This window comes from Hypanus sabinus, chromosome 2 (genome assembly GCF_030144855.1).
Source record: "Hypanus sabinus isolate sHypSab1 chromosome 2, sHypSab1.hap1, whole genome shotgun sequence".
NCBI classification, from domain to species: Eukaryota; Metazoa; Chordata; class Chondrichthyes; order Myliobatiformes; family Dasyatidae; genus Hypanus; species Hypanus sabinus.
Window position 1 is genome coordinate 32,678,896 of NC_082707.1, and position 72,089 is coordinate 32,750,984.

Genomic DNA, 72,089 nt, shown 5'->3' on the forward strand with positions numbered 1-72,089 from the left:
GGTTCTCTTGTACAGACCAAACATCAGAATGGGGAAGAAATGTAATCTAACTGACTTTGACTGCTGGTGCCACAGGAGCTCAAACTTCAACATTCAAAGTAAATTTATTATCAAAGTACAAGTGTCACATTATAGAGCCTTAAGATCCATTTTCATGTGGGCATACTCAATAAAGCCATAATAACCATTATATAATCAAAGAAAGACTGTATCGACTTGGGTGTTCAACCAGTGTGCAAAAGACAACAAACAGCAAGTACAAAAGGGGAAAATATAATAATAATAATAATAATAATAATAATAATAATAATAATAATAAATAAGCAATAAATATTGAGAACATAAGATAAGTATTTCAATGATGGACCAAGTGAAGTAGAGTGAGGTTATCACTTTTGTTTCAAGAGCCTAATGGTTGAGGGATAATAACTGTTCCTGAACCTGGTGGTGTGAGTCCTGAAGCTTCTGTTCTTCCTGATGGCAGTAGTGAGAAGAGAGCATGTCCTGGGTGGTGGGGGTCCCTGATGATAGATGCTGCTTTCCTGTGACAATTCATGTTGATGTTCTCAATGGTGGGGAGGACTTTACCCATGATGGGCAGAGCCATATCCATTAATTTTCTGTTAAAAGGCATCCCAGACTGGGATGCAGGCAGTGAATATACTCTCCACTACACATCTAAAGAAGTTTGTCTAAGTTTTAGATGTCATGTTGAATCGTCACAAACTCCTAAGGAAGTACAGGTGCTGCCGGGCATTCTTGATAATTGCACTTATGTACTGGGCCCAGGACAGGTCCTCCAAAATAATAACACTGAGGAACTTAAAGCTGCTGACCATCTCTACCTCCGATCCTTCAATGAGGACTGGCTCATGGACCTCTTGTTTCTTCCTCCTGAAGTCAATAACTAGCTCTTTGGACTTGCTGACATTGAGTGAGAGGTTGTTGTTGTGGCACCACTCAGCCAGATTTTCGATCTCCCTCCTATAAGCTGATTCAATACCACCTTTGATTCACCCTACAGCAGTGGTGTCTTCAGCAAACTTGAATATGACATTGGAGCTGTGTTTAGCCAACAGTCATAAGTGTAAAGCGAGTAGAGCAGGGGGCTAAGCACACAGCCTTGAGGTGCACCTGTGCTGTGGCAGATTGTGAAGGAAATGTTGTTGCCAATCTGAACTGTTAGGGTCTACAAGTGAGGAAATCAAAGGTCCAATTGTACAAGGAGGTATTGAGGCCAAAGTCTTGAAGGTTTTTGATTAGTTTTGAAGGGGTGATAGTATTGAATACCGAGCTGTAGTCGATAAAGAGCATCTTGATATATGCACCTTTGCTGCCCAGATGTTCCAATGTTGAGTGAGGGCCATTGAGGTGGCACCTGCTGCAAACCTATAGCTTAGGTAGGCAAACTGGAGCGGATCTAAGTTGCTTCTCAGGCAGGAGCTGATATGTTTCATCACCAACCTCTCAAAACACTTCATCACTATAAGTGGTACTGGACGATTGTCATTGAGGAAGGTAACCATTTTCTTCTTAAGCGCTGCTATAATCGAAGCCTGCTTGAATGCAGTGGGTATCTCAGACTGCCAAAGCAAGAGTTTAAAGACCTCTGTGAATACTTAGTGGTTAGAGTAGCTCAGAAACTGCTGATCCCTTGGGATTTCTACGCAAAACAGTCTCTAGTGTTTGCAGAGAATGGTGTGAGAGACGTAAAGCATCCAGTAAGCAGCAGTTCTGTGGGTGAAAATGCTTTCTTAATGAGAGAGTTCAGAGGAGAATGGCCAGACTAGTTCAAGCTGACAGGAAGTGAGGGTAACTCAAACAACCATGTGTTACAACCATGGTGTGCAGAAGAGCTTCTCTGAGCACACAACATGTCAAACCTTGAAGCGGATGGGCTACAGCAGCAGAAGTCCATGAATATACACTCAGAGGCAACTTGATCAGGTACAGGAGGTAGCTGTACCTAATGAAGTGATCACTGAGTGTATTACCACATGCTTTAGCTGCATTATATTAAGTTTGGCCCCGACACCATTATCCTTTCTGGGATAATTCTTTAGGTTGTAGTTAGACTGACCTCAGATGAGATGTAAGTTATCCTGTCCTGATCTTGTTCCAGAAAATATTCTGCATTACCCTCATTAATTTCCTTTAATATTGTAAAAGCCTTTTATTGTACCCGTGCGCACTTCAGCCAGGAATAGAGGACAAAGCCTTGCCAAGATTTTCTGAATGCCAAGATTAGCGAAGGATCAATAATGTTTAGTGGGACATGTAGTTTACAGAAAATGCAGTAATTTCTCAGGTGGGGACGGGGGAAAGGAGGCAGACATTGTTTGTGGTGGTGGAACGCACTGGAAAAATGAAAAAAGAAAACAATCGAAGCGCAGGAAAGGAGTAGTTGCAGAGTATTTCTTGAATGAGTATTACCATGTATAAATGGCACAAACTAACTGGGCATTTAATGGGGCCGAGCTGTCATTGCCACCTTCTTTCCATTGTTCTGTATGAAAATTTTAAGGAAAGAACTGAGACATCGGGCTAATGTTTGTATTTCATGCTGCTTAATCTTTCTCCTATCTGTCTGGGTGTTGCTTAACAGCATTCCTTTACTGGGAAAAAGATAATTATGCAAGGGCTAAGGATTAGAAGTTCAATGTGATGGTGCAGCTAGGGCATACACTACTAATCAACCAAATCAACAAGAGCAGTTGTATCATTGCAGGTAATTCATTTCAATGGGATATATTTTTATTTTCCTACCCCCACCATGCCCAAAACCGGACATACTTAAAAAATGGGCAGAAACCTATTATAACAAATATTTACTGAATAAGAAATTTCTCCAGTCTTTTAGTTCTATCACCAGAAGTACCTACCTATCTACTGTTAATTTTGAGCATCTTACATGGTTTCCATGGAGTATTATTGAAGGAGGTCATCTCATCCCTGGAAAGCGTCATCTATCCTGTCCTGATGGTTCTTTTTAGGAGTGAAATGACCTCCTTCGATAACGCAGATAATCTCACTGACATGGTCTTCTAACATTAAATTTGCATACAGCATTAGATTGAGCAAAATTTGCATCCTCTTGGAGCCTCTTAGAGCAGCAACAGGAGTTGCTGCTATGGGAGACTGGCCAAGGATGCCATCCTAAAGGCGCACAAGCCTAATGAAGTGGGTGAATAGCGTGAATCACAATAATGGTGAATGTGTAAGGGAGAACATATGTTTTGGACACCTCTCCAATGCTCAGTACAGTTGGGCTCTGTATAGCTAGTGTAGTATTGTGGTTTCCATCTGCATGCAGTTCACACAGCCAGTTTACATTTCTTTTGTTTTAGAGTCTTTAATGAATGAAAACGCTTTAGGTCCATAGGGTGTGTCACAAATGCCAAGTCTCTGCTGCCAATAATATGGATCATTGCATTAAATTGACTCCTAAATTAACCTATGCAATTTCCCTTTGATTGTTCCAACAGAATTCTCAGACATCAGCCTCCAATATCAAATGGATATTTTGGGCTCCTGTGGAGTCGACACTCATGGAAAGGCACTTAAAGAGGTAATAAGTAAGTATGCAATAATATTCTGAGGTAAAGTGAACTTGATTTAAGGAGCTTTAATTTTCAGAGCTCTTTGCAATTTTAGCTTTAATTCTTGAAGCTATTCATCCACAGCTCAACATCAGTAAGAGAGAGGAGACAGTAATGGACTTTAAGAAAACTAAGCCTGCATTGCTGCCTGTTGCTATTGACAGTGAGGATGGGGATGTTGTGAGGACCTACAAGTATCTGGGGGTGCACCTGGATGACAGACTTGAGAGGAGCACCAACACAAAGGCTGTGCACAAGAAGGGCCAGAGTCGCCTCTACTTCCTGAGGAGACTGAGGTACTTTGGAGTGTGCAGGCCTCTCCTTCACATGTTCTAGCAGTCAGTTGTCACCAGTACAATATTCTAAGCAGTAGTGTGCTGGGGCAAAGGCATCAACATGGGTGATGGCAAAAGGCTCAATAAACTGATTAGAAAGGCTGGCTCTGTTACAGGAGTCAAACTGGATGCACTGGAGGATGTGGTAAAACAAAAGACCCTATGGAAAATTCTGGCAATTCTCACCCTCTGCATGCTACCTTGGCTGAACAGAGGAACACTTTTCATAATAGACTAAGACAAATGCATTGCTCCAAAAAGCGCAATATGAGGTCATCCTTACCCTTGGCCATTAGGCTCTATAATGAGTCAACCTATAGCCGGGGAAGTGATGACTCTCTCCTGTTAGACTGTTTGACGTAACTTACTTTTTATTTCTCTTCTAATATTTGTTTATCAGTGCACTTGTAATGCTACTGTGACACTGCAATTTCCTTTGGGATCAATAAAGTACTGTATCTAACCATCTATCTATCTATTTTATATTTAATCATTGTATTTTATATCATGTGAAGACTTGAATGGAGCTGCCACTGTTTCTTTTAATTTAAGAGTTGTTTGTTTTTAATTCAGTTGTAGCTTAGATGTCATTCTAAATAACTCAGACGTTATTTTAGATTCAGCCATTGCGTTTTTAGTACCGTAATTGATTTGCCTGTGTGTTGTTTTGCACTGAATGGAGCAGCACTGCAATCTCATCGTCCTGAGCAACAATAGTAAAGCTCTAACTAACTAACTAACTAAACACCATTTTCTACAAACTAAAACACTAACAAATTGATACATTCATGTACCTACTTGGTAGTGGAATTTGAATTGGAAATTATTTACTATTGTCACATTTACCAAGGGACAATGGAAGGCTGTGTTTGTATGCTATCCAGATTATTTCATACATAAGTAAAATGAGGTTGGAAAAATGAAAACAGAATGCAGAATAAACTGTTATAGACTGATTGTCAGTGATCTACAGATTTGCTGAGGAGTAACTTGGATATCAGTAGGTTTGAGAGTACTGTGTCTATAGAACATAGAACATTGAAAGTCTACAGCACATTACAGGTCCTTTGGCCCACAATGTTGAGCTGACCATGTAACCTACTCTAGAAGGTACCTGGAATTTCCCTAATGCATAGCACTCTAATTTTCTGAGCTCCATGTAGTTATCTAAGAGACTCTTAAAAGACCCTATTGTTTCCACCTCTACCACCTTCACTCATGCACCCACCACTCTCTGTGTGAAAAACTTACCTCTGACATCCCCCTTGTACCTACTTCCAAGCACCTTAAAACTCTGCCCCCTCATGTTAGCCGTTTCAGCCCTGGTAAATAGCCTCTGCATATCCAGATGATCAATGCCTCTCAACATCCTATACACCTCTATCAGGTTACCTCTCATCCTCCATCGATACAAAGAGAAAAGGTCAAGTTCACACAACATATTCTCATAAGGCATACTCTCCAATCCAGGCAACATCCTTGTAAGTTTCTTCTGCACTCTCCCTATAGCATCCACATCCTTCCTGTAATGAAGAGACCAGAACTGAACACAGTACTACAAGTGGGGTCTAATTAAGGTCTTATATAGCTGACACGAGGAAATCTGCAGATGCTGGAAATTCAAGCAACACACACAAAATGCTGGTGGAACACAGCAGGCCAGGCAGCATCCATAGAGAGATGCACTGTCGACGTTTTGGGCTGAGAACCTTTGTCAGGACTAACTGAAAGGAAAGATAGTAAGAGATTTGAAAGTAGGAGGGAGAGGGGAAAATGCAAAATGATAGGAAAAGACCAGAGGGGGTGGGGTGAAGCTGAGAGCTGGAAAGGTGATTGGCAAAAGGGATTCAGAGCTGGAGAAGGGAAAAGATCATGGGACGGGAGGCCTCGGGAGAAAGAAAGAGGGAGGGGAGCACCACTGGGAGATGGAGAACAGGCAGAGTGATGGGCAGAAAGAGAGAAAAAAAAAGGAGGGGGAGAAAAACTAAATATATCAGGGATGGGGTAAGAAGGGGAGGAGGGACATTAACGGAGGTTAGAGAAGTTTAATGTTCATGCCATCAGGTTGGAGGCTACCCAGCCGGTATATAAGGTGTTGTTCCTCCAACCTGAGTGTGTCTTCACCTGTGAATCGGCTGGTGTGGTATACTGTGTTCGGTACTCTCAGTGTGCCCTTTTATATATTGGTGAGACCCGACACAGACTGGGAGACCGTTTCGCTGAACACCTACGCTCAGTCCGCCAGAGAAAATAGGATATCCCAGTAGCTATCCATTTTAATTCCACGTCCTATTTCCATTCTGATATGTCAATCCATGGCCTCCTCTACTGTCAAGATGAAGCCACACTCAGGTTGGAGGAACAACACCTTATATACTGGCTGGGTAGCCTCCAACCTGATGGCATGAATATTAAACTTCTCTAACCTCTGTTAATGCCCCTCCTCCCCTTCTTACCCCATCCCTGATATATTTAGTTTTTCTCCCCCTCCTTTTTTATTCTCTCTTTCTGCCCATCACTCTGCCTGTTCTCCATCTCCCAGTGGTGCTCCCCTCCCTCTTTCTTTCTCCCGAGGCCTCCCGTCCCATGATCTTTTCCCTTCTCCAGCTCTGTATCCCTTTGGCCAATCACCTTTCCGGCTCTCAGCTTCACCTCATCCCCTCCGGTCTTCTCCTATCTTTTTGCATTTTCACCTCCCCCTCCTACTTTCAAATCTATTAGTATCTCTCCTCTCAGTTAGTCCTGACGAAGGGCCTCGGCTCGAAACGTCGACAGTGCTTCTCCCTATAGATGCTGCCTGGCCTGCTGCGTTCCACCAACATTTTGTTTGTGTTTCTTATATAGCTGTAACATTAACTCACGGCTCTTGAACTCAGTCCTATGATTGATGAAGGTCAACTCATCATACGCCTTCTTAACAACACTGTCAACTTGCGCAGCAGCTTTGAGTGTCCTATGGACATTGATCCCAAGATCTCTTTGATCCTCCATCCTTGTAAATCTCCTCTACACCCTTTCTATGGTTTCCACATCCTTCTTGTGACCAGAATTGAGCACAGTTCTTCAAGTGGGGTCTGACCAGGGTCCTATATAGCCACAACATTACCTCTCGGCTCTTAAACTCAATCCCACAATTAATGAAGGCCAATGCACCATATGCCTTCTTAATCACAGAGTCAACCTTTATAGCAGCTTTGAGTGTCCTATGGGCTCAGACCCCAAGGTCCCTCTGATCCTCCACACTGCCAAGAGTCTTAATATTAATGCTATATTCTGCCATCAAATTTGACCTACCAGAATGAACTACCTCACACTTATCTAGGTTGAAGTCCATCTGCCACTTCTCAGCCCAGTTCTGCATCCTATCGATGTCCAGCTGTAACCTCTGACAACCCTCCAGACTATCCACAACTCCTCTAGCTTTTGTATCATCAGAAAACTTACTAACCCACCCTTCTATTTCCTCACCCAGGTCATTTATAAAAATTACAAAGAGAAGGGGTCCTAAAACAGATTCCTGCAGAACACCGCTAGTCACCGTCCTCCATGCAGAATATGAAATTATGATTACTACCTCCAAAATGCACTTCCACAGAGAGATCTGACATCTGACCAGGTTCATTTCCCAATACCAGATACTCCAGTTGTCTTATCTATATATTGTGTCAGGAAACCTTCCTGTACACACCTAACAAGCTCCCTCCCATCTAAACCCCTTGCTCTAAGGAGATGCCAGTCAATATTAGGAAAGTTAAAATCACCCATCACAACAACCTTATTATTATTGTACCATTCCTGAATCTGCCTCCCTATCTGATCCTTGATGTCCCTGTTACTATTGGAGGTTCTATAAAAATCACCCAGTGGAGTTATTGCCCTCTTCCTGTTTCTAACTTCTACTTACAATGACTCAGTAGACAATCCCTCCATTACTTCCTCCTTTTCTGCAGCCGTGATACCAACCCTGATTAGCAGTGTCACACCCCCACCTCTTTTGCCTCCCTCCCTGTCCTTTTTGAAACATCTAAAGCCTGGCACACTCTGCAGCCTTTCCTGCCACTGAATCATCCAGGTCTCTGTAATGGCCACAGCATCATAGTTCCACGTATTGATCCACGCTCTAAGTTCATCCACCTTGCTTGTGATACTTCTTGCATTAGAATAGACACATCCCAAACCATCAGGCTGAGTGCTTCTTTGCCCTATCATTTGCCTCTCCTTCCTCATGAACTCCCTACAAGCTGTCACTACTTGTGCATCAACCGCCCCATCCTCTGCCTCTTCACTTCGTTTTCCACCCTCCTGCAACTCTAGTTTAAACCCTCCCAAATACCCTAACAGCATTAGCAAACCTTCTTCCCAGGATATTGGTTCCCCTCCAGTTCAGGTGCATCCTGTCCTACTTCTACAGGTCATCCCTTCCCCGGAAGAGGTTCCAATGATCAAAGAACTTGAAACCCTGCCCCCTGTGCCATCTCTCAGCCACTCATTCATCTGCGCTATCTTCCTGTTCTGACCTTCACTATCTCATGACGCTGGGAGTAATCCGGGGATTACCACTTTGGAGGTCCTGCTCTTCAGCATCCTTCCTAACTGCCTAAGCTTACTGCACAGGACCTCTACCCCTCTCCTGCCTATGTCACTGGTACCAACATGTATCACAACCCCTGGTCCCTTCTAGAATATTTTGCTACCGCTCAGAGACATCCTGGACCATAGCACCCAGGAGGCAACATACTATCCTGGTGTCCCTTTTGCTGCCACGGAATCTCCTATCTGTCCCCCAACTATCGAGTGCCCTATGCATACTGCTCCACCTGACTTCACCCTTCCCTTCTGAGGCTCAGAGCCTACCACAGCACTATTGGTCTGGCTGCTGCTGCCTTGCTCAGCAAGCTCATCCCACACATTGGAATCCAAACGAGTATACCTGCTGCTGAGGGGACTAGACAAAGGGAGACCCTGTTCTGACTTCCTTCTCCCTTTACCTCTCTCGGTGTTCTCCCATCTACTCCCCGAGTTCTGCACTTTGGGTGTAACCACCTGCTCAAAAGTCGTATCTATCAAATGCCTTGTCTCCCGCTCCAGCTCCTTAACGTGGCTTTTCATGAGCTGGAGTTGACTGCACTTGCCACAGATGTAGTCATCAGGGAGGCTACCGCGTTCCACGAATTCCCACATTCTACAGGAGAGGCTTTCCACTGTCATATCTGCCTCCTGCCTGCACTGTGCAATGAGCAACCAGGACCAAATCCTTTAACCTGGTATTTTGGCCTCAGCCTCTTCTCTTCGAAGCCTCTTGAGTCAAAGCCTGACACTCCTACTCTCACCACTGGCCTACTCCCAACAATGGCCGCCCCGACAGTGGCTGCCCCTCTTGCCCCTTCTGTACTTTTATTTAATTTGCAGTGCTGTGCTCCTGACACTGACTGGACCTCTGGAATGTCCGAAAGCCTGGCACGTGCATGGAGCCCATTGTCATAGTCGTAGAGTCCTACAACTTGGAACCAGGCTGTTCGGCACAACTCATCCATGTCTACCATATCGTCTTCCAGTGCTCCTCCCATTTGACCCATATCTCCTCAGTCTTCCTTTGAACCTTTCCCTCCCATGTACCTATCCAAATATAGATTGTATGAAAGGGAAGCTTCAGCAAGACCAGGGGCAAGAAATTAATGGCCAAAGGTGGGACCATATAAACAAGACAGCTGCAGAAGGAGACTGAAGGGGGGTCTAGATAAAAATGCCCCACTGGAACGAGGATACTAGGAGACTGTGTTTAACATGCATCAGACTGAGGAATCCGAATCAGATTTATTTTCACTTAATTATATGACATGAAGTTTGTTGTTTTGTGGCAGCAGTACAGTGCCTTTAGACATAAAAATGACCATAAATTGAAAAATAAATAAGTAGCGCAAGTAAAAGAAATACCAATGTAGTGCTCATGGACCATTTAGAAATCTGTTAGTGGAGGGGAGGAAGATGTTCCTGAAACACTGATGGTGGGTCTTAAGACTTTGTGTGGCTCCAGGCTCCTCATCTGATATTTTACCAACAGTAAAGTCATCTGAGAATTTATAAATGGCATTTGAGCATAGCCACACAATCGTGAATGTAGGTTGATCAGAGCAGCGAGCTAGGCACGCGTCCTTGAGATATGCCTGTGTTGATTGTCAGTGAGGAGGAGATGTTATCACAGATCCGTACTGACTTTCATCGTTTGTCTGTCATTCATCTGTCATTGATGAAGATGTTTATTGCGATCCATACTGACTGTGGTCTCCCAATAAGGAAGTCGAGGACCGAGGCCTTGGTTTGGAAACATAGTGTTTCAAATGAATGCGTAGCTGTAATTGATCAGCAGCAGATTGACGTATGTTTTAATGTTATCTCGGTGCTCCAAAACCAAGTGGTGAGCCAGTGAGATTGCATTCACCTGTTGTGGCAGTAGGAATTGCAGTGGATCCAGGTTCCTTTTTGCACCTTGTGCCACATCGGGTGTCACTTTTGCCACTTCATTAGCAATTGACTGTTTTTTTATAAGCTCGGCATTCAACCCAGCATGGAAGGAGCCAGCCGGATTCAAACTCGGAACCATTTGCCTCGAAGTCCGGTGCTAATGCCACTACACCACCGACCAACGAGATCCTCACTCAGGCTGGAGTTATTTCTAACCATGAACAGTCTCTCAAGGTATTTCATCGCAGCTGATATGAGTGCTGCCAGTCAATAGTCACTGAGCCACGACACCCTGCTCGTCTTTGGAACTGCTACTGTTATTGCCCTTTTGAACTAGGTGGGAATCTCAGACCACAGCAATGTGGGGTTGAGGGTGTCCATAAGACCATAGACCATAAGATATAGGAGTAGAATTAGCCCTTGATCTCTCCAACCAGTTAGGTCAGCGCAGGTTTTAGTACGCGGCCAGGTACAACATTTAGTTTGGACACCTTGTGACATTATAAAGTTGCTGGATTCTCCGGGGGTATGCATAGGTGTAGTTGTATTCTCCCTTTCAAAGCAGGATAAAACATTAGCTCATTTAGACATTGAGCTCATTGTGAGGTGAAGCATCACTCTTATTTATGCTGTTAACTTTTGCCTTATAAGAAAAAAAATGGCCAGCATACCCTCTCACAGCTGTGGTACATCCAATCTTACGATGGCGTTCCATGAGTCATATCTGAAATTCTTGTAGAATTCTGGAATTCCAGTCTTGTATGCCACTGACCTAGTCCTCAGCAGACTCCAAATTATCTGGTTCATCCCATGGAACACCATCATAAGATTCGATGTACCACAGCATACTTTTTCTGGTTTGATAAAACTCAATGTACTTTCAAAGGCACACTCACTCATGTAGGTCTTGTTGATAGCTGTGGCATATTCATTCAGATGTGAAGATGGTGTCACATCCACAGATTCTGCCGTGGAGTCTGGGCACTCTCGCAGTCAGACAGCTGAACTCACGGCCATCACACTTGTGAGTCTGCACGTTCCAGCCAGCTGCAGTTTCATTCTGGTTGGATTTAACTCCCTTCCTCTAGTGTCAGTCTTGTCGAGTCTTGACCAAAGCACTGCGATGTCCACCCTTCCTGTTTACCTTTGTCCTTGTTCCATGATAGAAGACTACTAAAAAGTAGATTGAGGCTGGAATGAAGCCAAGTATACTTAGTATTAAGTTACTGCTTCCTAGCTGCAATGTTGGTGTTAGCTTTCAATTGAGAGTTTTAATTAACAGCCCAGTTAACCTAGCATTTATTTTTTTTCTTTTTGTTCTGCACAGTTCATATTAAAATTCTTCGTCCCTCCGCACTTGGGCCATAACCACATCTCTCCTTCATATGGATCCCTGAGTATGGACCAGTCCACTGATTCCAAGCAGTCCTAAAAATGCCCTGCTTTGACCAGCTCTTCACCATCTTCAATGTTTCTGTGGTTCTCTGAACCTGTGTTCTGAGAGGAGAAGAGCAGTCAGGTGATTGTACTTGGGATGGCTCAGTCAGCATTCTGGCTGGTGTTGTAACAATGGTTGAGTGTGTTGGCTCCTCTGGCTTGTAGGTGACATGACAGCGATTGGTAGGAGACTTCTTCGTGCTGGCTTGGTTGAAGATGCCCCAATGATTAGAAAGGCATCAGGGTGCACCATCCCATGAATGCCATCATAATGCCTAGCTCCCTCAGTGCCAACTTGACGTTTGCCAGGGTGGAGTGTGTACTGCTCCCAAGATGATAGCAGAAAACTCCCTCCGTAGGTAGAATGGATGACACCTGACCAGCAGACATTCCAGATTGTGGGAGCAGTACTGAGACAGAACTGAATGTTTTTTTGCACCACAATAAGTTAATCATGATACAGACACTGCTGCCTCTGCCTTTACATGATGCCACTATCCTGACCAAGTAGATGGATGGTGAAGCTCTCAGGCTGGAGTGTTGTGTCCAACGTGCTAGCGGTGAGCCATGTGAGTGATGAGTGATGTGTCCAGAAGCTAAGGTTCTCTAAAGAGGTTATCCACACTGCTTCAGCAGCCTGATTTGAAGCGTTGATTTGAACTGTTGTGGAAATTCCTCTGGCAATTTGTGTATCTTGCTCAATATTCTCAGCATCTGCAGAATCTCTTATGTTTATAATTTTCTGCAAGGGGGCTTCACTCCCTTATTCAGATACTGAGCAGTCTTGGGAAGGTGATTATGATGACGAATTGTGTCACCAAGGGCACTTGCATGTTTTTTATCATCTTGATGTAGAGCACTCTGCTCACAGTCTTCAGCCTACTAGTTCTAACCAATTGGTAGTCTTCGGAGGAAAGAATAAATAATTAAAACCTGAGTTCCCGACTGTACACAAGCTTCCAACAATCTATGCAGCGTTCCAACCTGCATGACCACAAAAACAAGGAGATCCCCAGTGAAATCCTGCAGCAGCAACTTGAATACACAGACCATCTCACTCCAGGAAGGCTCTCCTGTTTCAACAGCTCACAAACAATACCACCTTTGTTTAGATAAAGCAGCTGTTTGCATCACTACCGCAGGAGGAGGACACAAAGAAGAAGAAGTGCTTGATGAGGGTCCATCATCAAAGACTCTCACCATCTGGGCCATGCTCTGTTCTCACTGTTGCCATCAAGAATGAGGTGCAGGAGCCTTGGGTCCCACACCACCAGGTTCAGGAACAATTATTACCCTTCAATTATCAGGCTCCTGAACCAGTGTGGATAACTTCACTCACCTCAACTCTGAACTGATTCCACAACCTATCCACTCGCTTTCAAGAACCCCATAACTCATGTTCTCAGTATTATTTAATTAATTATTTCTTATTTTTTGTATTTACACAGATATCTTCTTCTGCACATAGGTTGTTTGTCTTTGTGTGTAGTTTTTCATTGATACTATTCTATTTCTTTGTTTGTTGTAGATGTGTGCGGGAAAATTAATCTCATGGTAGTATATGGTTATATATACTGCATGTACTTTGATAATATATTTACTTTGAACTTTGAACATTGAAGAAGGGAAAGAAGAGGAGGATGAGTGGTCAAGGTAGGGAGTGATGACAAGATGGATGAGTCCCAGTGAAGGGTCTTGGCCCAAAATGGCAACTTGTTCATTGTTCTCCCCACGTGTTGCCTAACCTGAGTTCCTCCAGCACTTTGTGTGTGTTGATCTGGACTTCCAGCTTCCATAGAATCTGTTGTGTTAGTGATGCCTTCTGAATAATGCTGTGAGGTGTAAGAATACTATCACAATGTCTCAAAGAATGAAATTGTCCATGTCCTGTATCAAGACCTGCTTTAACTTTTTGATCGCCAAGAGCAAAGTTTTAAGCTGCATAAAAAAAAAAGAATGACAAAGTGCCTGGTGCTGGGGAAGTTTAATAACAGCTTTCATCCCTCAAGGTGAAAGTGGACAGCATAGGAGCAAGTAAGGAAGCAGATGACAAGTCTAGAGAAGGTGTAAATGGGACTGTCAGAATCATTATCTGAAATCAGTGAACTCAATATTGAATGTAAAAAGCTGTAATGTGCCTCGACAAAGGGGAGATGGGGGAGGGTGCTATTTATGAAACTTACATTGAGAACTGTTGCAGCAATATCAAGGGTAGAGAAATTAGTGTGGGAATAAGGCAGGCAAAAAAAAAATTCTGGGAAGCAGAATTTCAAAATAATGCTGTGCACTAAATGGGCATGTTCCCTAAAGCTATCATCCAGTCTGGGCTTGGTTGTCCAGGAGACTGCATTGCAATCAGCCCACAGAGAATGCTAATTTCAAAGAGATAGGAGTAAAATCTCATTTAAATTTGATGGAGCAGCTTGACATTTCAAGTGTTTTCTCAATCCTTTCTGGTGGCGATTGATTTCAGTCTTTGGCCAAATTACAGACATAAAATAGGTGAGAGGAAGAAGACATCTTGTGGAGATTCACGCTGACCTCTCCCTTCCGTTAGGTACCTTATGGCTTCACAGTGTCTGACAAAATGAAAATCAAAATAACTGCAGGCGATGGAGTCCAAAATTAAAACCGAAAATGCAGCAAGTCAGGCTGCAACTGTAGAAAGAGAAAAAGAAGCATTTAACATTTCAGATCTGGGATTCTTCATCTTGGACCAAGAACTCTGTCGGCTGAGCAGCATGGGAATGTGGTGGTCAGTGCATCCCTTTACAGCACTAGCAATCACCAAGTGGGGTTCAATTTCTGATGCTGCCTTGTAACAGATTGCAGCTTCTCCACACCGATGCTCCAGTTACCCCCCACGTTCCAAAGACGTACGGTTAGGGTTAGTGAGTTGTGGGCAAGCTATGTTGGTATCGTAACTGTAGCAACACTTATGGGCTGCCTAGTGCAATCCTCAACACAAAGTGCACTGCAGATGCTGTCATCAAAGCAACATGCACTGACGAGTCCTGAGGACGGGTCTCGGCCCGAAGCGTTGACTGCTCGTTTCCACGGATGCTGTCCAACCTGCTGAGTTCCTCCAGCTTGTTGTACGTTTAGCACAATCCTCGCTGCTTTGATTTGATGCAAGTAACACATTTCACTGTAGTTTTAATGTACATGAAAATCTTTGTCTTTTCCACAGATACCTCCCAACTGGTTCAGTGTTTCCAGTATTTTCTATTTTTACATTCCACAGTACCAAATACTGCTTCAACTGCAGTGCAAATCACTTAGTATCACTTTACAGGTGGTCTTTGCTGGTTCTCTTTCGCTTACAAACTGCTTTAATGGATAAGTGTTTAACAAAAGCTTGCTTGCGATTTTGGCAGAGGCTAGCAGCTCACTGACTGCATCACCGAAAATGGAGTTCATTCTTTAGACAGCTTCACAATCTCTGAGCCCGGAGCAACTTGACGGACGTATTGTGCCTGTGTACTTCGGATCAATCACTCAAGTACAATGATCATCAGCATCTTGACTAAACACCCATTGTTATGAGGCAAGCATCTTGCTGCAGGCAGCTAAATGCTACTCTTTAATGCCGGGTATACCACACCGATGTGCATTGCCTGTTCATGAAAAGGTTAACTGCAGAAGTCAAGCATGCAACAAGGCAAGCAGAATTCTCTTCTCATTATTTGCAAGCACAAGTGCAGGGCTCGGTCTCATTAAGTACATGTTCTCATACTTTGTATCTGTGATGCCATACTAACCATGGTGCCATATATAGGATTTCCTCAGAGCCATGGTCTCAGTTTATTGAGAAACCTCATTCAGGCACTGCAGAAATATTTCCACTCCATTTAGAGTCTGCATGTTATTTCATTACTTTTGAAGCTTAATTTGTTTTCTGTTAGTTCTAATACAGTTACACTATCTAACAAGTCCTCCCCCACCCCCAGGCAAAGTAACAGGGACATCTGAGCAGCAAACACACAGTGGAACAACTGCACTGATGATCCAACTCCACACCAGCTTCCCTCCAGTCTTTCACCAGATCAAAAAGTAAGCTGGGAAATTATATAAGTTTGACATCGGTAGTAGGTAAATTATTGGAAGGAATACTAAGAGATAGGATCTGCAAGTATTTGGATAGACAGGGACTTATTAGAAACAGTCAGCATGGCTTTGTGTGTGGTAGGTCGTGTGTAACCAATCTATTGAGTTTTTCGAGGAAGTTACCAGGAAAGTGGATGAAGGGAAGGCAGTGGATGTTGTATACATGGACTTCAGTAAGGCCTTTGACAAGGTCCCACATGGGAGGTTAGCTAGGAAGATTCAGACGCTAGGTATGCATGGAGAGGTCGTAAATTGGACTAGACATTGGCTCAATGGAAGAAGCCAGAGAGTGGTAGTGGAGGATTGCTACTCTGAGTGGAGGCCTGTGACTAGTGGTGTGTCACAGTGATCAGTGCTGGGTCCATTGTTATTTGTCATCTATATAAATGATCTGGATGATAATGTGGCAAACTGGATCAGCAAATTTGCTGATGATACAAAGATTGGAGGTGTAGTGGACAATGAGGAAGGTTTTCAAAGTTTGCAGAGGGATTTGGACCAGTTAGAGGAATGGGCAGAAAAATGGCAGATGGAGTTTAATGCAGACAAGTGTGAGGTATTGCACTTCGGAAGGTCAAACCAAGGTAGAACATACAAGGTAAATGGTAGGACACTGAGGAGTGCAGTAGAACAGAGGGATCTAGGAGTACAGATATGTAATTCCTTAAAAGTGGCGTCATAAGTAGATAGGGTTGTAGAGCGAGCTTTTGGTACATTGTCCTTTATAAATCTAAGTATTGAGTATAAGAGTTGGAATGTAATGGTGTGGTTGTATAAGACATTGGTGAGACCGAATTTGGAGTATTGTGTGCAGTTTTGGTCACCTAATTACAGGAATGATATTAATAAGGTTGAAAGAGTGCAGAGAAGGTTTACAAGGATGTTGCCGGGACTTCAGAAACTGGGTTACAGAAAAAGGTTGAATAGGTTAGGACTTTATTCTCTGGAGCGTAGGAGAATGAGGGGTGATTTGATAGAGGTGTATAAAATTATGATGGGTATAGATAGAGTGAATACAAGCAAGCTTTTTCTACTGAGGCCAGGGGAGAAAAAAAACAGAGGTCATGGGTTAGGGGAGAAGGGGGAAAAGTTTAAAAGGAACTTTGGGGGGGGGGCTTTTTCACACAGAGAGTGGTGGGATTGTGGAATGACCTGCCAGATGAAGTGGTGAATGCAGGCTCACTTTTGATATTTAAGAAAAACTTGGACAGGGGTACATGGATGAGAGGGGTTTGGAGGGATATGGCTCAGATGCAGGTCAGTGGGACTAGGCAGAAAAATAGTTTGGCTTAGCCAAGAAGGGCCAAAAGACCTGTTTCTGTGTGTGTAATGTTCTATGGTTCGATCTTTATATTCTCCTTTTTCTATTTTACTTTATTTAGAGATACAGCACGATACAGCCATCTAAACTTGTTGGTTCAACCACTTTCTGGATGAATAAGTTCTATATTTCCAAATGCTCACTGGCACCAAAAATCTTCTAATATCTCTTATGGATTTATTATTAGCTACCTTATAGTTATGTTGCCCAGATTTGAATCTTCCTGGATTCACCCTGTGGAATCCCTTGCGTAGAACTTGATCCATTGTCCTCTCAAGCCCTGTCTCATTTCCAAACAAAATGTCATCACCTTCCAGCTATCCTCCTTCCACTCTCCCCCATCTTTTTATTCTGTCAGCTTCCCCCTTCCTTTCCAGCCCTGAAGAAGAGTCTCAGCCCAAATTTTCGACAGTTTATTCGTTTCCATAGATGCTGCCTGGCCTGCTGAGCGTGTGTTGCTCTGGATTTCCAGAATCTACAGACTTTCTTGTGTTTATGGCCTGTTCCACTGTCCTGATGATAATACAATGTTAGCTATGGTGCAACTTTTATGCATTTTCTCCAAGATTACAAAATTCTTTTCATAACAAGGAGACTCAAGTTGGAACTTATCCAAGTCTCTTCTAAGTTTAAGATAAAATGAGAAGTTTTGAATTCCATATTCCTGGAAGCAGATCCCAGTAATTCATTAGCATTTTAATTGCTTTTTTGACCTGTGAAGTGGCTTTCAATGACTCATTCACAGGGACCTGCTGTTTGGTTGCCCTTCTTCAACCATGTTTTCATTTTTTTTCTCTACCAAAGTGCATCACCTTGCAAGTTAAAATCCCTTTGCCAGTTGTTAGCTGAGTCAGTAAATTTGCTTGCATTTTGTTTCAATCCTTGGTGGCAGCCTGATTAAGTTTTGTTACTGAGTCACTAATGTAAATCATTACATTACAGTTGGTTCTAGTAAAGCAACAGCTTCTAAAACTTATTTACTGCAACTTCCCTTCCAGGGGTATCTATCCTTAAGTCGTACTTCACTTCTTGAAATAACAGTTCTGTTTCTCCTTCCACAGGTCCTTACTGACTCGAAAAATACTTGTGTTTTCTGTTTTCCCATTGTTTTTAAAGGTTTATTTTACATAAAGATGCTCTCATCTGCATTGACAAATATTACAAGCTTAAAAGTCACAAGTGGAGGATCCAGTCAGTGAGATTATAGTGCCAACAGAATCTAACAGATCCCGAATCAGAATCAGGTTTATTATCGTGGACATGCTATGAAATGTGTTGTTTTGTGGCAGCAGTACAGTGCAAGTCATTAAAAAACTTTCTATAAGTTACAATAAGAAATAAAATAAACAAATTTCTCCCATCTACTCTATCAGTTCCTCAAAATGTCTAATATGATACAGCACAAACATTTAAGGCGAGAAGAGGTAAGTCCAAAGGAATTGTGTGGATAAGTTTTTTTACACAGAGTGGTGGGTGCCAGGAGTGGTGATGAGGACCACTGCAATAAAATAATTTAAGAGCCTCTTAGATAGGAAGATAAATGTGCAGAGAATGTAGGAATATGGACCATAAGCAACCGGAAGAAACTTGTTTAATTAAGTGTCATTAACATAAATAGTTTGGCACATCATCATAGGCTGAAGAGCCTGTTGTTGTGCTGTACAGCTTTGTTCTATGTTCCAAATATTTAAAAACCTTTTTCAGCACAATTTAAACATGGTTGGGAGGACTATGGTAGAGACGTAGAGATTTTGTCTATGGTCACCCATGCTAAATGCACACGTTGGCATCGCCTGTTGGCTGGACTTGCCACCTGAAGCTGAAGGAGCTGAGATGTGCAGGTGATTATGCCCAGTGGGCAGTACTTTGGCGACAGTATTGTGCTGGCAATCAAGGTAAATTTCTCTGCCTTTTGGACTCCCAATATTGTTCTGGCAAACCTGTGCTGTTCTCCCTTCGAGGACAGGATAATCTTCCTAAAGATGCTTTGCCCAGAACTGTCCACAGGACGACTAGCACATTCAAACAATGACTTTATACAGCTATGGTGTAACCACTGACCCTCAATTCAAGGTATTAATACAAGCATAGCTTGGCATTATTGATTACTTTCTATACTTAGTCGTGAATTCTTTTCCTGATATGTGCAGACAGAAGTTGTGTCATTGGTGGCAGTACTAAATTAACATAGTATTATGATTCTCTCTCCATTGCTTCCTGTACTTACACAGCAATAATACGGAGTGCAATATTGTGCGAGAATTTTTTGTGATATACCCATTGCATCATGGGAACACCTAACAGTATTACACAGGTATTCCACTCATATATTCCCAGAGTGTGGAGGTCACTGGTAATGCCAACATGTATTGTGCATTCTCTGTCGCCTTTGGACTGAGTTGTGACTACTTCACGGTCAGCTATGATGGTGTGTTGCTATCCTTTTCTAGGCTTGTCTGGCCAAAGGCTAACAGATTTCCTCCCAAGAACTAATTAGGTTATTGAAACACAAAAATACAACTGCAGATGCTGTGGGTCAAAGAATACGTACACAATGCTGGAGGAACTCAGCAGATCAGGTAGCATCCGTGAGAAAAGAGCAGTCAACGTTTCGGGCTGAGACCCTTCATCAGGAATGGGGGAGAAGAGAGGGCCGAAGCCCAGTAATAGAGATGGGGGAGGGGGTAGGGCCTAGAGGTGCCAGGTGGAAAACCAAACAGAGGAAAGATAAAGGGGGGAGGGAATAAGCATGAAAGAACTGTAGAGATAAAGAAGCAGAAAGTTGAAAGAGGAGAGAGACAGAGGCAGGTGAAGTGTTGCCTCACCGGAACAGACTGTCAGGGGCCCGGAATGGTGGTAAGGGAGGAGGTGTGGGGACAGGTGTAGCATTTGCGCTTGAAGGGATAAGTGCCAGGTGGGAGTTCTGTGGGGAGGGACGTGTGGACCAGGTAATCGCGGAGGGAACGATCCTTGCAAAAAACTGAGAGGAACAGGGAGGGAAAGATGTACTTGGTGGTGGGGTGGTGGCAACACTTCACCTGCGAGTCTACTGGAGTCGTCTATTGCATCCGGTGCTCCCGGTGCGGCGAGACCCGACGCAGATTGGGGGAACCACTTCGTCGAGCACCTACGCTCTGTCCGTCACAATAGACAGGATCTCCCGGTTGCCACCCACTTCAACTCTGCTTCTCATTCCCATCCAGATATATTCATACATGGCCTCCTCTACTGCCATGATGAGGCCAAACTCAGGTTGGAGGAGCAACACCTCATCTACCATCTGGGTAGCCTCCAGCCTGGTGGTACGAACATTGAATTCTCCAATTTCCGGTAATTCCCTCCCCCTTCCCCTATCCCAGGTCCCTCTCTGCCTCTCTCCCCTTTCAACTTTCTGCTTCTTTATCTCTACAGTTCTTTCGTGCTTATCCCCGCCCCTCTTTATCTTTCCTCTGATTGGATTTCCACCTGGTGCCTCTAGGCCCTACCCCCTCCCCTATCTCTATTACTGGGCTTCGACCCTCTCTTCCCCCCCATTCCTGATGAAGGGTCTCAGCCCGAAACGTTGGCTACTCTTTTCTCACGGATGCTGCCTGACCTGTTGAGTTCTTCCAGCGTTGTGTACGTAATTAGTATTGGTCACTTGTAATGTTTGTTATTACTTTTTTTGAAGGAGGTTATTTTTAGTTACTACACAAAGGACCTTCAGCACCAACTACCTACTAGCAAATCATTGTTCACAATCCCCTTCCCTTCTCCTTATTTCCCTGTAGCCCTGCAATACACCTTAACTCCCCTCACACAAGGAGAGCTTTTGTGGCTAATTAACTTACCCGAACATCTGTGGGATGTAGGAGGAAAGCAGAGCACCCAGTAGACAACCACACACAAGGAGAGCCTGGAAGCTCCACACTGACAGTACCCAGATTACGGAGGCACAAGAGTCTGCAGATGCTGAAATCCCAAGCAAAAATCAAACTGCAGGAAGAGCTCAATGGGCCCAGTATCAACGCATGGCAAAGGGATACTCAATGGTTCTGACTGCGACCCTGCATCAGCTCGGTGAGTGTAGAAGGAATACAGCCAGTATAGAGAAGTGAGAGGGAGGGATGAGGTAGGTGATGGGTGGAACCAGATAAAGGAGGGGTGATGCACAAATCAAACAATGAGGGGAGGGGGTAGAAAAGGTGAATCAAGTGAGATGAAACTGAGGTTGTTAGATACAGTATATGAGTGAGTATACAGATGGGATCAGGTGGGGGACGGTGATCTTGGGGTAGATAAGGATGGAAAAGGTGAAACAAGAGAGGGAAATTCTAGGTGAGTAGGTGGGAATGGAGTAGAAACAGATGGTGTTGGTTACCAGCAACTGGAAGATTTAGCGTTCATGCCATTGGTCTGTAGGCTGTCCAAGTGGAATATGAGGTGTTTGGTCATGGAGGCTGAGCAAAAGCAGGTTGGTGTGGGAAAGGAAAGGGGATTTAAAGTGTCGTGCAAACTGATGCTCAAGATGGTCGTCGCAGAGCCCTATAAAATGGCCACCAGTGTAGAGGAGACCATCAGCTTCCATCAAGGACGTTACTTGAGCTGTTGAACTCATTCAGAAGTTTATATTTTGTTCCAAAACACAGGTTCCTGGAGCTGAAAGCAGCAGAAGTACCTGCCGCACCACCATGACAAGGTTGGAAATGATGTCTCTGAAATAATAGGCCAGACCTCCGATGATAACTTACTTCAGTAACCTGATCACTCTATCGCAGCACTGTCACAGTCCTCTTACCACACACACAATCACTAAGAGGGTAGACTTGACAGATGCTGGTGTGGTATGCTGCCATTTTCAAACTACACAATTCCTGAATCACGTTAAAATTCACATGCGATGAAATATTTTGAAATTATGGTCACATTTGTAAAGCAGGAAAAGTCCGCTCAGCAGACTCCTGTGTGAGAAGATAATTGCTTAGATTGGTGAATTTAGCCAAGTGAACAGGAGGATAAGAGTAAACGGCATTTAAAAAGGTGATGACTTGAATATCTTAAAAAGGCACAGAGGTGTATAAACATTATTTATTGCCAGAAGGTATCACCACCCACTACTAATATGAAGTATAAACATAGATTACATATTTAAATCTCTGGATGGAGACTGCAACAGACATCTTCAGAGCCTTAGGCATGTAGGTAACTGCTGAGCTCAATCAGTGATAGAATTGTTCATTGCCAGTATGAAGTAGGGGAGCAGTGACAACAATTAATACTGGCTCAATTAATGCCCATTGGAAAACAATTCAAGCTCCACCACACTGTTAGGATTATGTTCTCAAGTCCCAGGAGAGAACGAGAGCAGAATCTTGACTCTGGAAGAAGATTGATTCCATTGAGCCTGGAGTATCAGCATGGATACTGAGAAGAAAGTTCACTCAAGCAGTGAGTGGTGCAGAGTAGGTACAATTTAGATCTTCTTCTCCACATTTCTTGATCCATGTTCCGAATCCCTGGATTTCAAGTGGCAGCTATTCCAAGAATATTATTTAAAACTGAGGTATAATGATAAATGGTGAGGAAAAATATTTCTGGCTGCGGAATTTATCGGTTGCCTGGTTCATTCTGGAGAAGTCGTAATGCATTTGGAGAGGAAGAGTAAGGAAGGGAAACTCAATGTATGTTGAGTACTGTGGAATGAAGAACAGAGGATACTGAAGTGAATAGATGCACTCACAAGGAAGATGTGCCAGCATCTTTCTTAGGACGCTAATGAGGTTTGGCATGCCACTGAAAGCTAACAAACTTCTACAGAAATACTGTTGAAAGTATCCTGACTGCTTGTACTGCGGTATTGCTCGGCAATTCAAATTCATGGGAATGTAAGAGTCATCAAAGTGTAATGGAATCAGCCCAATGCATCACCTCACCACCATCAGGAAGTATCTACATGAGGCATTGCCTCAAGAAGGCAAGATCTATCATCAAAGATCCCTACCATTCAGTCTATGCCGTCATCTCTCAGTTACCACAGTGAAGGAGGTACAGAAGGCTGAAGTCACACACCACCTGGTTCAAGAACAACTAGTTCACAAGATCACAAGACAAAGGAGCAGAAGTAGGCCATTCAGCCCAATGAGTCTGCTCCACCACTCCACCATGAGCTAAACTATTCTCCTATCTGGTTCCAATTTCCAGCTTTTTCCCCAAATCCCTTCATACCCTGACTAATCAGATACCTATCAATCTCCTCCTTAAACACCCTCAATGATCGGGCCTCCACAGCTGTATGTGGCAACGAATTCCATATATTAACGACCCTCTGGCTAAAAAAATTTCTCCTTATCTCTGTTTTAAATGGGTACCCTTGAATTCTAAGACCGTGGCCTTTTGTCCTGGACTCACCCACCAAGGGAAACAGCCTTTCCACATCTACTCTGTCCAGCCCTTTCAACATCTGAAACATTTCTATGAGATTCTCTCTCATTCTTCTATGCTCTAATGAATACAGTCCAAGAGCCGACAAATGCTCATCATAGGTTTAGCCCTGCATTCCAGGAATCAGGAATGAAGGTAGTTCCCTTCTACCATTCATTTCTTGAACCAACCTGTACAACCATAATGGTGATCTTGTGGAATTTGTTGCCACATGCAGCTGTGGAGGTCGGGTTGTTTGGTGTACAGTATTTAAGGCAGTGACTGATGGGTTAACCATCAAAGGTTATGGGGAGAAGACCAGGAACTGGGGTTAAGGAGGAGATTTTAAAAAAAAGGATCAGCCATGATTGAATGGTGGAACAGACTCGATGGGCCAGATGGCCCAACTCTGCTCCTGTGTCTCATGGTCTATAATCACTATTTCAGTGTTGTAGCACTACCATCACTTTACTATTTTGCACTACAATGGACCCTGTTTCTTTTTTTTTCTAATTGTGTTCCCTCTTATACAATTTGATAAAATTTATATTTAATTTATGTTTTTCTGGTAAATGTTAAGTTTCTGATGCTGCTACACCTGTGCTTTTCATTGGACCTGCGTACACATGTACATGCATGTATCATATGCGGCACGGTAGTGCAGTGGTTAGCACAACGCTTTACAGTACCAGCGACCCAAGTTCAATTCCCACAGCTGGCTGTAAGGAATTTGTACGTTTTTCCTGTGATTGTGAGAGCTTCCTCCAGGTGCTCTGGTTTCCTCCCACTGGTTTAGTATGTTAATTGGTCATTGTAAATTGTCCTGTGTTGAGGCAAGGGTTAAATCGGGAGTTGCTGGGCTGCACAGCTAGAAGAGCGGAAACATCCACTCCGCACTGTATCTCAATAAATAAACACTTACGTACATACATAAACTCAACTTTGACTTTGACTTCAGCATGCTGGCAGATCTGTAAAGGAAATAGGACAGGCTGATAATATAACCAAGAAATACTTGACTTCATCAGGCTAAGTATAGTAAATAAGAATGGTGTGGTCTTACTGAACTTATATAAAATACTTGTTAGTATGTACTGCATGTGGCCCATCGTTGACTGAGGTCGACCACTGATGTTGTGTCCTACCTACCGACTGCATTGGTGTAGTACCCTCTGTAGCTGACGAGACCAGTGCAAGAGTGGCAGTGCCTGTTGCAAAGGTCGCATCTAGAAATAGTGCCAGCTCTGCAGGAGATGCAGCATTCCTTTTTATGGGCCCATTTGTCTTCTGCTGCTTTTAAGATTTTTCCCTGCCTTTGTAAATTATCTAGTCTACAGTCATCATGTTAGGGAAAGGGTGTGGTAATGCTAGAGGTCGTACAGAGAGCATTTCTGAAAATGTTGAAGAGGATGGAGATGGTTAATAATGGGAAGAAATGAGCTGGGTTCAGGTTGCTTGGACCATAAAGAACAAAGTGACGACTTAATCAAGATGTATTTAATTAGAAGTCTTCAAATGGAGCCTATTTTCCTCAACAGAAAAGTCAATAACCCAAGGTCATACATTTTAACGTAATTGGATTAGAAAGGAGTTGAATTTTTTTTTACCTCAAGGAGTCTTGAGGGGCAGGAATTCACTGCTTGGAATCATGCTAGAAGTAGAAACCAGCATTTCTTTTCTAAAGAAAATATCTGCCTGGTTGACTCATAACTCTTGGATTGAGATCTGGGTAGTGTTATTACCCTGAATAGTTGTTTTCAAATTAGTATGGACAACATAGAACAAAATGGCCTCCTGCTCTGCCATAAACATCCACGATTTCACAAAGATAATCTGGGGCTTTTTAATTGCTTATTGTGAAGTGTGAATTCTCAGGTGATCTGAACAAAGAGAATGGGACATTTGAGATTCACAAAATGTAAAGTTGTTTATGCTTCATATGGAAATAACGTGCTTTAGGGCATTCAAAAATGTGGTTTCAACTGTAAACAAGACAATTTCCCCAGCTATGAATTATTTTAAAAAGATTCATATGATATTCACTTCTGATTTTTATCTTCCATGTGAACTTGTATTCTGAAATATTGTTATTTCATACATGTCTGTGCATTTCCATCATAATAATCCCCCCGGTGCTCTGTATCTCTGTAAAGGAACAGGCATATCAGTCCCTCACAGAATGAAGAAATTGTAAACAAATGGAAGGGCTAAAATAAAATAGCTGGAATTGCTGTAAAGTCTCCACAAGAGCACAGGCAATTTGAAATAATAGTCATTCTGTTTGGAATTTTGATTCAATGATTAACATTTTGGATGAAAATAGAAAGAAATTAATTTCCTTATAGATCAACATTGTTTTTCTTTGAGATTTTTGTGCTAAAATTATGACATAGAACTCTAATCCTCTGAGGAATATGGTAGTGTTTGTTCAGTCCTACTTTGCGTAATAGAACAGGGATATACGCAAAAGAGTCTCTCTTGGATATAACATGATTTTTAAATGATAAAATTCAATCAAATATCAAGTCTTTTTTGATAAATATCACATCCCTAGGACCATGAACTACTTTTCATTTCTGTAAGAGGTAATTATTTGAATATTTTAGGCTGGGCTGTTCTATTTGTATCGCTCAGATAATATGGCAGTAATAGAATATATAGAGAATTCTATGCCAGTGAGTTTACTCGAGCCATTTTTATGCACATGGAGAGCTGTCTTTTTGTCTCTGTCATCTCATGTTTCCAGACCTATGCAATCAACAATGGCAATGGCAAATGCTAAATGGTTCAGACACCTGAAGAATGGATTAATAGAAAGGTAATATATTTCAAATAAACACCTACTGTAACCTACTGCATGCATTCGATTCCAACATAGACCATTCTGCTGTGTTGTACTTTCTGTGAGGAATATTTCTCTGGGAATTTAGGACAAGTATTTTGGGAATAAAAAAATTGCCTAGCTAATCCTGCTCAAATTCCACTACAGTGAATCATGGAAACAGCAGAACAAACTGACTCACTAAACCTGATCTTGTGAACTTCTTCAACAGGATCTTGTGATCTAATCAAATTTCTCAGCTTATATAGAGTAAACACTCATTTTTAAACCAAAACATTTGTGCTTGTTTCCCCTTGTGTTTCCCATGTTCTCTTTTTCCTTATTTACGCTTTTCCCTTTGTCTTTGCCTAGTGTTCTCACTCTCTGTTTATCTCTCTTTCTCTCTGGGGGTCATTTTGACTTCTTGCCATAGAGAAAAATCAGTGATAGCAAATTAACAGACTGTTTAAAATCTCTCGCTACATTTATTTTCATTCAATGTCAACCTGTCCCTTCTCTTTTTTTTTTGATGTGTTTGCAGTTCCCCTTGCCTTGCCCTCGTTTCCACGACTATTTAAGACTTGCTGTGGTCCTGCTCTCTCATCATCGCACAACTTGGGTCTTTAAACAGTCTTTTTTTAATCAGCACAGTACTGGTTGCCTGGCGCAGCTGCAGTTACCATGGGGATGGACTCGTGCGCTTATCCCATCTGCCAAAGGGAGGCAGCTAGGGAAGCTGCAGTACAGCTTTGAAATCGAACAAAATAAACAATCGTCTGCTTACAGATTCACAACTCCAGAGTTATTGTTCTTGCTGGGTGCTGCTAAAATGGTAGTAAGGAATGTGGCACTGGCAAAAGAACAGGAATCACCTTTATTGAGAGGGAGAGAGATGGTCTCTTACAGCCATCCTGTGAGCTCACAGATGGTGAGAGTACGATCCTCAGTCAAGAGAAATACAGACGGAGTCAGTTCCTTCCTTCCTCGCTCTGTTCACTCCATCTCTCATTCTGCCTCCGAGCAACATCCTAAAAACAATCAACGAATGCTGGAAATGCCTTGCAGAGCAGGCAGCAACTGCAAGGATAAAGTAAAATAAAGAGATTGGATTCAAAAAATCACATGTTCTTGTTCCTCATGTATAAATCACGTACAAAAAGCAGTTGAAGAGAAGATAAAAATTAGCTATATATTTATCATATGAATATCAGAACACTGGAAGATACAGTGATATACATTGCTTGTGTTGGGGACGTGCTAGTAGCCCAGAAGTGTCCCCATGCTTGCAGCAGCAATATAGCAAGCCCACAACTTACTAATCTAACCTGTATACCTTTGGAATGTGGGAGGGAACTGCAGCACTCGGAAGAGAACCCACCAGGTCGTGGGGGGTATTTACAAACTCCTTTCTGGTGATCACTGGCACTGTAAAATGATTGATCTTACTGCTCCACTACCGTGTCGCTGAAGTATTATACTGCTTTCCAGTTAAATCACACCTGTTGGGAAGTTGAACCAGTTGATTCAGTCCAACTCTGTTGTCACTTACCACTTTGTATTTTGCATATGTGATGACATGCATATCCATCATAGAGTCACACAGCATAGAAACAGACTCTTCAGCCCAACTCATCCATACTGGTTGTGTTGCCCGGCAAGCTTGTCCCATTCTAGAACATAGAAATCTTTAGCACACTACAGGCCCTTCAGCCCACAATATTGTGCCGGCAATGTCACCTACTCTAGAAGCTGCCTAGAATTTCACTAGCGCATAGCCCTCTATTTTTCTAAGCTCCATGTACCTGTCTAAGAGACTCATAAAGAGCCTGTTAGCCAGCACATAGAACATAATTTGATTCAGTTTTGAGCAGCAGCCAATTGAAGAGATGGAAGCTTGAGAAGACACAGTTTACTCAGGTTCACTGATTGAGTAGAAAAGGCAGAGACTTGTGGCAGGTTTGGAGCTTTGAGCAACGGCCAACTGGAGAGGTCAAAAGCCTGAAAAGACATAGTTCACTCAGGTTTGCTGATTGAGTCAAAAAGGCAGTGACTCACAGCAGTTTTGGAGCTTGGAGCAGTAGTCAGCATTCGGGATTGATTAGCAAGAGCAAATTAAAGTAAGGCAGTTGCAAGCGGAGCGGCCATCTTTGGAGTGGCAGAGTTAGAGTGGAAATTTTGAAGCTTTAGCTCCTTGCGTCTTCAGCGAGGAGAGTCTTCAGTGAGAGAAAGCAAAGAAAAGAAAAACTCTAGGTTAAGTTTCTTTATACCTACTCAGCGAGGATAGCTGAATGCTCTCCTGTGGGATGTGGGAGGGCAGGGAGATCTCTAGTGTCCTTGAAGTCTCCACTTGTGAGAAGTGAATGCAGCTGCAGCTTCTAATAATCTGTGTTAAGGAGTTGGAGCTGGAACTGGATGAAATCCAGATCACTTGGGAAGCTGAAGGCTGATAGATAGGACATACAGAGAGGTAGTTACACCAAAAGTGCAGGACGCAGAAATATGTACAATTCAGGGGGAAAGGAGTAGATGAGGCACGCTGTGATGATAGGGGAACAGAAAGGAGGTTCTGTGGATGAGAACAAGATTCTCGGATGGTATCTTGCCTCCTGGGTGCCAGGATCCAGGACATCTTGGATCAAGTCCTCAGTATTCTTAATTGGGAAGGTGAACAGCCAGAGGTCATGGTCCACGCAGGTACCAAGGATATAGGAAGGAAGAATTATGAAGTTCTGCAAAAGGATTTCAGGGAGTTCAGTGTGAAGTTAAAGAGCAGTACCTCTAGGGTTGTGATCGCAGAAATGCTACCCATGCCACGTGCTAGTGAGGTCTGAAATAGGAAGATTATACAATTTAAGATGACGCTAAGGACTTGGTGAAGGTAGGAGAGCATAAGATTTTGAATCATTGGGCTCTCTTCCAGGGAAGGTGGGACCTGTACAGAAGAGCCATTTTGCCTGAACTGGAGGGGGACAAATATTTGAGTAGGAAGGTTCACTAGTGCTGCACAGTGGGGTTTAAGCTAGGGATGCAGGGGATGGGAACCAGAGCGCCAAAACAGTTACTGGAGAGGTTATGAAGGCAGATGTTTGTAAGACCTCAGACAAAGTCAGGAATCAAAAAGCTCAATATTCTGGGGTTTTATTACTTTAGATGAGACAGAGCAGGAGGAATTAAAGGAAGAAGGTACTCGTCAGGAAAAATGTTACAGTAGTGCTCAGTCAGGACAGAGAGCACTAGTGAGGCATTATGGGTGGAACTGAGAAATAAGAAAAGTATGACAGCATTAATGGGGATATATTACAGACCACCAAAGAGTGAAAGGGATTTAGAGGAACAAATTTGTAGAGAAATTGCAGGTTGTTGCAAAGAAACATAATGTTGTTATGGTAGGTGATTTTAACTTTCTACATATTGACTGGGAATCCCACACTGTAAAAGGACTAGATGGGATAAAGTTTGTTAAATGTGTTCAGGAAAGTTTACTAAATCGGTACATTGAAGACCCAGTGAAAGAGCATGTGATTATCGATCAGCTATTAGTGAATGGGAGTAGGCATGTGACAGAAGTTTGTGTAGGAAAACAATTTGCATCTGGTGATCACACTGTCATTAGTTTCAAAATAAATATGGAAAAAGGTGTCTAGTCTGCAGGTTCTAAATTGAGATTCTAAATTGGTAAAAGACTATTTTGAAGGTATCAGAAATGATCTGGCAAGTGTGGATTGGGACAGGCTGTTTTCTGGCAAAGGTGTACTTGCGAAGTGAGAGGCCTCAGAAGTGAAATTTTGAGAGTGTAATGCTTTTATGTGCCTGTAAGAACAAAAGGAAATGATAACGTGTAGAGGATCTTAGTTTTCAAGAGAATCCAAAAAAAAGGAGGCGCCTATCATGTATAGGTAGGTAGGAACAAATGAGATGCTTATGGAGTAGATGAAATGCAAGATAACATTTAAAAAGGAAATCAGGAGGCCTAAAAGAGGGCATGAGGGTCCCCTAGCAGACAAGGTGAAAGTGAATCCTATGTGATTCTACAGAGATGTTAATAGCAACAGGATTGCAAGAGACAGAATTGGTCCTCTGGATTATCTGAATGGTAATCCATGTGTGGAACCAAAAGGGATGCCGAAGATCTTTAATAAGTTTTTTTGCATCTGTATTTACTTAAAATATGGATACAGAGTCTACAGGAGTGAGGCAGATTGGCAACAACTTCATGGACCCTGTAGAGATTACAGAGGGCAAGGTGTTTGCTTCCCTGAGGCAAATTGGTGGATAAATCCCCAGGGCCTGACAAGATGTTCTCTCGGACCCTATGGGAATGTGCAGAAATTGCTGGTGCCCTAGAGGAGATACTTAAATCATCCTTAGCGACAGTGGGGGTACCATAGGATTGCAGGTTAGCCAATGTTGTTCCACTGTTTAAGAAAGGCTCGGAAATTAAACCAGGAAGTTATAGGCCCATGAGTCTGACATCAGTAGTGGGAAAGTGGCTGTAAAGTATTTTAAGGGATTGGATATTTAAGTATTTACAGAGACATGGACTGGTTAAAAATAGGCAATATGGCTTTGAGCATGGTAGTTCATGTCTAACCAATCTTATAGAGTTTTTTTTGAGGAAGTTACCAGAAAATTGGATGAAAACAAGGCAATGGATGTTGTCTACGTAGACTTTAGCAAGCCATCTGACAAGGTCCTGCATGGTAGGTTGGTCAAGGCAGATCAGTCACTTGGCATTCAGGTCGAGATCATAAATTGGATTAGACATTGGCTTTGTTGGAGAAGCAGAGAGTGGTAATAGATGGTTGTCTCTCTGACTGGAGGCCTGTGTCTAGTGGAGTGCCTGGGGTCAGTGCTGGGTGCTTTGTTGTTTGTCATCTATATCAATGATTTGGATGATATCGTGGTTAACTGGATCAGCAAATTTGCAGATGACACCAAGATTGGGCGTGTAGTGGACAGCAAAGAAAGCTTTCATGGCTTGCAGAGAGACATGTATCAGCTGATAAAATGGACTGAAGAATAGCAGATGGAATTTGATGCAGATGTGTGATACGTTGCACTTTGGTAGGACAGCCAGGGTAGGTCTTATACAGTGAACGGAAGGAAGCTGAGGAGTGCAGTAGGGCAAAGGGATCTGGGAATACAGGACAAAAAATCATTGAAATTGGCATCACAGGTGGATAGGGTTGGAAAGAAAGCTTTTGGCACATTGGCCTTCATAATTAAATGTATTGAGTAAAGAGGAGGGATGTTATGCTGAAGTTGGATAAGACATTGGTGAGGCCTAATTTGCAGTATTGTGTGCAGTCTTGGTCACCTGCCTAAAGAAAAGATGTAAGTAAGGTTGAGAGTACAGAGAGTGTGGAATAACCTACCAGCATAAGTGGTGCATATGAGCTCAATTTCAACAACTAAGCTCTGACCAGTGGCCAATCCAGACATCAGAAGTTTGAGAGGAGGGAATTTCACTCAAGTCCTCTGACTGAGTAGAAAAAGGCAGCCGCAGATTGGGGCAGTTTACTTGAGCTCTGACCAGTGACCAATCGACGTTTGGGATTGATTAGCAACAGCAAATTAAATGAAGGCAGGGAGTAGCACAGTGGCCATCGCTGGAGTGCACAAAGTTAGAGGGCTGAGGCTTTAGCTCTTTGGAGCTTCAGCACTAAGGAACTGAAGGTGGCCAAATATGCACTCAAACAGGGCAGGAGCGCTGGACCAGATGGGATACCACCAAATGTCCTTAAGAGCTGCGACCTGGACGACATCTTGCTGGACATATGTAATACGGCACTGATGAAAGGCGACAAACCAGAACAGTGGTCACTCTCAAGCATTATCCCCGTCCCCAAGTCTGGATCCGTCATGAAGACAGATAACTACCACGATATCAGCTTTGCCTGCATCTTAACAAAGCTATACAATCGGATGATCTTGAACAGGATTCGCACCGCCATTGACCCTAAGGTAAGATTCAATCAGAATTGTTTTTGGCAGAAGCGCACGACAGTAATGCAAATACTTTCTCTCCGTAGAATCATCGAGGAAGTCAAGAAGAACAACCCACCTTACTTTCATCGATTTTCGTAAAGCTTTTGACTCCATTCACTGAGGTAAAATGCTGAAGATCCTGAAAGCTTACAGAGTGCCAGACCATCTACTGAGAGCAACAGAGTCCAGCTATACTGAGACTATGGCAAAAGTTGTATCTCCAGACAGAGAAACAGCAGTGTTCGAGCTCCTAGCTGGTGTGCTGCAAGGAGACACTCTGGCACCCTACATCTTTATAATTGTCCTTGATTACACTCTATTCCAAGCTACCAAAGATCACGACAAGCTTAGTTTTACCATAAAACCAGGATGAGCCAAAAGGGTCAGACCAGTTACGCTCACAGATCTCGATTTTGCAGATGAAATAGTCCTGCTCTCTGACCAGATTGAGGAAGCACAGCAGCTACTGACAAAAGTGGAAATTGAGTGCAATAAAGTTGGACTTCACCTAAACGCTAAAAAGACAGAGTACTAGGCATTCAACTGTGACAAAGATACTCTCAAGACCATAAAGAATGATACCATTAAGAAAGTCTTAGACTTCAAGTACCTCGGGTCAAGAATAATGAGTTTGGAGGAGGACATAAAGATACGGAAGGCACTGGCGTGGAGGGTTATGAACGACATGAGGGAATCTAGAGGTCGAACCTGACCAGATGGTTCAAAAAGGGGATCTTCATAGTAGTCATAGACCCATTCTCACATACCGGATGTGAGACGTGGACACTCACCAAGACCATGAGAAAGTCACTAGATGATTGCTATACACAAATGCTTCAGATGGCTCTTGATGTGAGTTGGCAACAGCATACGACGAACGTCGAGCTCGTTGGTGACCTACCAATGCTCACTACTAAAATCAAGGCAAGAAGACTGCAGCTTGTGGGGCACTGTCTATGCCACCCTGAGCTACCTGCCAGCCTAGTCATCACATGGGTGCCCAAGCATGGAAGGATAAACCCTGGGCGCCCTCTCAAGACGATGGTCAACACGCTCCTAGAAGATAGAGGCGCAGCTAATGTAGATGAACTGAACACACTGATGAGGGAGAGGGAGGAGTGGAGAGTCCATCATTGTGCCCGATACTGGCCCCCGAGTCCTGAGTTGATGTAGTAGTAGTAGTAGCTGCAGTGAAGAGAAGCTTCAGTCAGAAAAGGCAAAAAAAGAACAGCTCCAGGTAAAGTATATTTTTCCTTCATTTCTTTACACCTGCTCAGTTAGGGCAATAGAGATGCCAGGCAGAATAGTGGAACCCTCCACTTGCGGGATGTAGGAAGACAGGGAACCTCTGGTGCCCTTGACAGATACAGCTGCAAGAAGTGCATCCAGCTGCATCTTCTAACAGACCGCATTAAGGAATTGAAGCTGGAACTGGATGAACTCCAGGTCATTCGGGAGGCTGAAGGGTTGATGGATAAAACATATGGAGAGGTAGCTACACCCGAGGTACAGGACACAGGAAACTGGGTGACAGTCGGGAAGGGGAAAGGGGTTAAGGAACCCGTGCAGAGTTCCCCTGTGGCCATCTCCCTCAACCACAGGTATATCACTTTGGATACTGTTGGGGTGTTGACCTAACAGAGGAAAGTCGTAGCAGTCAGGTTTCTGGCACTGAGTCTGCCTCTGTGACTCAGAAGGGAAAGGTTGAAGAAGAGGTGTGCTGTGGTGATAAGCGATTCATTAGTTAGGGGAATGGACAAGAGGTTCTGTGGGTGAGAACGAGATTCCCAGATGTCATGTTGCCTTCCAGGTGCCAGGATCTGGAACATCTCAGATCGATTCCTCAACATTCTTAAGTGGGAGGGTGAACAGCCAGCGGTTGTGGTCCATGTAGGTGCCAAAGACATTGGTAGGACAAGTGCTGATGTTCTACAAAGAGAGTTCAGGAAGATGGGTGCTATGTTAAATGGCAGGACCTCCAGGGTTGTGATCTTAGGATTGATACCTGTTCCATGTGCTAGTGAGGTCAGAATGTGGAAGATGATACAGTTTAAGAGGAGGGAGGGCATAAGACTTTTGGATCATTGGGATCTCTTCCAGGGAAGTTGGTTTCTTAACAGAAGATCTTTACAGAGAACCTTAATGCTGCCCTAAACAACATCTCTTCATTTTCATGCATGTCTGCTCTCACCCCATCCTCCCACTACACTACCATGGATAGGGTTCCTCTTGTCCTTACCTACTGCCCCTCCAACCTCCATGTCCAGCACATAATTCACTGAAACTTCCACCACCACATCCAATGGGAACCCATCACCAAGCACCTCCTTCTCCCCCCCACCCACCACTGCTTTCTGCTTTCTGCAGACATCGTTCCTTAAGCGACTCCCTTGTCCATTCATCCATCTCCACTGAACACCCTCCTGTCACTTATCCTTGCAAGTGGAACAAGTGCGACACCTGCCCCTACAACTCCTCCCTCACTACCATTCAGTGCCCCAAACAATCCTTCCAGGTGAGGTGACACTTCACCTATGATATTGGTGAGACCCAACACAGATTGGGAAATCCCTTTACCAAATACCTACGTCGCATCCGCCAGGAAAAGCGGGATCTCCCAGAGGCCACCTATTTTAATTTCACTTCCCATTCCCATTCCAAAATGTCAGTCCAAGGCCTCCTCTACTGTTGAAAAAAGGCCACACTCAGGCTGGAGCAGCAACACCTTATAATCCATTTGGGTAGCTTCCAACCTGATGGCATGAACATTGATTTCTCGAACTTTGGGTAATGCCCTCCCCTTCCTTCCCCATTCCTCATTCTCATTTCCCTCCCTCACCTCATCTTCTCTTTCTGGTACTCCTCCCCTTTTCTTTCTTCTATGGCCTTCTGTCTTCTCCTGTCAGAATCCTTCTCCAGCCCTGTATCTCTTTCACCAATTAACTTCCCAGCTTTTTACTTCACCCCTCTCCCCCTCCTGGTTTCACTTATCACCTTATGGTTCTTCCTCCCTGTTGGGGAGGGATTAAACTACTTTGGCAGGGTGGTAGGAACCAGGGTGAAGGGACTCAGGATCTCAGGGTAGGGTGGATGGTAAAAAAGCAAAGGTAGCATGCAGTCAGACTGTCAGGAACAGCAGATAGACAAAAGGACAAAATGGTAGCCAGCAGGGTGAGTTTCAGCACATTAGGGATCCAGAATCAAAAAGGGCAGCAAATACAGGGCTCAGAGTGCTACATCTCAATGCACAGAGTTTAAGAAATAAGGTTAATAATTTTGTTGCACTATTATAGATTACCAGGTATGATGTTATGGTCATCACTGAATTGTGGTGGAATGATGGTTGTAGCTGAGAGTTGAAAACTTCATCATGATCTTCCATAATCCCTCTTGGCTTATGGTGTCAAAGACCTTGGTAAGATCGACAAAGTTGATTTAGAGATGTCTGTTCAGCTCCTGTCTTTTTTCCTGGAGTTGCCTAACAGCAAAGATCATGTCAATCGTTCCTCTTCCTTTCCTGAAGCTGCACTGACATCCCAGGAGATGACTTCATTCCAGATGAGCATTTAGCCTGTCTAGCAGAACTTTGGCTAAGTTTTCCCAGCTGCTGAGAGCAAAGAGATGCCCCTATGGTTGTCGCATGCTTGGTTGTTTCCCTTCCTCTTGTGAAGTTGTACAATGGATGTATTTTTCATTTCTTGTGGAATCTGACCTTTGTCCCACAAGAACTGGAAGAGCTCCACCAGTTTGCTGGTAATGAGACCAGAATGGTAATCTATGTCTGTAGCCAAAACAGATGGGGGAGATCTTAAATGAATTCTTTGCATCTGTATTTATTCAGGAGAGGGACACAGATTCTATAGAAGTGAGATAAAGTGGCATAAGCTTCATGGACCCCGTTCAGATACAGAGGACAAGGTGTTGGCTACCCTCAAGCAAATGAGTGTAAATAAATCCTCGGGGCCTGACAAGGTGTTCCCTCGGACACTATGGGAGGAAAATACAGAAATTGCCGAGGCCCTAACAAAGATATTTAAAACATCCTTCATGACATGAGAGCTACCAGAGGATTGGAGGAAAGCCAATGTTGTTCCGCTGTTTAAAAAAAGACTCTAAACGTAAACCAGGAAATTATAGGCCGGTGAGTCTGACATCAATTGTGGGACAGTTGTGGGACTGTCTTCTAAGGGACCAGCTATATAAGCATTTGGATAGATATGGATTAATTAAGGATAGTCAACATGGCTTCATGCATGGTAAATCATTCATATGGATCTTATAGAGTTTCTTGAGGAAGTTACCGGGAAAGTGGATGAAGGCAAGGCTGTCGATGTTGTCTACATGGACTTTAGTAAAGCATTTGACAAGGCCCTGGGTGGGAGGCTGCTCAAGAAAGTTGAGTTGCTTAGCACTCAGGATGAGGTAGTAAATTGGATTAGAAACTGGCTTTGGTTGGAGAAACCAGTGAGTGGTAATAAATGGTTACCTCTTTGACTGGAGGCCTGTGACAAGTGGTGTGCCGAAGGGATCGGTGCAGGGTCTGTTGTTGTTTGTCATCTAGCTCAATAATCTGGCTGTTAATGTGATTAACTGGATCAGCAAATTTGCAGATGACGCTAAGATTGAGGGTGTAGTGGAGAGTGAGGAAGCTATCATGGCCTGCAGAGGGATCTGGATCAGCTGGAAAAATGAGCTGAAAAGTGTCAGCCAGAAATTAATGCAGACAGGTTGGAGGTTTTGCACTTTGGTAGGAACAACCTGGGTAGGTGTTACACTGTGAATGGTAGGACACTGAGGAGTGTGGTAGAACAAAGGGATCTGGGAACACAGGTCCAGAATTTGTTAAAAGTGGCTTCACAGGTAGATAGGGTTGTAAGGAAAGATTCTGGCACATTGGCCTTCATAAGTCAGTTGTATAAGATGTTGGTGAGGCCTAATTTGAAGTACTGTGTCTAGTTTTTGTCACCTGCCTGCAGGAACGATGTAAACAAGGATGAAAGATTACAGAGAAAAATTTCAAGGATGTTGTCAGGTCTGGAGGATCTGAGTTATAAGGAAAGATTAAATAGGTTAGGACTGTATTCTTTAGAATCAGAATCAGGTTTATTATCACTGGCATGTGTCGTGAAATTTGTTAACTTAGCAGCAGCATTTCAATGCAATACATAATATAGAAGAAGAAAAAATAAAATAATAACAAAAATAAAAAAAACAATGTATGTATAGTGAATAGATTAAAAATCATGCAAAAACAGAAATATATTAAAAAAGTGAGATAGTGTTCGTGGTTTCAATGTCCATTTAGGAATCAGATGGCAGAGGGGAAGAAGCTGTTCCTGAATTACTGAGTATGTGCCTTCAGGATTCTGTACCTCCTACCTGATGGTAACAGTGAGAAAAAGCTACATCCTGGGTGCTGGAGGTCCTTATTATTGGACTCTGCCTTTTTGAGATACTACTCCCTAAAGATGTCCCAGGTACTTTGTAGGCTATTACCCAGATGGAGCTGACTAGATTTACAACCCTCTGCAGCCTCTTTTGGTCCTGTACAGTAGCCACCCCCCCCCCCACCCTCATACCAAACAGTGATGCAGTCTGTCAGAATGCTCTCCACGGTACATCTACAGAAGTTTTGGAGAGTATTTGTTGACATGCCAAGTCTCTTCAAGCTCCTAATGAAGTATAGCCACTGACTTAACTTTTTTATAACTGCATCGAAATGTTGCGACCAGGTTAGGTCCTCAGAGATCTTGACACTCAGGAACTTGAAACTGATCACTCTCTCCACTTCTGATCCTTCAATGAAGATTGGTATATGTTCCTTCGTCTTACCTTTCCTGAAGTCCACAATCAGCTCTTTTGTTTTACTGACGTTGAGTGCCAGGCTGTTGCTGTGACAGCACTCCACTAGTTGGTATATCTCGCTCCCGTACGCCCTCTTGTCTCCATCTGAGATTCTACCAACAATGGTTGTATTGTCAGCAAATTTACAGATGGTATTTGAGTAAAGCATTTGGCTAAGCACATACCTCTGAAGTGTGCCTGTGTTGATCATCAGTGAGGAGGAGATGTTATCACCAATCCGCACAGATTGTGGTCTTCCTCTTAGGAAGTGAAGGACCCAATTGCAGAGGGAGGCACAGAGGCCCAGGTTCTGCAACTTCTCAATCAGGATTGTGGGAATGATGGTATGAAATGCTGAGCTATAGTCGACGAACAGCATCCTGATATAAGTGTTTGTGTTTTCCAGGTGATCTAAGGCCATGTGAAGAACCATTGAGATTGCCTCTGCTGTTATCTACTGTGGCGATAGTCAAACTGCAGTGGGTCCAGGTCTTTGCTGAGGCAGGAGTTCAGTCTAGTCATGGCAAACCTTTCAAAGCATTTCATCACTGTAGATGTGAGTTCTACCAGGGGATAGTCATTAAGCAGCTCACATTATTCTTCTTAGGCACTGATATAATCATTGCCTTTTTGAAGCAAGTGGGAACTTATGCCTATAACAGTGAGAGGTTGAAAATGTCCTTGAAAACTCCTGCCAGTTAGTTGGCACAGGTTTTCAGAGCCTTACCAGGTACTCCATCAGGAACTTCTGCCTTGCAAGGGTTCACCCTCTTCAAAGACAGCCTAATATCGGCATCTTAGACAGAAATCATAGCATCAGCAGAGATCTTCACAAATGAGGTTATATTCTCCCTTTCAAAGTGAGCATAGAAGGTATTGAGTTCATCTGGCAGTGAAGAATTGCTGCCATTCATGCTATTGGGTTTTGTTTTATAGGACTTTTTTTTTGTATGTCGCACCAGACAGTCAGCCATTCTTGTCTGGCGCGTGATGTCAGGATTGGTCTCTTTTCGGATCAACCGGGTCACGATACAAGTATTCCTGACTCGACCCTTGGTTTTTTTAACGAGGCTGAGTGGCTACCTCAATGCTCAACCCAGCACGGATGGAAAGCGTGCTCGAGAGTGGCCTGACTTGGATTCAAACTTGGGAGCCTTCACTCCGGAGTCCGGCACTGATGCCATTGTGTCACCAGCTGGCCTTATAGGAATTAATGTCTTGCAAACCCTGCCAGAGTTCTTGTTCATCAGATGTCGCCTCCAACCTCATCCAAAATTGTCTCTTTGCCCTTGAAATAGCCCTCTGCAAATCATACCTGGTTTTCTGGTACGGACCTGGGTCATCAGACTTGAATGCCACAGATCTAGCCTTCAGCAGACGACATACCTCCTGGTTCATCCACAGCTTTTGGTTTGGGAATGTACAGTAAGTCTTTGTAGGCACACTCTCGTCCACACAGGTTTTAATGAAGTTGGTAACAACTGCAGCATACTCATCCAGATTCGAAGATGAATCCCTGAATACAGTCCAGTCTACCGATTCAAAGAGGTCCTTTAGGTGCTCCTGTGCTTCCCTTGTCCATACCTTCTTGGTCCTCAGTACTGCTGCTGCAGTCTTCAGTCTCTACCGCTACACTGGGAGTAAAAGTACAGCCATGTGATCAGACTTCCTGAAGTGAGGGCATGGAATAGCACGATATGCATTCTTGATGGTGGTGTAACAGTGGTCCAGTGTGTTGTTTCCTCTGGTCTTGTAAGTGATCTGCTGATGGGATTGCTTAGTGCTTTTTTGAGACTGGCCTGGTTAAAATCCCCCAAAATGATGGTGAAGGCATTAGGGTGAGCTGTTTTGTGCATGTTTATCTCATTGCTCAGATCAAGCCTGATAAAGCCTGATTGACATTGGCCTGAAGTAGAATGTATACTGCTACCAAAGCGGTTCTGGAAATCTTCTGCGGCAGATAAAATGGATGGCACTTAACAGATAGATATTCCAGGTCTGGTGAGCAGAATTGGGACAGCACTGATATATTTGTGCACCATGAAGAGTTGATCATGAGGCATACACCTTCACCTCTGCTTTTGAGAGACTCTATAGATCTGTCCTGACAGTGTATAGTAAACCCATCGATCTGAATCACTGCATCCGGTACAGACTGGGGTTAATCACGATTCCGTGAAACAAAGGACACACATGGTCCTAATATCCCTCTGATTCAGCACCCTGGCTCTGAGATCATCAGGCTTATTCTCTGGAGACTGCATGTTTGCCAGCAAGATAGTCAGTAATGGATTGTCAGTAACGTAGAAGATTGAGAGGAGATTTGATAGAGGTAAACAAAATTATGAGGGGTATAGATAAGGTAAGTTCAAGCAGGCTTTTTCCACTGAGGTTTGGTGGGACTACAAACAGAGCTCATGGCCTGAGGCTGAAAGGTGAAAAGTTTAAGCAGAACATGGAGGGAAACTTTTTCACTCAGAGGATAATGAGAGTGTGGAATGAGCTACCAGCTCAAGTGTTGCATGCAAGCTTGACTTCAAAGTTTAAGAGGTTTGGATAGGTACATGGATAGTAGGGGTATGGAGGATTTTGATCTCAATGCAAGTCAATGGGAGCAGGCAGTTTAAATGGTTTTGGCATGGACTAGACTCAGAGAATAAAAATCACACCTACCAGTCTAGATTAAACCACTCCAAGTCTTCAAAGTCCATCCTTCAGCAGTCACTTACTTTCAGTCCAGGACTCCCAGGATTGGCCAGCCATATCCATTTACCTGGAAAATGTGATAAAAAGGCTGGGTCTTAAGACTGAAACAGCTTGGTTCAAGTCCCCTTTCTCAACGTACCACTAGCTAACATCTAGGCAACTGAGAACAAAGATGATGAACAAAAAAGGGAGACTGACCTACCAAAAAAAAACTCAATGCCACATTGAAATGTGATTTACAGCTGCTTCACCTGACTGTATCATTCAATAGACAATAGACAGTAGGTGCAGGAGTAGGCCATTTGGCCCTTCTAGCCAGCACCGCCATTCACTGTGATCATGGCTGATCATACACAATCAGTACCCCGTTCCTGCCCTCTCCCCATATCCCTTGCCCCTGCTATCTATAAGAGCTCTATCTAACTCTCTCTTGAATGCATCCAGAGACTTGGCCTCCACTGCCTTCTGGGGCAGAGCATTCCACATATCCACCACTCGCTGGGTGAAAAAGTTTTTCCGCATCTCTGTTCTAAATGGCCTACCCCTTATTCTTAAACTGTGGCCTCTAGTTCTGGACTCACCCATCAGCAGGAACATGCTTCCTGCCTCCAGCATGTCCAATCCCTTAATAATCTTATATGTTTCAATCAGATCCCCTCTCATCCTTCTAAATTCCAGTGTATACAAGCCCAGTTGCTCCAATCTTTCAACATATGACAGTCCCGCCATTCCAGGAATTAATCTTGTGAACCTACGCTGCACTCCCTCAATAGCAAGAATGTCTTTCCTCAAATTTGGAGACCAAAACTGCACACAATACTCCAGGTGGGGTCTCACCAGGGCCCTGTACAGCTGCAGAAGGACCTCTTTACTCCTAGACTCAATTCCTCATGTTATAAAGGCCAGCATGCCATCACCTAATGATCAAATGCCATCCGTTCTATTTACCCAGGGTGGTCTCCTCCATAATCCTGACTTGTTTGAAGAATGCCCTGCCCAGTTATCATCCAGATAAAACCTGAAGCAACAGAGGTCCCAACACCACCACCTTTTTGTTCTGGCCTCTTCCCCCTTCCTTTCCAATCCAGAAGAAGAAGAACACCAACTGTTTATTCCTTTCCATAGATGCTCCCTGACCTGCTGAGTTCCTCCAGCATTTTGTGTATGCCTCACTAGACCATTGTTTTATTAAAATAAGGATTACCTACTGTTTCATGACCAGACTACATTTTGGTAAATCTGATCACTTGTCTGTCCTCTTGCCTGTGTACAGGCAGAGCAAATCCCCAGAGATAAGGACAACAAAGAAGTGTTTGCGGAGGCAGAGCAGCCGCTTTAGGGTTGCTTTGAGTCAGTGGGCTGGGCTATGTACAAGGACTCATTTGTGGATCTGAATGAATACACCATGGTTATCACGAACTTTAATGAAACAGTTGTAGACGAGTGTGTCCCCACAAAGTCACTCAAAACCTTCCCCAACCAGAAGCTCTTGATGAACCATGAGATCCGCGATATGCTGAGTGTCAGGTCAGAGGCATTCAAGTCCAATGACCAGGTATGATCTCCAGAAAGCCATTTCATGGTTGAAGTGTCACTTCTGGACTAAACTTGAAACAACGAAGGATAATCAACAGTTGTGGCAGGGCTTGAAGACTATTACCTCTTATAAAGTTAAATCAAGCAACATAGAAGACAACAGGGCTTCACCACCCAATAAGCTCAATGCCTTCTTTGCTTGCTTTAACCACCAAAACATGAAGGAACCCCAAGCACAGGTGCACTATAAAGCTGTATGCTTAGCCTCCTGCTCACTCACTTTATACATATGACTGTGTGGCTAAGCACAGTTCCAATGCCATATTCAAGTTTGCTGATGACTTCATTGCCGTAAGCCGAAATCAAAGGTAGTGATGAATCAGCATATAGGAAGGAAGGGTGAAAATTTGGCTGAGTTGTGCCACAATAATAACCTCACACTCAATGTCAGCAAGACCAAGGAGCTGATTATTGGCTTCCACTGAGGAAACCAGAGGTCCATGAGCCAGTCCTCATTGGAGAATCAGACGTGGAGAGGGTCAGAAACTTTAAATTCCTCACTGTTATCGTATTCAGAGGACCTGTTCTGGGCCCAGCATGTAACTGCTATTATGAAGAAAGCACGGTAGCATCTCTACTCCTGTATGAAAACTAAAATATTGATAAACTTCTATAGATGTGTGGTGGAGAATATATTGATTGGCTGCAATACAGCCTGATATGGAAACACCAATGCCTTGAATGGAAAATCTTACAAAAATTAGTGTATACAGCCCAGTCCATCACGGGTAAAGCCACAATTGAGCAGATTTGCATGAAGTGTTCTTCTAGGAAAACAGCATCCATCATCAGGACCCCCACCATGGTCTCTTCTCATTGCTGTCTTCAGGAAAAAGGTGCAGGAGTCTCAGGACTCACATCACCAGGTTCAGGAACAGTTATTATCCCTCAACCATCAGGCTGTTGGACCAAAGGAGATAACTTCACTCAGTGTCACCTGCCCCATCACTGAAATGTTCCCACAACCTATGGACTCAATTTCAAGGACTTTTCATCTCATATTCTTAATACTTATTGCTTGCTTGCTTGTTATCTATTTATTTATTTATCTGTTTGTTTGTTTGTTTGTTTATTTATTTATTGTTTATTTATCTATTAATTATTATAATCTCTTACTTTCTGTATTTGCAGTCTGTTGGTTTTTGCACATTGGTTGAACACCCAAGATGGTGTGGTCTTTCATTGAATCTATTATGGATTTATCTCCACAAAGTGTATGCCCACAAGAAAATCTCATGGTTGTATCTGGTGACATATAAGTACTTTGACAATAAATTTGCTTTGAACCTCAATTGACCAGATGGATCCTACAGTACCCTTAGGCAAAGTTAGAGGCAGAGAGACACTCAGACATGAAGGCCCTGGCATGCTCCTGTTCACCCAGCCTGGAATATCCAGCCCATACAATCTACCACAGCAGTTCACTTTAACTGTCTTGACAACAGTCTGCATCCCACCTCAGGCAGGCATGAAGTTGCATTCATGAACTTGGTCAACAGATTAAAAGATTAGCTTTATTTGTCACATGGACATCGAAACATACCGTAAAATACATAATTTATATTAATGATCAACATGTTCCAATAGGTGCTGGGGCAGCCCGCAAAAAAAGGGACGAGAGGTTCTCTAGATGGTGGAAATGTAGAGCAATACACACAATAGGCTGGAGGAACTCAGCAGGTCAGGCAGCATCTATGGATGGGAATAAACTGTTGACATTTTGGGCTGAGACCCTACAGGACATATTATGAGTATCATTGTGCCTCTGGAGGCCCACGTACCATGCCCACAGTTCTCTAACTCTTATCTGACTGCAAGTTCCTACAAAAGATTTCAAGGACTACTGAGAACACCATCTGAGTCTCTTTTCCACCTATTAGAGATATATATGAGGAGCTCAATGTATGCTGGGCTCTTTAGTATCATGAGTGATGCCTCCCATTTGTCCAGCAATCTCTTTGACTCCTACTATCAGGCAGGAGGTACTGTAGCATTAGGACAAAAACAGTTAGGATGGGAACCAGCATCTTCTCCCAGGCTGTAAGACTACTGAATTCCCTGCCACCATCCAGGTCTCACCATATATGAAACGCCAGTAGCAATATACTGTTTACTTTTTTCACTTGTACTGTATATATGCACCTTATTATATGATTATCTATTTGTGGTAATATTACTTTGTGTTCGCTGTGTGAGTCATATGCACTGTGTTGTGAACCTTGATCCAGAGAAACTTCTCATTTGGTGGTATACATGTGAATGGTTGAATGACAATAAACTTAAACTTGAACTGACCCTAGGGTCTTTGGAATCTTTCTTAGAGTGGTTCTGTCAATAAACATACCGGTGTTGAAGAGCAGTTTGGATAAGTACATGGATAGTAGGGATATGGAGGGGTGTGGTTCCAGTGCAGGTTTGGGGGTAGGCAGTTTAAATGGTTTCAGCAGGGGCCAGACGGGCTGAAAAGTCTGTTTCTGTGCTTTACTTCTCTATGCCTCTGCGAGCATCCAAAGTGGTAGAAATCGAGTGTTTGGGATGTGCCATTGCCAGCTGTTCAAAGATCTCCATGAGGATTGGCACCACGGGGTGGTAGAAGTTTGGTTCTGAAGGTGTAGAGTTCCTTGTTACAGGGATGGTGGTGGCTAATTTGAAGCACATAGGGACAACAGCCCGGATGAGAGAAGAGTTGAAGAAATTTGTGAATGTGGAAGTAGGGAATAAAAGAGAGCAAAATAGTGAGCTAGTGTTCATGAGTTCATGGACCATTCAGAAATCTGATGGTGCGGGAGAAGAAGCTGTTCCTAATATATTGAGTGTAGGTCTACAGGCTCCTGCACCTCTGATTTAACAGTAGTAATGAGAAGAGGGCACGTTCAGGATGGTGAGGATCCTTAATGATAGATGTGCCTTGTTAAGACATTACCTTTTGAAGATTTCCTCAATGGTGCTGAGGGTTATACGTGTGAGGTTATGCTGAGTTTATAACCCTTTACAGCTTTTTTTTTTAAATCCTATGTATTGAAGCTTCCATAACAGGTGGTGATGCAACCAGTTGGAATGCTCTCCACTATTTATCTGTAGAAATTTGCTTGTGTCTTTGGCGATATACCAAGTTTCCTCAAACTCCTAACGAGGTATAGCTGCTAGTGTGGCCTCTTCATATTTACATCAATATGTTGGGCACAGAATGGGTCCTCTGAGTCCACCACCACACCGTGCTCTTTATACCTGCATGTAAACAGAAGCTGAAATAGGAGGATTCAGCGCAGAAAGTCATTCAGTGCTGGTATGAGGAAACAGATAATCATCTACATAGCCACTTTGAGTCAGCAGACTGGTCTACGTTCAAAGACTCAGCTGCCAGATGAAATGAGCATGTTCCCCCAGCACCCATCAGAATCAGGTTTAATATTATTGGCGTGTGTCATGAAATTTGTTAACCTGCAGCAGCAATAAAAACTATAAATTGCAATAAGTATATATAAAAAAATTAAATTAATTAAGTAGTGCAAAAACAGAAGAAAAAATACTGAGCTACAGTTCAACAAGAGGAAACCTGCAGGTGCTGGAAATCCAAGCAACACAGACAAAATGCTGGAGGAACTCAGCAGACCGGGCAGCATCTATAGAAAAGCGTACAGTCGGCGTTTGGGCTGAGACCTTTCAGCAGGTCCATTGTCCATTCAGAATCTAATGGTAGAGCAGAAGAAGCTGCTCCTGATATGTTGAGTGCCTGTCTTCAAATTCCTGTACCACCTCCTCGATGGTAGAAATGAGAAGAGGGCACATCCTGGGTGATGGGGTCCTTAATGATGGATGCCGCTTTTCTGTAGGCTAGTGCCCGTGATGGATCTGTTTGAGTTTACAACTTCCTGCTTTTTTTTTATCCTGTGCAATGGTCCCTCCATACCAGGCAGTGATGCATCCAGTTGGAATGCTCTCCATGTTACATCTGTAGAAATTTGCGAGTGTCTTTGGTGACATACCGATTCTCCTCAATCTTCAAAGAAATATAGCCACTGTCATGCCTTCTTTTTATTTGCATCAATGTGTTGGGCCCAGGATAGATCCTCAGCGATGACAACACCCAGGAACTTGAAACTAGTCACCTTTTCCTCTTCTGATCCTTCCATAAAGACTACCGTGTTTTCCCTCAACTTTCCCTTCCTGATCCACAATCAATTTCTTGGTCTTACTGACCGAGGTTGTTGCTGTGACACCACTCAACCAGCTGATCTATCGTGCTCCTGTACACCTCCTCAACACCTTCTGAAATTCTGCCCAACAGCAGTCATGTCATCGGCAAATTCATAGATGGTGTTTAAGCTGTGCCTGGCCACACAGTCATGGGTGTAGAGAGTAGGGAGAACAGAGTACTGGGCTAAGCATGCATTCTTGAAGTGAACTATTGCTGATTGTCAGCAGGGAGGAGATACTTTTTCCACTCTGTATAGACTGTGGTGTAGTGTCCTGGTGAGGAAGTCAAGGACCCATTTAGGGAGGGAGGTACAGTTTGGCCCAAATTTTGGAGCTTGTTGATTAGAACTGAGGGTATGATTATGTTTAACTCTGAGCTCTAATCAGTAAACAGCAGAACTTCATCACAGTAGTTGTGTGTGCATCTGGGTGATAGTTATTGAAGCAGCTCACCCTGCTCTATTGGGTACTGGCATGATGGTTGCCCATCTGAAGCGGGCAGAACTTCCGACTGCAGCAGTGAGAGATTGAAGATGTCCTTGAATACTCCCACCAGTTGGTTGGCACAGATTTTCAGAACCCCACCAGGTACACCATCAGGGCCTGGCACTTTGAGAGGGTTTATCCTCTGAAAAGATGTTTTGAAGTCGGCCTCCAGGACAGAGATCACAGGGCCACCAGATGCTGCAGGGATTCAGAGAGGTATAGTTTTATTCTCCCTTTCCAAGCAAGTATAAAAGGCATTGAGCTCATCTGGGAGTGAAGCTTCGCAGCCATTCATAATGTTAGGTTTCACTTTGTAGGAAGTAATGGCCTGCAAACCCTACCAGAGAAGATGTGCATCCGATTCTGTGTCTAACCTCTCTGACATAGACTTTCTCATCAGGTGTGTTGAGGACTATATATCAAAGAGAACAGTCCAGATGTTCCCAAACCAGAAACTATGGAAATCCACTCTGTACTGAAGTTTTGGACTGCAGCATTCAAATCAGCTCACCATGACCTTTACAAGAAATTGAAATATGACCTTCATAAAGTTAACAAGTGACAATACCAATTCAAAATCAAGTCCCAGATCAGTTGTGGTAGTGCTTACATGCTGTAAGTGGGATACAAGATGAAACTAGGCAGAAGTTTAATTTGTTCTATGCACGTTTTGAACAGAAAGGAATGGGAGTGTCACCACCCACCCCAATAACCTCCAGTGCACCTGAACCCACTGTCACCATTGCTGATGTAAGATCAGTCTTCCTGAGATAGAATATGTGGGTCTAGATGGCATCCCTGGCATGTCCTTAGATCCTGAGCAGATCAGCCGGTGGAGGTACTTGCAGTCATTTTCAACCTCCCCTGCATCAACTTGTGATTCCCACTTACTTCAGAAAACTATTATCATCCCTATAACTGAAAAAAAACAAGGTAATGTGCCTTAATGATCACCACTCAACTGCACTGACATCACCATCATGAAGCCCTTCGAAAAGATGGCCACGGCATGCATTAATTCCAGCCTTCCAGGCAACCTTGACTAACTGCAATTCACCTACTGCTGGAACAGGTCTATGGCAAATGCCATCTCCCTGGCTCTAAACTCATCGCTGGAGTATCTGAACAGCAAAGACACTCGTGTTCAATTATTGTTCAATGGCTAACTCCACCTTCATTATTAACATTACAAGGAAACTATCTCCAAACTCCACGTTGTGGGACTCAACACACCTCTTTGCAACTGAATCCTTGATTTTCTGACCAGTAGACTGCTATCAGTAAGGATAGGCAGCAACACATTCACCATGATTATCCTCAATACTATCCCATGTACTCAGCCCCCTACTCTACTCTCTGGACCATCATGACTGCATGACCAGCCTCTGCTCTAACTCCTCCTACAAATTTGCACATGCTAACACTGTAGTAGACTGTATCTCAACTAATGACGTGTCATAGTACAGGAGGGAGACAGGGAGCCTGGTGACATGGTAACAACATTTCCCTCATTGAAAGCATTCTGCCTGGATGCATCCCAGCTTGGTATGGCAACTGCTCTGTGCATGACCACAAGAAATTTCAGACAGATGTGGATACTGCTCAGCACATCATGGAAACCAGTCTCCCTTCCATGGACTCTGCCTATGCTCCTCGTTACTTCAGTTGAACAGCCAGCATCACGAAAGACCCCACCTACCCCAGAATATTCTCCCTTCTCCCCTCTCCCATTGGGCTGAAGGTACATAGTAGACACACAAAAACAATGGAAGCTCTGCGCATCCACCCAAAGAGCACGCAAGCCCTGATGAAGGGTCTCGGCCCGAAACGTTGACTGTTCGTTTCCACGGATGCTGCCCGACCTGCTGAGTTCCTCCAGCTTGTATGTGTTGCTTTGACCCCAGAAACTGCAGTGTACTTTGTGGTCCCATCGAAGACAGTTTGCATCACCTGAAATGCAGCACAAGCTACGCATTGGTCACCTTAGAAATCACAGAACAGAAGTGGAGCTGCCATTCATCCTGCCCCAGTGTCACCCATACCGCACCACTCTTAATCAACAACATATTGCTTTAAGCTTTGTAATTTCTTTAAGCAGAATTCTTTTTTATTAAATTACTCTTAGTTTGTCTTAATTAAACCAGAATATGCTGGAAACTCTGTACATTTCAGGTGCCATCTATGGAAATTGAAAAAGAGGTACTGTTTCAGGTCGAAGACATTTCATCAGAATCTAAAGCATAATGCCTGACCATCAGAATGCTTCCAGCAGCAGCTATTTTATTTCACATTTCCAGCGTCCACAGTTTCTTTTTAAATTTCACTTATTCATCACTTTTTACTATGCTGGTCCCAGAAAAATAGAATTAAAAATAAATGACTTGATTGCTATTTGCAGTTAGCTTTATGTCTTTCTCGTAAAGGTAGATATAAATTATCTGCAGATTTCTTTGACACTATTAGCTTGAAATACTCTGCAACCTTAATAACGATCAATTATTAAGGAAGTATTTAGCTGAATCAACATGATTTTTTGAAAGGGAAATTGTGCTTGACGAATCTATCAAAGTTCTTTCAAAATCTAGTGGGCAAAGTGGATAAAGGGGAGACTGTAGATGTGTTTCAATTTCCAGAAGGTTTTTGATAAGATATCACATAAAGGTGAAAAAAACTCATAGTTGGGGGGGGGGGGGTGATAGCGTCATACAGTCATAGAAAAGTGCAGCACAGAAACAGGCCCTTTGGCCCAACATGTCCATGCTGAACCATTTGCTGTCTATTCCCTTCAACCTGCGTAGCCCTCCATATCCTTACCTTCTGTGTATCTATACAAACATCTCTTTAACATTGAAATCAAGCTTTCATGCACCACTTGTGCCGACAACTTATTCCAGGCTCTCGCATACTCTGTGAAGCAGTTTCCCCTAATTTTCCTTTAAACTTTTCATCTTTCACCCCTAACCCATGATCTCTAGTAGTAGTCCCCCCCAACCTCAGTGCAAAAAGCCTGCTTGCATTTACCCTAATTATACCCTTCATAATTTTGTATGCCTCTATCAAATCTCCTGTCGTTCTTCCACATTTCAAAGAATGAAGGCCTAAACTATTCAATCTTTCCTTATAACTCAGGTCCTCCAGTCCTGGCAACATCCTTGTAAATTTTCTCTGTACTCTTTTAGCCTTATTTACTTCTTTCCTGCAGGTAGATGACCAAAATTCACCAAATTAGGCCTTACCGATGTTTTATAGAACTTCAACATCCCATCTCCTGTATTCAGTACTTCGAAATATGAAGGTTAAAGTGGCAAAAGCTTTCTTTATGACCTTATCTGCCTGTGTCACCACTTTCAATGAGATATTCACCTGTATTCTCAGATCCCTTTGTTCTGTAGCACTTTTCAGAGCCTGCTGTTCACTATGTAAGACCTACCAGAGTTTGTCCTACTGACACCTTACACTTGTTTGCATTAAATTACATCTGCAATTTTTCAGCCCATTTATCCAGCTGGTCCAGACCTCAGTCATTTAAAAGGATCTTGGCCTGAAACGTTAACTGTTTATTCTTTTAAATACCTGAGTTCCTACAGCTTTTTGTGTGGGTTGCTTTGGAGTTCCAGCATCTGCAGACTTCCTCATGTTTGCAGTTAAAATCCCACTCCAAACTCCGATAGCCCTCCTCACTGTCCACTACACCCCCGTTCTTGGTGTCATCCATGAGAGGGCATACAGGAGCGAGGTATGCCAACTAATGGAGTGGTATCGTAGCAAAAACCTGGCACTAAGACAAAAGAGCTGATTGTGGACTTCCTGAAGGATAAGACGGAAGAACACACACCAGTCCTCATAGAGGGATCAGAAGCGGAGAGAGTGAGCAGTTTCAAGTTCCTGGGTGTCAAGATCTCTGAGGATCTAATCTGGTTGCAACATATCAATGTAGTTATAAAGAAGGCAAGACACTGGCTATACTTCATTAGGAGTTTGAAGAGATTTGGTATGTCAACAAATACTCTCAAAAACTTCTATAGATGTACCATGGAGAGCATACTGACAGGCTGCATCACTGTCTGGTATGGGGAGGCTACTGCATAGGACCAAAAGAAGCTGCAGAGGGTTGTAAATCTAGTCAGCTCCATTTTGGGTATGAGCCTACAATGTACCCAGGACATCTTCAGGGAACGGCATCCACTATTAAAGACCTCCAGTACCCAGGGCATGCCCTTTTCTCACTGTTACCATCAGGTAGGAGGTACAGAAGCCTGAAGGCACATACTCAGAAATTCAAGAACAGCTTCTTCCCCTCTGCCATTCAATTCCTAAATGGACATTGAACCCATGAACACTACCTTACTTTTTTGATATACAATTATTGCTGGCTTTTTGTACAATTTTAATCTAGTCAATGCACATATGCTTTAAATGGGTTTATATATCTGTTTATTTATTTATTTTTCTATATATGTATTGCATTGAACTGCTGCTGCTAAATCAATAAATTTCACGACACATGCTGGTGATAATAAATCTGATTCTGATTCTGAATTTGTTGATTCATTTAAACACATTATCATCCAGGTCATTGATATAGATGATAAATAACAACAGACCTAGCACCCATCGCTCTGTCACTCCACTAGTCACAGACTTTCAGTTCCATTTACTGCCACTTTCTGGCATTGCACATAAAGTCAATGTCTAATCCAATTTACTACCTCATCTTGAATGGCAAGGGACTGAATCTTCCTGACAAACTCCCACGTGGAACCTTGTCAAATTCCTTGCTAAAGTCCATGTTGACAACATCTACTGTCTTGCCTTCATCCAGGTAACTTCCTCGAAATGTTCTCTAAGACTGGTTAGACATGGCCTACCACACACAAAGCTAAACCGACTATCCCTAATCAGTCTGTGTCTATTCAAATACTCATGTATCTGGTCTTTTAAAATACCTTCCAATAACTGTCCCAGGCTCAGCAGCCCATCATTTCCGGGTTTATTTTTAGATCCTCTCTTGACCAGCGGAATGACATTAGCTACCCTCCAATACTCCGGTACCTCACCTGTCACTAAGAATGAATTAAATACTGTATCGCTGTTAGGGCCCCTGCAATTTATGCATGTACTTCCCATAGGGTCTGAGGGAACACACTATCAGATCCTGGGAATATATGTACACTAATTTGCCTCGAGAGCAAACACCTCCTCATCTGCAATCTGTATATGGTCCATAACCTCACTGCTGCTTTGTCTCATTTCTATAGACTCTGTGTCCATCTCATGAGTAAATAAAGATGCAAAAATCCATTTATGTTCCCTTCCATCTCTTTTGGCTCTATGCATGGATTATCATTCTGATCTTGCAGAGGACCAATTTGTCCCTTGAAATCCTTTTGGCCTTAACATATCTGTAGAATCCCTTGAGATTCTCCTTCACCTTGACTGCTAGGGCAAGCTCATGGCTTCTTTTAGCCTTCCTGTTTTCTTTCTTAAGTGTTCTCTTGCATGTCTTATACTCCTTAAGTATCTCATTTGTTCCTGCCTGCCTATACCGGTGATGCACTTTTTTTTTCAATATCTCTTGAAAGCCAAGGTTCCCTGCACATGTTACCTTTACCTTTTATTCTGACAGGCACATACAAGCTTTGTACTCTCAAAATTTCAATTTTGAAAGCCTCCCACTTACAGACAGACAGACAGACGTACTTTATTGATCCAAGAGAAACTAGGTTTTGTTACAGTCGCACCAACCAAGAATAGTGTAGAGATATATCAATATAAAACTGTACATAATTAAATAATAATAATAATAATAGGAAATAAGTCCAGGACCAGCCTATTGGCTCAGGGTGTCTGACACTCTGAGGGAGGAGTTGTAAAGTTTGATGGCCACAGGTAGGAATGACTTCCTATGACGCTCAGTGTTGCATCTCAGTGGAATGAGTCTCTGGCTGAATGTACTCCTGTGCCTAACCAGTACATTATGGAGTGGATGGGAGACATTGTCCAAAATGGCATGCAACTTGGACAGCATCCTCTTTTCCGCCACCACCGTCAGAGAGTCCATTTCCACCCCCTATAACATTACTGGCCTTACGAATGAGTTTGTTGATTCTGCTGGTGTCTGCTACCCTCAGCCTGCTGCCCCAGCACACCACAGCAAACATGATAGCACTGGCCACCTTTGCCAGATAGCAGCTTGTCCAATCCTCACTTGCCGGATCCTTTCTGATACCATCAAAATTGACCTTCCATTAATTTAGAATCTCAATCCATGGACCAGACGCATCTTTTTCCACATTTACTTTGAAACTAATGACATTATGATCACTAGATGCAAAATGATCCCCTACACAAACTTCTGTCACCTGCCCTGTCTCATTCACTAAAAGCAAATCAAGTATCACATACTCTCTTGCTGCAACTTCTATGTACTGATTAAGAAACTTACCTTAACATATTTGACAAACTCTATCCCATCTAGTCTTTTTACAGTATGGGACTCCCAGTCAATACGTGGAAATTTAAAATCGCCTACTATGACAGGCTTTTGTTTCTTGCAACAGTCTGAGTTTTCTCTACAAATCTGTTTCTTGAAATCCCACAGACAGTTGTGTGATCTGTAACATTGCCTCATTAATGTGGTTATACCACTTATTCCTCAGTCCAACCCATAACATATAATAATAATAATAATAATAATAAATAATTGATTGATCCCAAGTGGGAAATTCTTTTGTTACAACAGCAACATTTAAAAACATACTTAGCAGTGTGCAGATTTAACTAGTTATAAAATACAGAATAATAAGATATCCAATAATAATATACCTAGAGGATGTACCTCTAGTTCGTAGCTAGATGATTGCCCAATTAAGGAAACTCAGAGACAGAGAGACGTTCTCATGGATCACTTCTGGGTTGGTAAGTCCAGCTTCAACAAGGACCAGTGTCAAGGCCTCAACTACTTCCAAACTTTAATAGCCATTTATGATAATTAAGGAACTGAATACATTGAAGCCATATTTACAGATGGCAGAAAGAAAGGTGGGAATTAAAGCTGTAAGGATGACAGAAATAGTGTGTAATGAGAAGCAACTGGGTTTTTGGACTGTGGTTTTACGAACTATGGGGAAGCCGGTTTTACTATTGTGAATAGACAGGAAAGTGGAATCAAGGTGAGGATCTCATCAACTATGATCCTAATGAACAGCAGAGCAGGCTCAAGGAACCTTACAGTGCAATTCTATTTCCTATATTTGAACATCTTTTAATTGATTCCATTCTCGGCAATACTTAACTTTTCCAAATTTTTGATCTCTGTTTCCTGCCTAAATTCCTGTTGTTTCTATTTTCAAGCTCATTACACTGTTACACTCCTTGAAGATCCTGAAATCTGGCCAATTAATTCCTTCAAAGTCTTTCCCTCCTTGTGCAATCTTCCAGCTTTTATAATCCAAGCTAAATATAGCCTTGTTTTCAAACTCCTTCCAACCTTGGTGCTGCTCTACATTAAAGGCCTTGGGTTCTTAAGGGAAAAAAAGATGAAAAAACAGCATATTTTCTAAATGACAATGTATTGTATCTATGGTATTTTATTGCATAAATATATATATTTTTTTTAAATCCAGACAAAAGTTTAAAATAAAAATAAAATCATAAACTAGAATAAAAAAACCAAAAAAAACATATTAAGTTCATGTGTAGTAATGTAGGTTATTATATCTTTTTGATCTGAATAATTATTTTCATTCTGAGACCACACAAGTGACCCACAAGAACCCTCTAACTTCAAGGATCCCTTCCGTGGAGATTAAAGGTGAGGTGAACTGTAGACTTGAGATTTTCATGCTGACAATTACCCCACATACTGCAACTTTGACAGTACTGTAAGCTCTAGCACGTAATTAAACAACCTGATAATTGTCACCATGCTGCAGCCATTGTGATTACAGGGAGAGGCATTTGTATAATTGTTGTAGAGTTGAATTATGCCATTGGCGACTTTGAATTTATGCCTAAGGTATCCAAGGAATGAAGTAGAGGACGTTGAAGACGTAATTTCAGGGAGCCAAATGTGAATTTTCAGAGAAGTTAATGTGGCAGACACTCAGCTTCGGTGAGGTGGGTTTGATTCTGATATTGAGTGCAATCTGGAGTTTGCACAAAGTCTCCTTGACTGGGTAGGTTGCTACTAGATGCTTTAGGTTCCTCCCCCATCCCACAGTTGTGATGATTCATCAGCTACCACAAGCACGTTCAGTTACCAAGAAAAGTTGGTGGAGTTCCTGAACAATGTAAGTAGAGTAAACTGATTGCAGGGAAGTAGGCAGGAGAATGGGATCGAGAGGATTACTCTGAGAATCATTCTTTCACTATTTGTTTGTTTGGACAATCAGAAGGGAGGTAGAATGCCAAACTTTTTAGGATTTAATATTAAATTCAGTAATTGCAGAAAATCCATTGCCCATCTCAAAATTAGATCTTTTATCTTTTGCAATTCTGATTTCATTTCTATCCAATTATACAATCTCCTGGCTTTTCTTTTGACAATCACCAGCATTTGTTGTCCACTTTCAGCCTGAATTATCAGGTAATTTAAGGTTGTCCAGACTCCAATATATCAGACAGGTTTCTTTTAATTTCTCTGCCCTTCTCCATTTTGCCTTCAAGTTAATGCTCGTTTAATTTCTAACATTTCTGACTTTGTATGTTCTCCCTGTGGCTGCACAGGTTTCTTCCGAGTGTGTTGGTTTCCTCCCACATTCCAAAGAGATACAGGTTAATAGGTCATTGGTCACATGGGCTCATGGGTTACATAGACCTGTTACCATTCTGTATTTACAAATAATAAAGCATATCATGAAAGGATGATCTCTCTAAAATTTTCATTATCCAGAGATACTTTCTGGCCTATTTTCTATTTTATTTCAAATTTCTAGCATCAGTCGCATTTTGCTTTTGAATGAAAGAAACAAGTTACTCAGATATTTGATAAGGTGCCCCATGCAAGGCTTATTGAGAAAGCAAAGAGGCATGGGATCCAAGGGGACATTGCTTTGTGGATCCAGAAATGGCTTGCCCTAAGAAGGAAAAGAGTGGTTCTAGATGGGTCATATTCTGCATGGAGGCTAGTGACCAGTGGTGTGCCTCGGGGATCTGTTCTGGGACCCCCTACTCTGGATGAATGACCTGGATGAGGAAGTGGAGGGATGGGTTAGTGAATTTGCTGATGACACAAAGGTTGGGGGTGTTGTGGGTAGTGTGGAGGGCTGTCAGATGTTACAGTGGGACATTGATAGGATGCAAAACTGGGCTGAGAAGTGGCAGATGAAGTTCAACCCAGATAAGTGTGAGGTGGTTCATTTTGGTAGGTTAAATATGATGGCAGAATATATCATTAATGTTAAGACTCTAGGCAGTATGGAGGATCAGAGGGATCTTGGGATCCGAGTCCATAGGACACTCAAAGCTGCTATGCAGGTTGACTCTGTGGTTAAGAAAGCATATGGTGCATTGGCCTTCATCAATCATGGGATTGAGTATAAGAGCCGAGAAGTAATGTTGCGGTTATATAGAACCCTGGTCAGACTCCACTTGGAGTACGATGCTCAATTCTGGTCACCTCACTATAGGAAGGACGTGGAAACCATAGAAAGGGTACAGAGGAGATTTACAAGGTTGTTGCCTGGATTAGGGAGCATGCCTTATGAGAATAGGTTGAGTGAACTTGGCCTTTTCTCCTTGGAGCGACGGAGGATGCGAGGTGACTTGATAGAGGTGTATAAGGTGATGAGAGGCATTGATCGTGTGGACAGTCAGAGGCTTTTCCCCAGGGCTGAAATGGCTGGCATGAGATGGCATAGTTTTAAGGTGCTTGGAAGTAGATACAGAGGAGACGTCAGGGGTAAGTTTTTTTACCCGGAAAGTGGTGTGTGCGTGGAATGGGCTGCTGGCGGCAGTGGTGGATGTGAGAACGATAGGGTCTTTTAAGAGACTCTTAAGTACATGCAGCTTAGGAAAATAGAGTGCAATGGGTAAAGCCTAGGTAGTTCTAAGGTGGGGACATGTTTGGCACAACTTTGTGGGCCGAAGGGCCTGTATTGTGCTGTAGGTTTTCTACGTTTCTATGTGAAGCAATCAGTTAATCTCAGAATGAGTAAGGAGACAGAAATCGGGTGGCTTTGAAGTTAATACTGAACATTATTTACCTCAAGATGAATTGTAGAAATTGATAGTTATTTTTGCAAAACTTTAGGCCACTAAACCATGGACTGAGAAAGAAAGAAACCAACTCTTCGTTGACTAAGTTGACCAACCATTGAATCCTTGGAATAATCACGACAATGATAGCCACCAAGAACCAAACATGCAATTAAAAACATTTATCACGGGTGGTTTCAATAGTTGTGATTTTGCAGAGAACCTGAGAAAGTTTGGTGAGCATGAGCATGTGCTATGAAGTGAAACGCACAGCATGGAACCAGGCCCTTCAATCCATTGTCTCTGTGCCAGACCTCACCAGTGCATTTTGAGTAATCCTACATTAATCCCCACGTTCCCATCAGGTCTCTCCCCCAAATCCCATTACCTAAATTTATGGTGGTTAAGTAACCTGCGCTAAATGCCAGCAGTGTAACTAAGTATTTTGCCTATCAGTCCATAAATGTTTGCAACATGGGAGGTAAGTGGAGCACATAGGGAACGCCCCCCGTCACAATCACGGATTTGGCAGCGCAGCAGATACGCCAAATGCGCTTGTGAAAATGCACATGTCAGCTAATTATTATTTCATTGTGACAGTATCAACCTCCACTCTTTTCGTCGTAGTGCTTGTCGAGACTTGAACACAGCACAGCAATGTTTCGCTGCCTGTTTGCATTTGGGGTCACCTGACTGTCGAGTCAACAGACTCTGAAGACTAGCAGTATTTGTTTTATATTCCTTTCCGACACAGTGTTGGCTTTGCTTTCCATTTGAGAGTTTTACCTAATGGCCCTGTTTGGCCTTGCTTTCTTTCCCCTCTATTTCTGTTGACATTAGAGTTTGTGAACTATCTTGGCTTCAGCATCTCTCTTGGGCCATATCGGAATGCAGTGACACCCCCATTACGAACACAGAGAGAATGTGCACGCACCACGGGGCAGCGCCAGCAGTCAGGGTTGACCCTGGGTCTCTGGCGCTATGAAGCAGCTGTGACATTCTGTTACCACAGTGGTATTCCCCACAAAATAATTGGAAACAGAGCGGAACGAGCATAAGTTCAGGAGATGTCTGTATTAAACAGGGCAGTGATTTAGACTGGAGCAGCAATATCCATTTAATATCAACACATACGCACACGGAAGAGAGGCTTCCATAAATTTTAAGTTGACAAACAATTTACTAGTGGGTTTATGCCTCGGTTTCTGTAACGTTGCTGAATAATCATTTACAGTGATGCACCATTTTTACTGCTTCTGATAAAAGGTGACAATTGTTGCATCTTTCTCCTCAAGATCCAAAGATATCTTTTAATAAGAAATGAATCATTATCTCCGGCTAGAAGTTAAAACACTCTCCTTAACCATTGAGAAAGAAAAGGCGTCCATTGGTGCAGGTCTAAGCTTGACTGGAATCCAGTCAACAAAGGTGAAAGGGTAAGCATAAAGCTTTCCAGTGCTTGAGTAACATTTAAAGGATCAAATGAACCAGTAATTGAAATCAAAGTTACAATGTGAAAGGCACTATCAACATGCCTTAAAGGTACATTTGCAGCAGTTTATGGAACAAAGCTACAATATATTTAGGAATCTAATCCCCTCTGGGATAATCATGTAGGGACTTTCTGTGAAATCAGAATAAAAACTGCCTTATTAACATTAACTAGCTTAAGTAATCGATGACCTGAAAAAGAGGAGAGATCATTTTAAACATAGTTGAACACTTTGCTTTTGACACATTTTTGTGATAAATGAAAACTTTGGATATTATGATCTGTTACTGCAGAATTTCTTGGAACCTGTTCAAATTGTTGAGTCTCAGAGTCTCATCCACTTAGCTCATAAGAGCAACTTCAAAAAATATTCACATTGCTCTTGTAAAATAATGCTTTGCAGGTAAATTTTCACATTCCTGCCTCTCCTAAGTACATAGGAAACAATTAATTGTTTCAACTTCCAAGGTCACTTCAAATGTTTCCACCTCTCAACAGTTCTCTGTGGTTGCACCAGACATTCATTAATTCTGAAGCTGAAATTATCATTAATTTGCCTTTCAGAATTCTTTTAATTCACTTCTTTTTATTCTTAACAGAGCAGCACACAGAAAATGCTGGAAGAACTCAGCAGGTCAAGCAGCATCTATGCAGAGGAATAAAGAGTCAATGTTTTGAACTGAGCCCCTTCATCGTGAGTCCTGACAAAGGGCCTCGGCCGGAAACGTTGACTGCTTGTTTCAATGGATGCTGCCTGACCTGCTGAGTTCCTCCAGTGTGTTTGTACGTGCTGAAAAGTTAAAGTTAAAGTCTGTCCCAAGCCTTATTGGCGTGAAACAACTGAGAGTACGAGACTCCCCCCCCCCAGATAGGACGCCAGTCTATCACAAGGTTAACCCCCAGCATTTTGCCAGTACCCATTTTCAGCTGGGTAAACTGGAACAGTGCCTTACTCAACTGAACTGCCTTACTCAAGGACACAACTCGCTGCCTTGCCTGGGGCTTGAACTCACAACCTTCGGATCACTATTCCAACGCCTTAACCACTTGGCCACATCCCACACAAGGAAGGGACAAGAAGCCAGTATAAGAAGGGCAGTGGAAAGGAAAAAGTACAAGCTGTTGGGTGATAAGTCAGGCTAGGCTAGGGTGAATGGAAGGGAAAGAAAGAAGCTGGGAGGTTATAGTAAATGGCAGAAGAAGAAGAAGAAGAAGACGAAGGAATCTGAAAAGAAGACAATAGACCACAGGTAAAAGAGAAGGTAAAAGGGTATTAGAGGGAGTTGGTGGGCAAGTGAAGAGAGGAGTGGGAATGAGAGAGGTGCCAGAATAGAGAATAGGTTAAGCTAGAACAGGGAGGGGTGAGACACATTCGTGTTTGGAGAAAGGACAGCCCCTGGGGCTAGAGCTTGCGGTAGAACTCACTGCTGAGAAAGGGACATCTGGATTGGTGTTATACACTGAGAACATGTGGGAGAAACTGCAGAATTACTCACCCTTCAGGTCTTGAAGCCTCAGGGAGCTATCAAGTGTGTGCCCTCATCCTCAATCAAAAACCCAGGCGTAAGAGTGGAAAAGAAGTTTGACAGCTAGCCAAGACACTACTCTTATATGGTCAAAGACTGAATGTCCTGAACGTTCAAAACAAAGCCTATAACATTTATTAAAACAAGAGCAAATCTGCAGATGCAGGAAATCTGAGCAACACACTCAAAATGCTGGAGGAATTCCTCAGGCCAGGCAGCATCCATGGGGAGAGGAAAGTCGACAATCAGGCTGAACCCTTTGGCAGTACTGGAGAAAAAAAGCTGAGGAGTAGATTAAGAAGGTGTGGGAAGAAAAACACAAGGTGATAGGTGAAACCTGAAGGGGAAGGGATGAAGTAAAGAACTGGAAAGTAAATTCGTGAAAGAGACAGAAGGCCATGGAAGAAAGAAAAGTGGGGAGGAGCCCCAGAGGGAGACGATGGACGGGCAAGGAGATCAGGTGATAGAAGGAAAAATTGATGGAAAATGGTGAGGGGGGGTGTGGGGCATTACCAGAAGTTTGAGAAATTGATGTTGGAGGCTACTCAAATGGAATGTAAGGTGTTGTTCCTCCAACCTAAGTGTGGCCTCATCATGATGGTGGAAGAGGCCACAGATAGGCATATCGAAATAGGAATGAGAAGTGGAATTAAAATGGGCGGCCCCTGGGGAATGCTGCTTTTTCAAGCGGTCTCCCAATCCAAATCAGGTCTCATCGACACACAAGAGGCCACACCGGTAACAACAGACACAGTAGCTGACCCCAACAGACTCACAGATGAAGTGTCACCTCAGCTGGAAGGTCTGTTTAGGGCCCTGAATGATAGTGATGTAGGAGGCGTAGGGGCAGGCGTACCTTTTGTTCTGCTTGCAAGGGTAAGTGCTAACGGGGAGATCAGTGGGGAGGGACGAATGGACAAGGGAGTCTCATAGGATGCAATCCCTGCGGAAAGCAGAAATCGGGGGGGGGGGAGGGAGGGAGGGAAAGATGAGCTTGGTGGCGGGATCCCATTGGAGATGTTTTTTTTTAAAACAGAACTATTAAGAAACTTAAAACTATTCATAATCAACAGACTTTGAATTTAGACATTATAAAATATTCTAAAAAAACTTTGAAAGCAGTTCCACACTTCAATAAATATTTACTTAACTCCTCACCACTCTTTCCATGTTCAAATAAATTGGGAACCATGACTTGCACCTCCTTCAACCTTCAAGCAGATTACCTCTATAAGTGTGGGAAAGTTACTGTACCCTAAATCTCCCACAGCAAAGTCCATGGAAATGCAAGCATAGAGCCCAATGACATTTTTTGACAGTGATATTTGCAATCTGCAAAAGCAGATCTTGTTATCAGTTACACTGGTCAATGTTTGTAAATGCTGACTGTCAAGCTTACATTTTCCCACAGGATCTGAATTGCTATTTCATAAAGCTAAGGAGCAAGTTGGAATCTAGGAACCTTTTTCTTTGGTACAAGTTTACTTTCTGAGACTATACCTGAACTGTATAGATAACTGTACTGAATAAACCTGCCTGGCTTCTACAAAATCCATTGAAAATCAAATCCACAATACATACTGCCCAGCAAATTCACTCTGAAGTCAAATTCTTCTGGTTCAAAGTCTTATGCTGGTGTGTAATGATTCTGTAATTTAATGCATTACCATAAAACTTAGGAGCAGAATTAGGCCATTTGGCCCAAAGAGTATGCTCCATCATGACTGATTTATTATCCCTCTCAACCCCATTCTCCTGCTTTCTCCCCATAACCTTTCACACCCTTCCTAATCAAGAAACTATCAACCTCTGCTTTAAGTGTACCCAATGACTTGGCCTCCACAGCCATCTGTAGCAATGAAGTCTACAGATTCATCACTCTCTTGCTGAAGAAATTCCTTCTCGTCTTTCTTCTAAACTGATGTCCTTCTATTCTGAGACTCCTGGCTATAGGAAACATCCTCTACACATCCATTCTATCTAAGCCTTTTAATATTCCATCGGTTTCAATGAGAGCCTTAAACATTCCTCTAAGCTCCAGTGAGTATAGGCCCAGAGTCATCAAATGCTCCTCATATGTTCACCCTTTCATTCCCAGGATAATCCTCATTAACTTCCTCTGGACCCTCAGCAATGCCAGCACATCCTTTCTTAGATAAAGGGCCAAACATTGCTCACGATGCTCCAAGTGTGGTCTGACTAATGCTTCATAAAGCCTCAGCTTTACGTCCTTGTTTTGGTATTCTAATCCTCTTGAACTGAATAGTAGCATTGCATTTGCCTTCCTCATCACAGACTCAGCCTGCAAGATAGCATTTAGAGAATCCTGCTCATGGACTCCCAAGTCCTTTTGCATCTCTGTTTCTGAATTGTTCCCTGTTTAGAAAATAGTCTAATCCTTTATTCTTCTGACCATCCAAGGAACATGACCATACACCTCCCTCTCTTCATTACTATATTCCATCTGCCACTTTGCCCATTATCCTAATCTAATTCCTTCTGCAGACTCACAGCTTCTACAACACCACCAGCCCCTACACCGATGCATTTCGAAAGTCCCTTAGGTTCCGGGTAACGTGTAGCAGAGGCTAGCAGATAAAGCTACTTTCAATGAGCAACACAGTTCTAGGGTCGGTATGACTTGGATTCAACCAAGCAGGAAAGTTGGGATGTTCCGACAAGGGAGCGAAAGTTGTGGTGAATGCTGTGTAAACAGATCGTACATGGGCACAAAATTAAAGTGGAAGTATATTTAGCAATATTTCAACTTTAACAAATGGTTAACAGAAAAAGAAAAAGAAAAAGGGCCCATCACAGTCAAACCGGTCTCAATGTGCACGTAAACATTGGAGCTTGTTTCTGAAGTATCTGGGTGTGTCACTTCACACACGGTGCTGATCCCCATTACCCGCCACTGTTCAAACTTCTCTCGAAGAATGATATGAACAAACTGGCTAACTCAGAAGTTTTGGCACTTACTTTTTGGAACCATTCATCCGCAGAAAGCACTTCTTGCTATAGGGCCTTCCCTTCAGGTGGGATTCTTCAAGTGTCTGCTTTTCTACTCTTCTTCACACTGTCTTCTCTTCCAGGCAGTGAACCCTGACCACTGCTCCTCAAAAATCTGATCCCACCCAGCCCTGTCAAATGTTAATTGGCATCCCACTGGACAGAGTGTTACAGAGCATTACCTGGACAACCCTGACTGGCCAATACAATATTCCTAAACTGAGCAACCCGGTTCCTTATCTCAGCTGAAGCCAAAATGCTCATCTGTGAAGCTGAACCAACAGAATGCCCCGTGACTGCAGGAAGGCTGCTGAAATAATATACCTAACAGCAGAGCAGTAGAAATACAACAAAACATGTTCTTAAACGGGGCATTACATTCTCCCCCCCCCCACCAAAAATAGTCCTGTCCTCATGACTTTGTAAGCCTTCAGAACTTATCAAATAATCATTAATAACACAACATTCAAATGAATTTCATGATTTCAGGACCCCCAATCCATTTGTAAATGGAAGTAACATATCTCACTAATGGGACTGACACAATACTCTGTTTCCCAGGTGCATCATATGCTAGCCTATTTGGAAGTTTCCTGACCTTCTCATCTCATCTTCAACCTCTTCAGCTTCAGCCACTTCTTCTGACTGTTCCTGTTTATTTGAGGATGCCCCGCGTATACCAGTCATATCTTCTGACCACCTAGCTCCTCTGTCCCCTGACTGAACTCCGCTTCATCTCTAATTATATTTGAACCCATTTTCCCTTCACTGTCTATTATCATGTCTGACTGTCCACTCGTTGTCCTCCCCACTATGTCCACGTCGCAACATCTCTTCATCAGCTCTTGGGGAGTTTGCAGAAGGAAAATCATACCACACTCCCACTTCCTCATCCTCTGAGTCGGTACGGTATTCAGTGTTTTCATCTGACTTCTCCTCAGGTCTTTCCACAGAAATCACACAATTGTCAACTTGTTGCATCCCTGTTCTCCTTCTGTGCAAAGTTCTTCTACGAGGTGTAGGTCCCATGTCAGACTCTGAGTCAACATGTACTTCCTACCTCTGGCATAAAAGATGACTGATGAAGAATTCTGTTAGGACCATTCCCATCTTCTGGCTTCACCCAGAAAATAGTAAATTTGGCATATGGCTCTCCACTATGTAAGGCATAGAAACCCAGTGGTCGGCCAACTTATGCTTCCTTTGTAGCCCTAAGTTTCCTATTAGAACTCTCTCTCCAGATATCAACTGAGAGAACCTAATCTTCTGATCAAATCTCTTTTTGTTTCCCTAATTTTGCTTGGTAGCAGAAACTGCTGCTAACTCATAAGTTTCTGTAGTTCCTTCCTCATGTCAGACACATACTTGAGATACATCTTCTGCTCAGTGGTTTCAAGTCAAAAGACTACAGGTAACCTCACCTCACACCCTAACATCATGTAGTATTGTAAGTAGCAGGTGGATTCATTCTACGTACAGTTGTAACAGTGTACCAAATACACAATATGCTGGCACCACTTGCTCTTTTTGTTTGCGTCCAAAGCTCCAAATAGGTCTAGCAATGTCCTGAGGATGAATTGGCATAGGCCTTAACATCTTAATTCCAAGCCTACTCAGTAATTCAAGTATGAGCCAGTTCTCAAAATCCCTTCCCTTGTCACTGTGTATCCTTCTTGGGAGGCAATAATGAATAAAATATTTGTCCCATAGCACTTTGGCAACTGTGGATGCTTTCTGATCCTGTATAGGAATGGCTTAAGCACATCTGGTGTAATGGTCTATGATAACCAAGAGATTTGCACCATTTCTGGAATCAGACTCTGTGGAAAGGAAAACCATACATACTAAATCAAGTGGTCCCATTCTTTGTAAATGAAATAATAGAGCTACTCTTTTAGGTGGGGTCATTCTCCAAACAGATTGGATGCACAACTTGCAGTACTCTGTAACTTCAGACTTCATTTGTGGCCAATTGAACCAATTTTGGACCAATCCATAGGCCTTGTCAAATTCCAAATGACCCAAATCATAACTTTAGTACAGTCTTCTGGAACTTTTCAGGCAAAGCCATCTTGGAACACTGAGGACTGTCTGGAGTAGAAATAACCCTGTATAAACCATTGCTCATCAACTCCAGTTTGTCCCATTCCCTCATCAGTAGGGGTATGGTAGGGTGTTTTGTCTTCTTAACTTGGGCCATATCTCATTTGACAACAATGACCAGATGGCACCTACACAAGAGTCATCTTGTTGGGCTACCACCAACTCCATAGGACTGAAGGTAGGCAACTACTTTGTATTCAGCACAATCAAGTTGCAATATGCTTGTGGAATGGCATGGCTAGAAGTTCCCAAGTGATCAATTGCTCTATCAGGCCATAGTCTTGGCTCGGATTTTCCCACTGTGGAAAACTAGAACTTTGCTCGAAGAATGTTATGAACAAACTGGCTAACTCAGAAGTATTGGCACTTCCTCCTTGGAATCATTTGTCTGCAGAAATCACTCCTTGCAATAGGGTCTTCCTTTTGGGTGGGATTCTCCAAGTGTCTTACGTTGTGATCTTCTCTGGAACTCCCTCTCTTCCAACACCTCCAATAGAAGACCCAAACTCAGACCACAATCCCTGAGAAATCTGATCCTGCCCTGCATCCTGTTGGCATATTGTTTAATCATACACTGCGCTATATAGGTACAAAGTAATCAAGTTTTTATTTAAAAAGTGGTCTATTGCTTGTGTTTTGGTTTCTTTAATGAAACACAAAAAATTCTCTGTAACATTAACATTTTTGGGCAATGAATGTTTGAAAATCTAAAATGTATTCTTTCCTACTGACACACTAATGCAGAAGAAACTTTTGCCCAGTACTGTATGTCAACATACATAATCCTAAAAAAGGCTACGTCTGCACTAGACTGAATAAATCTGTAACCAAAGCTTTTTCTCTTCGTTTGATCCTTCACCCACACTGAAATGGCATCTTCCTCCCCTGAAAATGGAGCTTTTCTAAAACGTCCTCCAGAGTGTGTAAATTTGAAAACACCAATTGGGTAGAGTAGTGTGGACAGGGTAACTGGAGATATTTAAAAATGCTGTCATGACATGCCAAGACAGATGGTGGCGGCAGCGTGGCATTTCATTGTTTTCTTGAACGCAACCCCCCACACAACCTAACAATTTCAGAACAGATGGCAACAAAACTGAAGCCAGAAAAGTTAGAAATGTACTCACCAAATACTTTCACCCATAACTTACTGAATAAATAAGTATACTCATTTTGCCCTGTTTTCTGTCCTTGCTCGTATGAAGGTGGTTTACCTATTTATGCAAGTACTTCTCTGTAGATGTGCAACAGCCTAATGTAACATTGTATGGAAGTACAAGATAACACTGATGTAGACATGTTTTATACATTTCACACGGTGCTTTATTAATGGAACAGAGTTAGTCAGTTTTTCAATGTTCGTCATCAGCTGGGTCATACTATCCGTGAACTCCCTGGATTGCCTCCAGACAACTCCAGTATTTGTTATTTTTAGTTTTAAGTTCCCCTGCATGAGAGCCAACAGCTGTCCATCGTTTGGCAATTAGTTGGTAACTGCACAAACGCGCACTTTCACAGCGAGATTCGATACCAGACATGTCGCTTGTCTTCTGTAGATATGTCCTGCACATGCCCAGTAGGAGGAGATTTGCCCAAATACCCATTTTAATGTGGATGGAGGTATTTTCAAAAACGCTTAGTGAGAACGTCTATCGATTTTATGTGAAACTGGCATTTTCAAAATTATTCGGTCTAGTGTAGACGTAGCCTGAATTTTATTTTCTTGTGGGAAATCAGAGTAAATAAAAGAAACATAATGGAATCAATGAGAAACCACACCCAACAGGACGGGTAACCACTGATGTACGAAAAAACCTCCAATAAACTGAGCAAACACAAAAAGGAAAAAAAAGAGAAATAATAATAAATAAATAAATAAACAATATCAAGAACATGAAACGAATAAATCTTGAAAGTGAGCCGTAGGTTGTGGGAACAGTTCAGTGACAGGACATGTGACATTGAGTGTAGTTATCCCCTCTAGTTCGAGAGGCTGAAGGCTGAAGAGCAAAAACTGTTCCTGAGCGTGGTGGTGCAGATCTGGCAGCTCTTGTACCTTCTTCCTGATGGCAGCAGCAAGAAGAGAGTATGGCCTGGATGGTGGGGGTCCCTGATGATGAATTCTGCTTTCCTGTGACAGTGTTCCATACAGGTGTGCTCAGTGGCGCGGAAGGTCTTTACCCATAATGGATTGGATCATATTCCCTACTTTCTGTAGGATTTTCAGTACATTGGTGTTTCCATACCAGATGGTGATGCAACCAGTCAATACACTCTCCATCACTCCTCCATAGAAGTTTTAGCTGACATGCCGACAGAGGCACTGCCCATTTTTCTTAGTAATGGCATTATGTGCTGGGCCCAGGACAGATCCTCTGAAATGATAACACAGAGGAATTTAGAATAGTTGACCCTCTCCACCCCTGATCTCCTGGTCCATGGACCTCAGGTTTCCTCCTCTTCAACCTCTCACTCAATGTCAGATTATATAAGGGCTGTAGATAGATGCAATTTCCTATTGGTTTGGTTTTAAATCATAATCATACTGTGATATTTTGTGGAACAAACAAACCATTGGATCCCAAATGTACTGTGAACTTGATTAGTCTTGTATCAATATATAATTGCTATATTGTGCATCATTTAAAAAAAAGCTTGTTTGGTATAATATTAATTCTAATGAAACAAATAACTGCCGCTATGTAAATTGTCTGTTAATGATTTTCAGTTCAAGTCATTAGTGTGATTTTTGTTTGAATTTTCGGTTTCCAAGTTGCTTTTTACATTTGGAAAATAAATTAGTAACATCTATCATCAAAACGTCAGAACACTGAGATTATACTATTTGCAGAGTGATGGCACTATTTAAAATCAGGCCGTGCATAGATCAAAACGTTTTGAAAGACACTCCTTGTGTTCAAAGTGCTGATGCACGGCTGGGTATTGATGCTAATTAGTGCTTGTTTCTCTAGCCGTTTTACCATGGTTACAAAACATTGCTTTGAACAGTCAATATATGTAACAAGAGAAAATAGATTAGTGAATTAAAAGGTTGTAGAATTATATTGTTCATGGGTTCTTATAGATAATATCACTTTTAAAACTGCAGCTTTACCAACAAAATCAAATTCAATCATTAAGTAAAGACAATGTCTCACTTCTAATTAAATGTTTTCTTTAGACATTGTTGAAAGACACTACATTCTTATGGCATCTTTCATGTTTTCAAGACATCTCTTGTTAATTCAGAAGCATTAAAATCATAGATACTGAAATAACATAAGTAGATTTTCTTGAAGTTATTTAATACAGCATAGGAGAAGCATAATTTTTTTTTAGAACCTAGAGCAGTACAGGTACTTCAGTCCACTATGTTGTGCCAACTTATCTTACTCCAAGATCCATCTAAACCTTTCCTCCCATAGTATTGGTCATCTTTACTCATTCTGATGATGGGTCACTGATCAGGATCTCTGCCGCTGCTTCTCTCTTTACAAATAGCTTCTAAAAGCTTATTTATAGGACATGAGCATAACTGATAATGGCAACATTGTCCTTGAGAAATAGTAAATGACCCAACCTTTTAAGCAGTTGCAGTTCCTGTAGTTAAGGTACTCCCACTTTACTGTACCAGAATTTCAATCTACTATTAGAGTGACAGGCATATTAAACTACAGCACTTCCTGAGTGAAGAAGTTCTCCCTCATGTTTCCTTTAATCTTAAATGTTTCACATTTCACCTTTAACCCATCACCTCTAGTTCCAGACTCACTCAACCTCAGTGGAAAAAGCCTGCTTGCACTTACTCTATCTATAGCCCTCATAACTTTGTAAACCCCTATCAAATCTCCCCTCATACTCCTGTGCTCTGGGGAATAAAGTCCTCTCCTGCTCAGAATCGGAATCAAGTTCGATATCACCAGCATATGTCATGAAATCTGTTAACTATACAGCAGCAGCTGGATGAAGTATATGATAAATAAATACAGAGAAAAAAACTGAATTACAGCATATAAAATAATAGATAAGAAATAGATATGTTAAAATAAGTAGTGCAAAAAAAAACCAAATAAGAGGTAATGAGGTAGTATTCATGGGTTCAATGTCCATTTAGAAATCAGATGGCAGAGGGGAAGAAACTGTTCCCAAATTGATGAGAGCGTGCCTTCAGGCTTCTGTACCTCCTTCCTGATGGTAACAATGAGAACAAGGCATGTACTGGGTTGTGGGGGTCCTTATACGAAAGATGTCAACAAAATAGAGAGAGTTTTACTAGAATGTTACCTGGGTTTCAACACCTAGGTTACAGAGAAAAGTTGAACAAGTTAGGTCTTTATTCTTTAGAGTGTAGAAGGTTGAGGAGGACTTGATAGAGGTATTTAAAATTATGAGGGGGGATAGATAGAGTTGATGTGGATAGGCTTTTTCCATTGAGAGTAGGGGAGATTCAAACAAGAGGACATGTTGAGAGTTAAGGGGCAAAAGTTTAGGGATAACACGAGGGGAAACTTCTTTACTCAGAGAGTATGCGTGGAATGAATTTCCAGTAGAAGTGGTAGAGGCAGGTTCAATATTGTCATTTAAAAAAAAAAATTAGATAGGTATATTGACAGGAAAGGAATGGAGGGTTATGGGCTGAGTGCGGGTCAGTGGGACTAGGTGAGAGGAAGCATTCAGCATGGACTAGAAGGGCCGAGATGGCCTGTTTCTGTGTTGTAATTGTTATATGGTTATGTGGTTAATGATGGACACTGCATTCCTAAGGCACCATTCTTTGAAGATGGCTTGGATACTACAGATCTGACTAATGATGGAGCTGATTAACCTTAAAAGGTTCTACAACTTACTTTGATCCAGTGCAGTAGCCACACACCTTCCCCCACCCCACCCCCCCACCATACCAGACAGTGATGCAGCCAGTCAGAATGCTCAGCACAATTCATTTGTAGAAGTTTTCAAGTGTTTTGGTTGACAAACCAAATCTCTTCAAAATCCTAATGAAATACAGCCTCTGTCTTGCCTTCTTTATAGTTGTAGCAATATGTTGTGTCCAGATTAGGACCAGAGAGATATTGACAAGAACTTAAAGCTCTCTCCACTCTGATCCTTCTATGAGGATTGGTTTGTGTTCCCTCATCTTACCCTTCCTGAAGTTCACAATCATCTCTCTGGTCTTGCTGATGTTAAGTGCAAGGTTGTTGCTGCGACACCACTCAGCTAAGCAGTACGTATAGCTCCTGTTCACCCTTTCATCACCATCTGAAATTACAATACACATATCATCAGCAAATTTACAGATGGTATTTGAGCTATCCCTAGCTACACAGTCATGGGTGCAGAGAGACCTGCCGATGGATCACGGCCTGGAAAGTCAATTGTACTTTTTTCCATCGTTGCTGCCTGGCCTGCTGAGTTCCTCCAGCATTGCGTGCGTGTGTGTTGCAGGGATGCAGAGAGAGCGGAGTGGTGGGCTAAGCATACATCCCTGTGGTGCGCCAGTGTTGATCGTCAGCGAGGTGGAGACGCTATTTCCAATCCACACAGATGTTAGGAAGTTTAGGATCCAGTGGCAGAGGGAGGTGTGGAGGCCTGGACCTATCTCTACAATCTGGTCCACAGATCTCAGCAAGATCCTTGCAAGTGTCTTCAGCACTCTTTCAGTCTTATTTCAATCCTGCAGGGAAGATATCCCATTTGGTGAAGGAACGTGATGCACTTAGGATAATACATGCCTTAGAAGGGGCCCTACAAATATGTTTCCCTTGTCCTTGTAGGTGCTGCTGAAGAGACTTTGGTCATCGTTGCACATTACAGACCTTTGTGAGTCAGAGATGGAGTGAATAAATAGACAGTGGATTCAGTGACCAATGATGTCAACTTGCTGCAGATTTTCTTGAGCACCATCTGTCCTTACTCAGATTTCCAACATCTGCAGTGTTTTTCCATAGAGACAAGAGGTACCTGAAATATCTATCAACAGTTGACAGCGAGTCACACCATCTAGAAATGAATTGTCTTCCTTCTTGTTATTAAATTGCAAGGTGGCAACTGTGGTAGGAGTCCAGCATTTCTTGCCCCTGCTGAATTACTTGCAGAGTTTCTGGTGAAGGTACTCCAATCTGTCACCAGGTTCAGACATGGCCCGAGTGCAGAGTGAGAGACACTGAAGCGGGTCGATATTTCAGACTTTAATGCGAACAGTGTTAAAGGAAAAGAAAACAATAAACACTAGGCCCAACAGGGCCATTGACTAAAACTCTCAAATGGAAAACGAAAACTACACTGTGGATGAAAAGAATGACTAAGATCAAAATGAATACTGCTAGTCTTCAGAGTCAGTTGACTCGACAGTCCAATTTCTCAGGCAAGGCAGAATGCAGATAATGAAGTATAGCTACATCCAAGTCACAACAAATACTGCAACGGAATAAATACTATCACAATGAAATAATAATTAGCTGACA